Source organism: Lactuca virosa, chromosome 4, assembly GCF_052849685.1.
Source record: "Lactuca virosa cultivar CGN04683 chromosome 4, Lactuca_virosa_CGN04683_v6, whole genome shotgun sequence".
NCBI classification, from domain to species: Eukaryota; Viridiplantae; Streptophyta; class Magnoliopsida; order Asterales; family Asteraceae; genus Lactuca; species Lactuca virosa.
This window is the reverse complement of record NC_136429.1, coordinates 95,614,180-95,686,268: the sequence shown is the minus strand read 5'-3', so window position 1 is coordinate 95,686,268 and position 72,089 is coordinate 95,614,180. Positions and strand designations below refer to the sequence as shown.

Genomic DNA, 72,089 nt, shown 5'->3' with positions numbered 1-72,089 from the left:
AGGTGAATGACGATTCACCAATTTCCACCATGAAAAACGAAATAATTTATTAGGTTTTAATTGGTTTTGAAACTCCTAGATTCTTTTGAGATTCATTGAACTTTTCAATGGCATGTTTCAATCTCGATTGTGCCCTTCAGGTTTTGTGACTGGGATGTCGAGGATCACAAAACAAGGTGTGAAGTAACCATGCAAATTACTTGGTACTCTTAAATGTTTATCACTCAACCGATATGCCGGTTAACCACACACGCTCCAGCGGCCAATGATAGACTTTAAGAAACCCTTTGCCTACTTTGTTAAAACCAGTTAGTGTGTCGGTTAACCACACACGCTCCACTAACAACTCAAACAAAGTGAAAAGTGTAATTTCATGGATTAGCACCTTATTCACATTTTCCTAAGTAACTAAGATTGGGAATTTATAAGTGTTTAGTTACTTAGTATTTATCATTATACTTATAATGTAGGGAGAATTATAGTCTTTGTCCTACCCGTTCGGCTAACGACCCTCCACCAGTCAAGGAAGCGGTGGGTGAGAGTGGACACCCATTAAACTGTCATTTTATAGGCAGTAACCTTATACCCCCCCTTATAGACCGGCTTCGTGAATGAGACCTACTAACGGTAAGACCGACTTGCTCTTATACATATATATATATATATATATATATATATATATATATTATTAACTTATAATACTATAAAGTATAAGGGTTGAATTTTAACTTTTAAAATTCTAAGGGCTTAACTTGGAATTAAAGTAGTCATAAGGGAAAACTTTACAAATTCCAAAACTTGAGGACAAGTTTTGAAGCTATTCAAAACTATTCAATTCCATAACTTATGTGTTTAAAGTAGTTTTAATTCAAAAAACTCTTCAAGTTCCATAACTTGAGGACAACTTATGGAAGACTTTAAACTATTAAGGTGCTGTTTGTTTTTTCTGATGCAAAATGTCTGCAGTCTGCGGACAACATCTGTAGACCTCTGCAGTAGAAGATGTGGACCAAACGTCTGCAGTCTGAAAAAAGAAGACTGTTTGTTTTTTTAACATCTGCGGGCTACTAAAATAAACTGAAATCTAAATAAACTGATTTTTTTAAACTTCAAACTGTTTTTTTTAATATTTTTATGACTTTGTTATAAATAATTAACAAATCTATATCAACTTTTATGTATTATTGTATAAAAAATTAAAATAAAAATGGTATGAATTAACATATATATTTGATAAAAACCAACAACTTTGGTTGCAAATTATAACTAAACATTATAATTAAGGATCAAAGAATTTGATACATAAATTGATGGAAATAAACTTCGATTTTTTCAATTAAATCCATTAAAAACGTAGCATAAATATTTACTCGAGAAATTGAAGATAGTGTATTAAATAATGTTTTACAAATTTAGCAAAAAAATATAAGAATATATTATGATTTTTTTTCGTATTTATATAAACAACTTCAACGACTATTATTGTAATAAATCTTTATTTATAAATTTGTCAAAAATATCATGTTTGTATCGTCGAACGTTTTTTTTTAAGTTTTATAATTTTTTTTTCAAATTGTTTATCATTAATAAAGTTGGAAAACATATAAATTAAAAAAAAACTTAAAAAAATATAGATATATGTGTTTTTTTAGTCTAGAAGATGTCTGAAGATGTTAGAAGACTCTAGTCCACATCTGCGCTAAGAAGAGGGCGCGCAGACATTTTTAGGTCTGCAGACAAAAAATGTCTGCGCGTGATCTGCGCGGCGCAGACAGAAGAGGCCACGCAGATCTGTAGACAAAAAACAAACACCACCTAAAAGAACATGATTTTTCTTTATTCATAACCTATGGAAATATTTATGAGTTTTATGAATCTTAAATGTGACTTTTCATATAACTTGAGGACAAGTTACAAAAACACATTTTAGAATCAACTCTTAGATTAATTTGGATTGAAAACAACAATTTCACATAACTCTTCTACTAATCTAAGCAACTCATAAGAACAAGATAATTCAATCAAACTTTTTCATGTAATTAGACTAACCATTAAACTAATACAATACATGAATCTATTGACAATTATCTTTGAAATTGGATTAGAATGAACATTACCACATCAAAAACAGGTTTATAGGTTCAAAAACAGCTTAGGGTAATGATTCTAGTCCAATTCCAGCCTTAAAAGTCGAAAATATGTTGTCAGGGGGTCCTACTCGTCGAGTGTATGAACCTACTCGACGAGTAGGATGAGTTTTCTCATGGACTCGGCGAGTCCAGTGCCCAGACAGCCCGAAAATCGATTTTTCAGCACTTTTCAGCACTTTGCATCAAGTATAATTGAAAACAACCCTAGGCTCTGATACCACTGTTGGGTTTTGGGCATTCTAACACTCCTAAGTGTACATGCAACCCTAAATACCTTGGATCTATGTTTTCTCTATTATACATGCAAATATGAATATTCCAAGGTATTACCCTATCTAGCATACAATCTTTGATACTTGGGTAATAAAACAAGTTTGAAGACATACCTTTCATGTAGCTTGATTCCTTGATGCTTAAGAGCCGAGTGCCCCAAGTGTGACACCTCAAATGGTTCACACAACATCAAATACACTTGGAATAACTTAGAGAGAAATGAACCACTTCATGAAATCGGCTAGCCCTCACCATACACACATAGTTCTCTCATGGTGGCCGATTTTGACAAGAATAAGATGCTTATATAGTTTGTCACAATTAGGGTTACACCATGTAAACCCTAATTGTCATGGCCTTTCATTTCCATAATCCATGGGTACAAAACACCATGGAGCATCCATGGAGCATCCTATGGGTTTTAGCCCAACTTGATAATCCATGGATCATTAGCCCACTATACAAGTATGGATGATTTACACAATCAACCCATATATTTAATTAGTCTCCTTTTGATAACTTACTTAATTCCAAATTAATTCTTGATCAATACTAATTAAATAATCTTGTTAATATATTAGAACTTATAATATCTTAGTAAACCTTAAGTGTTATTTCTCTCATTTTAGTCTATCTAAATGCATGATGCCATGCAACCCAAATGGACCATGCCAATCGGGTCAAGTACATACCAAATATAGTTATGGACTTAGACACTAATCCAACAGAAAGAGTGTTGGAAAATGTTCTCAAGATCAATGTCGAATTTAGCCAAGTCCAAATGAATGTGACATATTATTTCCCATATACTTTTCCTTTGTAACATTCATTATTCAGGTAAATTTACATTTTTGATCCAAAGTAGAATTTTCTTGCAATTTGGTCCCATGGCTCCCTTATATGGGACGTATGATTTTACGCGTATGATGGGCGTACTTATGCGTACGTTGGGCATACGTGGCTGATGTCCAAACCCTAATTTTTAGGGTTTGAGCCCTATTTAAATATCATTATCTCCTCAAGACCTTCTCCCTCATCAGCCTCCATCTCCCAAATCGTCCCTTGCAAACCCTAATCCATTGTGTAAGTACCTTTGAGTTTTAGAGTGTATTTTGGTGTTCTTGAAGGAGGAAGAAAGATGTGGAGTCATCTTGGGAGCTCAAGGAATCTTGGATCCAGAAGTGTTTCACCCTCAAGCATCCTTTGCAGGCATAAAGTTTGAAACTTGATGATTTATTTGCTTAGATCTTGCTAGCTTAGAGTTTGTGTTCACTTTTGGTCCCATAAGCTTGGTATTCATGAGTATGGTTTACTCTAACCAGAAGAGTTGTCCTTTCAGACGTTTTTAGGTGCTAGGAACCATAAAAATGTGAACTTGGTCCTTCTATCCCTTCCATGAAATAGTTATGATGTCTTCATAGATTATTAAGTTAGGGTTTTAAATTTTGGACCTTTTCTAGCCATGGCAAGTCATAAAGGTGGAAACTTTATGACTCAGAACGATCTTTTAGGTCTAGATATGAATTTGGATGAAAAGTCTTTAAGGAATAAGCACTTAATAAGAGGAAATGGATCCAGACAGAGTATGTTGGGCGTACCAAGTGGTACGTTGTGCGTAGTAGGCTAAAGCCCTGATATTTGCTTAGGTCGCGACTACGTACAGCGTAGTAACCGAGTACGCGGGGCATACTCAGCCAGCTTGACTTTCCTTGACTTTTGACTTTCCAAGGGTTTGACCAAGTTTGACTTGGGGGCATTTTGGGTATTTTGAGCTATGGATTGAGAATAGGTCACTATTTGTTGTATAGGTGACCTATAAATTTGGCATTTGGAGCAACATTCATATCTGATATCTTTCAGACTGTGAGGTGAGTTTCCTTACTGTACTTGTGGGTTGAAAGCACCAATACCGACCCACTGGTTATGTATCCTGGTATATAGAGTGTTGCTACGTTGTAGTGATATGTTAGATCTGTATGATTATCTGTTTGGTGGTTATATGTTATTTGTTGCATATGTCAACATAGTGTGGTTTGGGTTGAGGTAATGCTGCTTTTTACGGAAGCCAACAAACCTAGGAGCAAGCCATACATAAGTTGTGGGCCGGATAGGCAAGCCAGACTTATGTTGTGGGCTCTAAAGCAATCCAAACATGAGTTGTGGGCCAGAAAGGCAAGCCATACTCATGTTGTGGGCTCAGGGGTAATCCATCTCGATGGTTGTGGACCCAATATGCATGTTGTTATATGTTTGTGTGGTTGTATTTTGGGGAACTCATTAAGTTTTGGCTTACGGTTTAAGGGTTTTTCAGGTACTTCTGATGATCGGGGAAACCAAAGGCGTGATCATAGACGTCATTCGGTGACATGTTTTGGAGATTTTGTGATACATTGATTTTGGGATATTGTATTTGATACTTGGTTTCTTATGACTTGGGTTTTTGATTGAAACAATGATTTTACCTTAATTGGAAAATGAAAAATTTTACTGTGATTTCTGGGATGTTAAACCCTCTTAGATAAATATTTAGTCTCACAAATACCCCCATTGCTCTCGTATAGATCCTTGATGACTTCCTTCCACAAGGCGCCTGTGTTTGAATGGAAACTTCACCACCTTTTAAAAAGAAGGGCAAGGTTAAAAAACCTTGTAATTTTTATATCTAATCATCCATTTCTTTTTCTATTTAATGGTGTGCCTGGGCCAGGTCATCATACAAATGGTGACTCAGGTAACGATAATTCGACCCAAGCAACAATCAGTTCCAGAAACGAACATAAAAACAATTGTTTAAAAAGCTACCCACGGGCCAAAACCAATATACACCGGGAAAGACCTTATGAAAGGGACATATCTCAGGACAGGCACAAAGTACATATTACGACAATAAACAAATGAAAGGCAATACAAAGCAGATAATTGTCTCTTCTCGGATGATGCAAGAAACTAGGTAGAACCCCACACTAACCTATATTTGGATGCCTACAAAAGGAAAAGGGTGAGTTAGTTTTTCATTTGGGAATCCAATAAATTTTATTATTTTTCCTAATCGACATCTAACTTAGGCAACGGAGAGCAATGTCGGTGTCCACCCCTCGGTATCGCTTTCTAACCTGGTGTTGTCCATATTTGAAGCGTGCCTTCTAGATTTCACATTAGAGGAGGATCATCTTATCCAGCTATCAAGCATCCAGGAGGCGATGTAGCAACACTATTTGATGTATTTTGCTGAGCAATCCACGTAATATTCTGACTCTTGGAGTTGTCCCCACCCCCCATCCCTTAAAAGAAAATAAAATCTAAATACTCTTCAACCTTTTATGACTTTAATGGGTGCCTTATAGAGAGAAAAACAATAGGTCCCAAGGCTACCACGAACCGACTTGCAAAGGATAAGAAACCCTCTAAAGGATAAGCTTATAGACTTCCATAAAGAGCTTATTTTTAAATTTATCAATGAGCATAACCCAACTCGAGTATTTGTACATCTTTGCACCACAAGATTACCAAGATAGATAAACGGAAGAGCCCCTTTAATATAATTTATCGATCGGGCTATATAAGGCATCTCACAAATTAAAATTCCAATACCAAACACTTACTCTTACCAAGTTTGACTTTGAGACCCAAGGCATGGTGAAAACATCTAAAGATGCTGATGATATTTATGACGTTTTATGTCGACCACTCCTTGATGAATATAGCATCATCCGCGTATTGGAAAAGATATAAACAAATCCAATTATTAGGCATTCTAATACCTTGGTATATATCCTTTTCCATAACTTCCTCCAAATCAACTTTAAGCCCCCGACCAAAGTGATGAAAACGAAAGAAGAAATAGGGTCCCATTGGTGAATCCCTCGCTCCATAAGAACTCTTTTATGTAGGAGTGTTGTTGACGAGAACCGAACTTTAGTTGTGGATCATATACCCCAAACCCAAACTCTTCATTTATTACTGAAGCCAATTTGGTGCATGACATCGTCAATAAAGCCCCAACTTAGGGAATCGAATGATTTGTCAATTTCACCTTAAAAACTAACACTCTTTTGTTACTCTTCTTAGTGCAACTGATAACCTCATTCATCACCAACTACCCGTCAAATATGTTGTGACAACCGTCAAAATTCGAGTCAGTTCTAGATTTGATAAACTTAGTTGCACATATAGGCACAACACATACTAGACTTAGTAACTAGAAGCAAAGTTATAACCTAGTAGAAACTTGGAAACAGATAGAAACAATGGATGGTGTACTTAGATTTCACATTGATATGTGAATTCTACAACTACTTAACTGTAGAGACTATCCACATTCGGGTCATTCCTTGGCTTGAACACCTTTTCATGAATCACATACACACATCATGCACTTGACTTAAAAGTAGAAATTAGGTCAAAGTCTCATAGAAACTTAAGTCAAAGTTGAAGACTAGGACTAGTATACTTGGTTCTTCAAGTTCACTTGAATCTCGGAACCACTACATATAAATGCCAATAAACCGACAAAAAGGAATTACAAACATTATTTATAACTATAAAAGAGTTATAATACCATAAGATAATTTGAAGTCTCAAATAATTCAATTTATTTTGATATCCAAATATTTATTAACTCTCAAAAACCCTAAATGCCCTAAAAACTCACATTTATAAACTTTAACCTTAAAAATTCTATAAAAATAATTATGAAGCTTCTAATATTATCTTATAATAATTAAAACTATGAAAATGAATTTAAGAAAAATAAAATTTAACTCATTAACATTTACCCTTAATTTATAAATCAAAAATCAACACTTTTATGCATAAAAACTAGGTTAAGGTGCACATTTTATAAAAGGTTATATATTTTTATAAAAGATTTGAATTTTATAAAAATGGAAGAGGGGGAAACCCTATCTTATCCCCCTAAAACCGGCCACCCTCTCTCCTCCTTCAAAATTCATCTTTCCAACACACTAAATGACTTCTTCTCTCACACACTCCATCTTCTCTCTCACTCTACCTCTCATTCTCTCTCACACTTCACCCTTTACCACACTCAAACTCTCTCATTTTCTCTCTAAACCCACGAAATTCTCCAGCCAAGAACACCTCTCAACCTTCAAATCTTCATCTTCTAGGGTTGTTCTTCAAGGTAATCACGAAAATCCTTCGTTCTCCATCATTTTTCTTTCTTTTTTTAAAGGTTTTTCTTGCACTTCTTCTTCTTCTACACCATTCTTTATGAACATTCATGAAAATATCCATGAATGTCGAGTTTGATGATGATGGTGGTAGGGTTTCACCCAAGAACAACATGCATGTTGTTTAATGGTGAAATCCAAGGACCAAAGCCTATGCCAAACCCTAAAATACGAATTTTTACAAGTTTTTAAAGGTTCATATACCTTATGCATTCAAGTATTTCCTTTGAAAACATCACTATGACCAACATATGTCCATGCATGGTCTTCAAACCGTGATGCATGTGATGAACACCAAGCTAAAGAGCTTGATGATCAAAGTACATTGTTAATAGTGCATGTAATTGATTTTATTTATAAAAAAAATCTAAAAGTCCTTTTCAGTTCGAAATCATATTTCCTCAGATTCCCAGTAAGATGGTATGAATATCTGGAAAATCCCAAGAGTTTTTATCATTTCTTTGATTAATTAAAATTGTTACAAGAAAACAAGGCCATAAATCATTTAAAATACTTTCTGAGGTCTATAAATCCTAGATAAATTCGTGGATGACCTCTAAAGTACATGATGGCATCTCATTAAGTTTCATCGATTTTTGTTACTGTTTGTTATGGTTTTAAATTTTCTTTTTCTTGAATTCAAATAAATCATAAAACCACTTTAAGGAATATGAAAAGGCTATATAAGATTTTTTGCAGATCCTACCTCATGTGGAACACTCAAAGAAACATTTTCAGAATTTTTCATAATGCATACCTATTTTTCCCGATTTTTGTATTTATAATGGACTAATAATGGGAAAATTGGTTATACTCATCCAAAATTCATGAAAATTTACCCAAAGACCTTATAATATATTATACCTCTAAATAAAAATTTGTATGATTTTTCTATTCAGTATTCTATTTTTCTTCTATTTTCTAAGATTAAATACATTTAAATCCACAAAATCGGATTACAGAATACAAAAATCACCATTGGTATTTTTCCTAGATTATCTATAATGTAAATGAAGTTTAAATTTTTTTTGGTAATTTAATTTAACTGTTTGATAATTATTCACTAATTAATGATTATTTAAGAGAATAAAACAAAAAAAATAGCAAAACTAATTGAAAAATACCTTTTGTATTTTTCACAGCTTCTATATGTTTAATAACAGTGATATAAAAAGTCTGGGCAATTTTGGAAACTGTGTTCTATTTATTTCAATTTTTATTAGAATAAATGCACAAAAATCATAAAATTGAATTAAACAGTTTAGAAATCCATTTTTATATTGTTCCCATCTTAATAATGTTTAATAACAGTAATACAAAAAGTTTAGGCAATTTTGGAAACTGTTTTCTATTTATTTCAATTTTTATTAGAATAAATGCGCAAAAATCATAAAATTGGATTAAACAGTTTAGAAATCCATTTTTATATTTTTCCCAACTTAAGTATGTTCAGTGCCAGTATTATAAAAAGTTTGGGAATTTTTATCATCTAGATACTATTTTTCACAAATTTATATTATTATGAAGGCTTAGAAATTGGGAAAAATAGTTAATCACATCAAAAATTCAAGGGAAACTTTCTGGAAGACGTCTACTGTATTTGGAACAAAAATGTAAAATTTGATGAATTTTGGAAACTGTTTGATAATATTTTTGGATTTTTAGGAGTTTAAAACACTTTTAAATGTATTGAAATACCCTCAATTAATATTACAAAAATATGGAAAATAATATCCAAAATTATCTTAATCACATGAGTTATAAAATTTCACCATTTCAGAAAATTGTTTGTAACTTAACAATATTAAATTTTGACACATTATTGGCATATTTCTATTGTAGTAGTAAGTATACTAGTGTTAGATTTCGATTAGAGACTCACTAGCATATACCATTATTGTAGGAATCGGTAGTGGTACGAGTGGAACGAGTGGAACGTAGTTCAAGGCACCATTTGCATCATCTCAATGCATATTGTGAGTATTCACCACTCCCCTATTTTCGGTTTTTAAATGTTTTGGGGTGGAAAAGCATGTCCTAAACTTTTTATATTCGTTGTATTTATTTTGACTCGTATGAAACTTGGTTGGTATATTTCGTATGTATGTGTATGTTACTTTAATTCATGAGGACTGTATCGCGGTTAAGTCCCTGGAATCTCTAGACACAACTCATTAACTCTTTTGAGCCTATGGTTATTATGGATAACGCTATCAGGAGGTAGATAACTCCTCACTCGCACGATTCCCTTGAGTGCATTTTACCATTTTATACACTATGTTTGCGATACACATAGTAGTTAATAGGGCACGATTTGATCATTAGGCTTGGGTTGTGAACTCATGAATGGAAACTTGATGCACATACGAATCTTTATGCACATACGAATCTTTATGCACATACGAAACTTGTATTCTCATGTTAGCAACGACACTTGTATACTTATTTTTACAAATGAAACTTGTATACTTATTTTAGCAACGAAACTTTTATGCTTATTATAGCAACGAACTTTGTTTCTCATTATAGCAACGAACTTTTATTACTGAAAACTTATATACTTGTTTAGCAATGAAATTGTTTGCTCCTTGTAACAACGAATATTATTTCGATTCTTGAAAACTCATTTTAGCAATATACTTTTATTTATGGAAACTTTTATCAAAACTTTTAATTCGATTCTTGAAACCAATATTATTTTTAATCTGTGAGTACTCACCAACTGTTTTTATAGTTGACGCTCGTTTTACATGCTTTTTCGGGAAACATCAAGTAAGTGGCACTTAGAGACACATCACTTTTAGGAACATTCGCATGTGTTGTATTTCAAATTACATTGTAATTTCTTTTAAAAGTTGTTCAAACCCATTGTAAATTTGTAATGATTTTTAATACTATGGTTGGTGTTGTCTTTTAACTTTTGCTATGAAACCCTTTATACTGCCACGCCTCGTGTTTCCGCTTTAGCGGGGTGTGACATATGTATCTTATACTAATGAAAGTACATTGCTCAATACCAATCACTAATCCAATAACATCTTTTAATCTCAACGTAAGTGCCTTGGAAATAGTTTTAGTCACGCAACTGATAAGATTGACCAGTCTAAAATGTGCAAGGTTAAGAGGAGATTTTGTTTTAGGGAAAATTACAATGAAAAACACATATGTTAGTAATGATTTTCACCTTGATTGATTCCTTTATGAATGTTGATGACTTCATCCCCAAATAAGATATTGGTAATGATGTCTACATGACCTTTACTTGTGATGATGAGGCAAAATGTCGTATGACCATCAATTCAATAAGGATTTCCCTCTACTATGAAATAATTTATGCAACCCTCAAGACCTTTAAAGGAGAATGTAATGGAAACGGGTAACTCATTAATCTCATTGACTTATCCACCTAAGTTGACTATTTGTAACATCCTGAAATTTAAGTACATCTATTTAACCCTTTTTCTTTACCAAACTGTCAAGTTTAGCCCCTAAGTGAAAAGTGTTGCAAACGAGTACGTTGGGCGTACTGAAGAGTACGCTGCGCGTACTTATGCGCTTATTATGGACGCGAACTCAATTAGGCACGTTGGGCATACCAAAGTTACGCTGGGGGTAACTGGCTCAGATGCAAAACCCTAAATGAGACTTGAGGACTATAAAAGGAATGATATGGTCCTTACCCCAGCCACCATATTACAGAGAGTGAAACCCTAAGAGAGCAAAGCCCCGTTATAAGCTTATGTGTGTGTTCTTAAGCTTGAAAGTGCCATTTTGTGATGGTGAAGAAGAAGAGGAGGCCATGGTGGAAGCTAGAAGTTGGAGGGCAAGCTTAGATCCGAGTTCTATAGAGGTTGGAGCTTCACCTGGAGGTAAAAAGCTCAAAGCTTTCCTTGTCATCTTTGATTTGTGCTTTATGGACCCATTTTTAGGGTTTTTGGTCCCAAGGTGGAGACTTTATGAGCAAAGGGTCTCCATAAGCTTAGATCTACCCTATTCCAGTGTAATATGTGTTGTAGGTTCATAAAAATCCAATCTTGGACGTTGAGATTATGTCATGCATGAGATTATGGCTTAATGGGAAAAAAGCATATATGTTTGAAGTGATTGGTGACCTTTACAGCCATGCAAGGGCTTAAAGGTCTGACTTTATGACTTAAGTGGCAGTAGGGAGCTCAGATTTGAGTTATGAGCCTAGGTCTTAATCTATTCAGACCAAAAATGAAGAAAGTAGGAAGCTGGGACTTACGCTGGGTGTAATCCCAGTACGCGCCGCGTAGGGGGTCGCGTTCCCCGATTCTGGATGTCATGGAGTACTCCCCGCGTACAGATCTAGTACGTGCAGCGTACCTCTCCGCAGTTGACTTTCGTTGACTTTTAGGGTTTAGTCAACATTTGGACCTTTTGGGCCCTTGGAGGGGTAAAATGGTCTTTTACCTTTCTGAGAGAATATAGGGAGGGACTAGTCTAGCCTTTGAGAGCCGTATTAATTAGAGATAATTATTTTATATGATTAGGCGGAGGCTAGATAAGTATTTTGAGTTCGAGATTACCCGAGTTACCCGAGGTGAGTCTTCTCACTATACATTACCTAGAGTGGTATCTATGTGCAGACCGGAGGGTCTTATGAGTTATGTGTATGTTTGAGATTATGTGCATTGTGATATATGTATGCTATGTGTTATATAGACCGGACCAGAGGGTCCAACGATTTAGACCGGACCGGAGGGTCCAACGATTTAGACCGGACCAGAGGGTCCAACGATTTAGACCGGACCGGAGGGTCCAACGAGCTAGACCGGACTAGAGGGTCCAACGAGCTATGGGAATGGAGGGTCCCGCTGAGACACATTGACCGGAAGGTCATACCGAGTTATAGCCTCGAGTGGCTTATGTGTTGTATGTGGTATTTTGGGGAACTCACTAAGCATTTATGCTTACGGTGTTATGTGATATGTGTTTCAGGTACCAGCGAGAGTCGCGGGAAGGCGCCGGCATGATTTGTACACACTGGCAGAAGGTTAAGTGTTGAGATTCTGGGATATGTTTTATGGTGATGACATTGATATATGAGATTTTGAGAATATTATATGAGTTTTATTATGTTTGAAAAAAAATGAAAAATTGTTTTAAAAATTACGTCGTTACAAGTTGGTATCAGAGCCTTGCTTTGAGGGATTCGGATGCACCTCCGGGCGTATCTGAACTCAAACTGAGGATTTGTGGAAATTTTCATGAAAGAAACAATTTTTATAAAAGAGTAAAAGATTTTTGAGAAAATCAGAACGGAGCAGTGTGTACGATCAGCCAGCGCCCGAACGGTGATTTCCCAAAATACCCTTACATTATGTGCTATGAGATATTATGTGATATGCTATGCATGCTAGAGATAGGCTAGGTCTTTCATATTTTAGGGCTAGAGTGGCCTGATCTGTGATGCTTTAGCCTAGGAGTTGCTGTTATATGCGATGTGCCTTCGAGTATGTGCTGAGTATGAGTATCCAGCAGGAATCCTTTTAGAGAGGGATCTGAGTAGAGGAGTAATCTAGGGGAGATACCTAGATGAGCATTTGAGGAGTCTTCTGAGAGAGTAGTCAGATGCCCGCGTGGGGTAAAGTTGCTTGGATTCGGTGGTATCCTTAGAGTATGAGGAGAGCAAGTGGGAATGACCTAGAGTGGTTTTACATGTTGGTAGAGATTATTCGATGCCAGAATGCTGCTTGCTTCATGCTTTGTGGAATTCTTGATGATGAGAGTCAGCTACTAAGTGAATATGACGATATTCAGGAGGTAGATGGCTGGCATCATAAAGAGTTCTTCAGTAGCTGATGGCAGAGAAGTGTGAGAACCTAGAAAGAGCCTAGGAAAGGGTGACCCTAGTCAGATGAGTACGCTGACAGAGTAGGATATTTCACAGAGGAGCGAACACGCATGACGGGGTTGGTGATTGAGAAGGTCGAGCAGCTACTTAGGAACTCGGGGATGGTCAATGTGGAAAGTATGGGTAGATGTGGCAAGTAGTATGGGCCCGTACTACTGAAAGCAGAGGACCCATACTCGATACAGGGAACATTCCGGAGGTTTTAAGTAGCAGATCGAGAGGTGGTTTCATGGTTCGAGTACCATGATTTGTAGCAGATCGAGAGGTGATTTCATGGTTCGAGTACCATGATTTGTAGCAGATCGAGAGGTGATTTCATGGTTCGAGTACCATGATTTGTAGCAGATCGAGAGGTGATTTCATGGTTCGAGTACCATGATTTGTAGCAGATCGAGAGGTGATTTCATGGTTCGAGTACCATGATTTGTAGCAGATCGAGAGGTGATTTCATGGTTCGAGTACCATGATTTGTAGCAGATCGAGAGGTGATTTCATGGTTCGAGTACCATGATTTGTAGCAGATCCAGAGGTGATTTCATGGTTCGAGTACCATGATTTGTAGCAGGTCGAGAGGTGATTTCATGGTTCGAGTACCATGATTTGTAGCAGCTCGAGAGGTGATGTCATGGTTCGAGTACCATGATTCGTAGCGGATTGAGAAGAGATAACATGGTTCGGGTACCATGATTCATAGCAGATCGAGAGGTGGCCACATGGTTCGAGTACCATGACCCGTGGCGGTTAGTGTTACTGGTTCTACCAGTTATTCCGTTGTGATTATCTAGACTGAGATCAGATGTGAAAGAATATGGGGCCAAAGGGCCATGATGAACGAGCATCCCTTAAAAGGGAAATCGAGTTAGCTCCGAGGGATTGTTGGTGAGATGCCAGTTGGAGTCGCAAGACTCAGGGATAAGTAGAGATGGTGCGTTATGGGAGAATACGATCTGGGCTGAGCAACCGGCCGATGGTGGAGATGTCATTTTCTGTGACCTGAGCGGTGCTATTTCTGTTCCTGTGGGAAACATGAGAGGTATTGAGATTTTCGGTTTCCAAGGTTGGGGGCGAGCCCTGTGGGGTAGCTTTGGTTACGATCTTTCATCAGAGTATTTGGGCAGTATGTCTGCCGAGAGGTAATGTTAGAGCATGAGCAGGTTGTCAGCGGGGACTGAGATGGTTAAGGACAAAGATACACCCTATTTGAGCATAGTAGGGCATGTATTAGCTGCAGCGGCAGACGATCAAGAAGAGGATATTGGGGCGGTGGCTCTTTTTGTCTATGATGAGTATCGAGTGTGGTAATGAGGACTCCACTCTTATTACAACCCACGTGATGGAACGTTGGTGGAAGAGTCGAGGATGAGGAATATGTTAGTTCGTTATTTTCAGACTGAGAGTCAGGGTTACAACTGGACAGTTGAGATGTCCGGTAGTGGGATGGTACGAGATTCTGAATTACTAGAGGTAGTCATGATGAGAAGTTTCTGAGGATTTCATCGGAGATTCGGGGTATTTGGAATTGCTTGACCTCCATCGGGGAGATCATCGAGCATTGCGTATCACCTTCCCAGAGTAGGTGCGATGTTATTGGTAAAAACAGTCTGTGGGTTAGATTGTTGGCGAACCAATTGGTGATGGTTCGAACCCTGAGTGGGGGAGGACCGGGTACTTTTGAGGAGATCATAGATTTGTTCAAGAGCGGTTAGAGAACTGGATAGAGAGGCCTGCGGTGTGGATTCCTGAGACCAGGGTTATTGTTGGTCAAGGAGAGGTGCAGAGTGAGATAGTGCATGTGGTACGTGTTTGAGAAAGGATGAGTGTCTCCACGGCAAGTGGCCGTTGGTCGAAGACCTTGTGATGGTTAGCAATCCTTCAAGGTTAAAATGGTGAATTCGAGGTGGTTGGCTTGTGAGGTTAGTTCGGCGGTTGAGGGTTTCTGGTTCAGAGTATGGGCTATTATATGCAGTATGGGAAGGAAAGAAGTTGATTGGGCAACCAACTTCAGGGTCGTTATGAGTATTCTTGCATGCGTTTTGAGCAATAGAGGAGGAAGTTTCAGATTGTCATCTTCGTGTTCTGAGTCGTTGGCAATTTCTCCGTGTTTTAATTTGGGAGATGGAGTATTCCGGGGTATCCGCTGTTTAATGTCCTAAATCTCGGATTATTTTGAGTTTTGAGTTTGAGATGACAAGTGGTGTATCGAGTGTCTATGGTTTCGGTGGGGGCCCTTCAGCTAATTGACATAAAATGGATTTATTTGAGAATGTGAATTGCACCGAGAAAAAGAGGTTTTGTCACGACGGTGGTCGTCCGAAGTAGTGATGCTTAGCCTGGATGGGTGTGTGTGTACCTATCTATGCTGGGCCGCAGAGCATGAGTTAATGATCGCAGTATGATGTCAACCTGAGGATGAGATTGTGAAGTGGTAAGAGTAAGTGCGGTAAGACTGCGGGGAGATGCATTTTCAATGAGTCAGTGCAGAGAGGTTGTGGTGATGCTATGGGGAGCCGTAGTACTCACTATTCAGTGAGAGGTTGTGGTGATGCTACGGGGAGCCGTAGTACTCACTATTCAGTGAGAGGTTGTGGTGATGCTACGGGGAGCCGTAGTACTCACTATTCAGTGAGAGGTTGTGGTGATGCTACGGGGAGCCGTAGTACTCACTATTCAGTGAGAGGTTGTGGTGATGCTACGGGGAGCGTTGTGGTGATGCTACGGGGAGCCGTAGTACTCACTATTCAGTGAGAGGTTGTGGTGATGCTACGGGGAGCCGTAGTATTCACTATTCAGTGAGAGGTCGTCGTGATGCTGCGGGGAGCCGTAGTACCCACTGGTCAGCAAGAGAATGTTGTGATGAAGTGCTCTCTGATCAGAGCTTGACGCAGAAGAGTTTTAGGCTTGGGTAGCCCTAATATTTGAGTTTGTGGAAGCCTGGGGTCGAACCAGGGGCGAGACTGGGGTCTCCATGATTGTCGGAAGTCATTATATTCTGATTTGAGTGGTGGTTTTCGTGACCAAAGGGAAGTGGATCAGTGAGGTACGCGTGGGTTGCGGGTCATGGGTCGCGAGTTGAAGTGTTTCGTTGGGACGAGTGATTCCAATTTTGTGCCAGACCAGACTCTCGAGTTGAGTTTGATTCTAGTGGTGTATTGAGTAGGTGGAATGAGATGTCGGATTCAGGGATGGATTCCATATTGAGGGGTATTGTTTATCATCTGATGTCTTATACCTGTGTAGGTCAGTACTCGGGTACGGAAGTACCGCGAGATGCATGGAACTATGAGCAGTGAATGACATACATCGGGGCTGAGTCGACCTTCAGTTGGGAGTGTAGCATTCGCTTGGGGTAAGGCGAACTTCATGACTTGTGTGTCACAATGGCCGAGGTAGTTATTGTGAGAAGGGAACCATTGAGACGGTTGGGATAATGCAATGGACCTTGGAGGTTCAACGGTTGGGTCGAGTTCAGACCTGGTGCACAGTGTTAAAAAAGGATATGTGAAATGGAGCTGAGGCTTATGGTTATTTTTATGTCTGAGGACACTTCTGAGCGAGTATGATTATTCTCTTGTGTCTGAGGACAGAGTGTTGAGAATTCACTGTTCGGATGGGTTAGTATAGCAGTTCAGTGGATGAGCCCTGGTGGGATGTGAACCCTTCCGTTCCTTGGGTCGTGATCTAGATTGTTGGTACATTGGTATGAGTGATCGATAGCTGATTGTTGAATTTTGTCTTGTGAGAACCAAAGGAGCAGTGAGTTATCAGGGTTTGATGTTCGAGGGGCGATTATTATGGTGATATCATGAGTGGGCGGTCTGGCGGCGGGCCATGCCACTAGAATTTCCCGAATTTGGGAAAGTCAGAAAGGGGTATCTTAGCGGCAGAGGGGTCGGTTTGGGTTCCAGAGTTGGGAGTTCCTATTTGGACTCAGGCGTCCATGGAAAGGTAGTGGCGGGATATGAGGTCTTTTCAGTGGTGCTTCTCGAGTTAGGTTCGAGATATGTGTGGTCAAGAAGCGATTTCGAGGGCGAAATCTATATAAGTGGGGGAGAATTGTAACATCCCGAAATTTAAGTACATCTATTTAACCCTTTTTCTTTACCAAACTGTCAAGTTTAGCCCCTAAGTGAAAAGTGTTGCAAACGAGTACGATGGGCGTACTGAAGAGTACGTTGCGCGTACTCATGCGCTTATTATGGACGCGGACTTAATTAGGTACGTTTGGCGTACCAAAGTTACGCTGGGCGTAACTGGCTCAGATGCAAAACCCTAAATGAGACTTGAGGACTATAAAAGGAATGATATGGTCCTTACCCCAGCCATCATATTACAGAGAGTGAAACCCTAAGAGAGAAAAGCCCCGGTATAAGCTTATGTGTGTGTTCTTAAGCTTGAAAGTGCCTTTTTGTGATGGTGAAGAAGAAGAGGAGGCCATGGTGGAAGCTAGAAGTTGGAGGGAAAGCTTAGATCTGAGTTCTATAGAGGTTGGAGCTTCACCTGGAGGTAAAAAGCTCAAAGCTTTCCTTGTCATCTTTGATTTGTGCTTTATGGACCCATTTTTAGGGTTTTTGGTCCCAAGGTGGAGACTTTATGAGCAAAGGGTCTCCATAAGCTTAGATCTGCCCTATTCCAGTGTAATATGTGTTGTAGGTTCATAAAAATCCAATCTTGGACGTTGAGATTAAGTCATGCATGAGATTAGGGCTTAATGGGAAAAGAGGATATATGTTTGAAGTGATTGGTGACCTTTACAGCCATGCAAGGGCTTAAAGGTTCCGACTTTATGACTTAATGGGCAGTAGGGAGCTCAGATCTGAGTTATGAGCCTAGGTATTAATCTATTCAGACCAAAAATAAAGAAAGGGGGAAGCTGGGACTTACGTTGGGCGTAATCGCAGTACGCGCCGCGTAGGGGGTCGCGTTCCCCGATTCTGGATGTCATGGAGTACGCCCCGCCTACAGATCTGGTACGCGCAGCGTACCTCTCCGCAGTTAACTTTCGTTGACTTTTAGGGTTTAGTCCACATTTGGACCTTTTGGGCCCTTGGAGGGGTAAAATGGTCTTTTACCTTTCTGAGAGAATATAGGGAGGGACTAGTCTAGCCTTTGAGATCCGTATTAATTAGAGATAATTATTTTATGTGATTAGGCGGAGGCTAGATCAGTATTTTGAGTTCGAGATTATCCGAGTTACCCGAGGCGAGTCTTCTCACTATACATTACCTAGAGTGGTATGTATGTGCAGACCGGAGGGTCTTATGAGTTATGTGTATGTTTGAGTTTATGTGCATTGTTATATATATATATGCTATGTGTTATATAGACCGGACCAGAGGGTCCAACGATTTAGACTAGACTGGAGGGTCCAATGATTTAGACCGGACCGGAGGGTCCAACGAGCTACGGGACTGAAGGGTCCCGCTAAGACACATTGACCAGAAGGTCATACCGAGTTATAGCCTCGACTGGCTTATGTGTTGTATGTGGTATTTTGGGGAACTCACTAAGCATTTATGCTTACCGTGTTATGTGATATGTGTTTTAGGTACCAGCGAGAGTCGCGGGAAGGCGCCGGCATGATTTGTACACACTGGCAGAAGATTAAGTGTTGAGATTCTGGGATATGTTTTATGGTGATGACATTGATATATGAGATTTTGAGAATATTATATGAGTTTTATTATGTTTGAAAAAAAATGAAAATTTGTTTTAAAAATTACGTCGTTACACTATTCTTCTAAAGTTATTGTATCACTCTATATCGCCGATGACACTCTTTTGATTGTGAACTATATCGAGGGTGTTCACCTCCAAACCAAAAGAGTCCTTTTCTAAGCACTTAGTGAAAGCATTTGACTCTTGTTGACCGCAACAAAGGATATTGTTGTTTCCTTGATATTCAAGTTAATAGCGAAAAAGCGTATCAAACTATCTGAAGTGTTATATAAATGTGATGACTCCATGAATTGTGTATGAGGACCCACTTTTAGGTGATGTTAAGGTGTACCGCATAATTGTACTGTCGCATTTTAATTGGGCTCCATAATTGGGCATTTACTTTGTCAACTTTTGTGAAAATGTATGCGTCTAAATAAGATGTTGATAAGAGAAAGTACATGAGGCTTTGGATGAGAACTACTTTGAACTGAAAATAAAAAGTGGACCACAAAGAGTACTGGCTCTACAACCTGCATGTCTGGGTTTGTTACGTTCTATTATGAACCCATTAAGTAGATAAATAATGCTTGTATGAAAGGCCAAAAGGATAAGTTATGGCATATGTTGACTAACATCGGTTGTACCATGAATAGTAAATAGAAGGAGTTGAAGGATGATGTGTTGATGAAATGTGTCATGCATAAATGGCTTTCGTCTGCTACACCTTTACTTGAAATGAAGATCTTTCATTTGCATTCGCCCCTGACGACTCAAATATTTCATGTTAGAATCTTTTAAAGATTCGTTGGATGATCCATATGCTCAGATTATCATAAACTACAACCCTAATGGCCCTTTCATGCTCTATATATCCAATATGATTCCCGCTTCTAAGATGGGTAAATTTTATACTCTCAATTAAGTTTCTGTATGTCAGGTTTCAACAGGTTTTATAACATTTAGTTTTGAGATGTTTCTGATTTCGGGTTAGCGGACCATAATTTCATTAAATAAAGGTCTTGGGATTCAAGGGAATAGATTTTAGACTCTATTGGATGTTGATAATGTTGGTTAAATGATTTAAGCCCTTGAATTGTGTGATGGAGCCAAAGGGTAAAATAGGAAAAGTGATATATCGGAATTCTTGCATGAATTAATGAATTTAGTTCGGTATGTTTTAGTAAAAAGTAATTAGATAGAATTGTAGCTTTTGTCAACACCTTCATGTGCATATAAAGATCATTGAAAACGGAGTTGAAACGAAGAAGTTATGACTATTTCAAGCTAGAATGGAATTGGGAAAAACCTGTCACCACGGCCTGGTGAGGAGTTCACAATGGAGTGGTGAGCTGTGCAGCCCAGGCCCATTAAATTTGGGTTTGTTTCGTATTTAAAGGCTTCAACCCCTTGTTTTAGGTCATTTTGTAGCCTCCACTGCATCAAGAACCCCTCTTTCGAACAAACCTTAGCCTCTCTTCTTAAATCGCGCTCCTCCTCTCTCCACTCATAGCCTAAAAACACTTGGTCTGTCTTTATATCATGGTTCTCGTTTGATTTATTTCTTTCGAGTTGGAAAAAGCGTTCGAATATCTATCTTATTTTTTGGTTGCGTACGATCATGTTTTCATCTGATGTCGTGTCGATGACAACCTGGTCTGCAGAAGGGTTGTGTGCTATAGAATGGTATGGCTCGTATTGTGCTCTGTAAGTGATGAGTGGGATGTTGATTGGGTTCCTATAGGTTGGTGGGATGATGGTCGTGTGCCTATAGGCCCACTAAGGTGTTGGTCGTGAGTCTTCTGGACCGTGGTTGGATGATGGCATGAACGGTGTGAAACCGTGAACTTATCATTCCAATGAGTGGATGGTATCACAATGGATCATGAACAAGTATTGATATGATGTAGGTGGATGAGACCTTTGGGTCTTGGTTTGTTGGTCTTTTGGCTTGGATAAGAGTTAAAGCAATATGGTGTTGCCATGGGTGGCACAGTGCCCAATAGGTTTGGTTGGTGATCGATCCATTGTTGAGCTTCTTCTTACTGGATCCTTGTTCTCTTTTGCGAGAATGGTTTCATGTGAGTAAAGTTAGCAGTGATGGAGTTCTTGATCGGTCTCCTAGATGATTTGTCATATGGTTGTGCACCTAAGTTATGGGATATTTAGTGTCATGCGATATTTTTGGATTGACCATTGTTACGTTCGTGGGAGTGATGAGTAGTGGTGACTTGTTAGGAAGGTAAGTGTGTATTTGAGGTCTTTTGGGCATAATTTCCAAATTTGGGATTGGTTAGAATTCACGATCGGAATGGTTTGAGTGTTTGTTCTACGCGGTTTGGTGGTATTCCTAGTTAGGGACTAAGGTTAGATATGACGAATGGATGATCGTCAATTATTATGTATGTTTCCTGGAGTTTTAGGTTGATGGATTCTCAGTTTTATAAAGTATGTTGATAGAGTTGGTTCATAGTCGCAATTTCAAGTGTTTTCCCAGTTTTAGTGGTTTTAGCTATGAACCGGGTCGTACATTCCGAGAGGGAAAGGTAATTTTCTCAATTGATTGTTTTCAAAGGATTAGGTTGTTTATTGGCATCGGTTGGGTTTCGACTGGTCTCTCAAATTTTTCTCTAAGGATGTTTGGATTTTATGAAGCGGTTGGAGGAACCATATGGATTGTTTTGGTGTTGTTTTCAGAAATTTTAACCGAGTCGGATTTTGAGGACGAAATCCAGTTGAAGTAGGGGAGAATTGTAACATCAAGTTTCGGGATGTTTCTGATTTCGGGTTAGCAAACCGTAATTTGATCGAATAAAGGTCTTGGGATTCAAGGGAATAAAGTTTAGACCCTGTTGGATGTTTATAATGTTGTTTAAGTGATTTAAGCTCTTGAATTGTGCTTCGGAGCCAAAGGGTAAAAATAGGAAAAGTGATATATCGGAATTCTTGCATAACTAATGAAATTAGTTCGGTGTTTTTAGTCAAAAGTAATTAGATAGAATTGTGGGGCTTGTCAGTGAGTTCGCATGTATATAAAGATCACTAAAAACAAAGTTGAAAGAAAAAGAAGTTATGACTGTTTTAAGCTGGAATGAAATTAGGAAAACCGGTCACCATTGCATCAAGAACCCCTCTTTCTAAAAAAAACCCTAGCCTCCCTTCACAAATCAAGCTCCTCACCTCCCCTCTCATCCATATTCTTGAGTTTTTTATGGCTCTTGGGTATTAAGTTCTTCAAATACTTGGTTTTGAAGCTTTGCAACTGAATAAATCAGCCTTCATTTACGTTGTGGACCCTTGTGAGTTGCAAAGATCCTTGCTTTATTGTGTTTCTTCATTAGATCTATGAGTATTTGTTGTTTTGGTCCATTTTTATGAGTTTTGGTCCCTTTGTAACTTGTTCATGTTTTGGTTCATGTTTAAAGTTCAGATCTAGTGTTGTGTTGGAGTAAAGAGTGTATGCAAGAACTCACCTTACTCCATGAATGAAGAAAGTGGGTTTTTGGACATTTCTTAGCTTAGGGTTTTAGATCTTGGAAATTTGTGGCATTATTATGGATAAAGTTGGAAACTTTATCCATCTAAACATCATGTTGATTCAGATCTGAAAGTTGGAGGCTTGGACTTAATGGATCAAGTCGAGAAAGATGCATTCTTGGACGCTTTGATACTTAAAGTTTAGATCCTGGTTGTTTGGACCATCCTAACGGATAAAGTTGGAAACATTATCCATTATGAAGCTATTAAGTACTAGATATGATTTTATGAGCCTTGATCTCTAAGAATTAAGCTCTTAATAAAGAAAAGTCCTTCTTACCTAAACCACAACATGGCCAAGGAACGCCCACAACACGGTGGCGCATTGCTATGCGTCTGTTTTGTCTGGACGTGGCCACGACTCAGTTAAGAACTCACCACGATGCGATGACCGTTGACCGATGACTTTTTGACTAGTTTGATTGATCAAACTTTGGTAGAATCGAGTATTTGGCTAAGGAACGGTCTCGGGTTGGCATTAGGTGGCTTGGGTTAGTTGTTCTGTTACTGAGGTTGTTGTTGAGCGTTTGTCGTTTAGCTTAGGAGAGTTTTCTTACTATACTATATATTTTAGTATGTGGCCTAGCGTGCTAAGATATGGGTAGATTGTTGTATCCTGTTAGGCAGGTAGACTTGTAGACTGTTACATGTGATGCAGATTTGTCTGTTATCTGTATTATGTATATGTCAACATATTTTTGAAGGGATGAGGCATCCAACATTGTACATATGGCTAACAGCGTGGGCGGTACAAATTTAGGTTGAGGGCTAGAAAGGGGATAAGTTGAAGACAAGATCAACATTAAGTATTGTGAGTCAAGACATTCACAAAGTTCGGGTTGATGGCAACATCAACTAGAGTGTAGTGAGCCTAGACATCTGTTAGGTTGGTGTAAACCCAGATGCATGTATTGTGAGTCAAGACATTCACAAAGGTTAGGTTGATGGCAATATCAAATAGAGTATTGTGAGCGTAGACATCTATCGGGTTGGTACAGAGGTGAATGCATGTATACTTATGTGTATATTGTGTAAGTGGTATTTTGGGGAACTCATTAAGCTTTGTGCTTACAGTTGTGGATTAAATGTTTTTCAGGTACTTTATCAGTTCGTGGGGGTGCGAAGGCATGTCTGTACACACACATCAACAGTTTTATGATTGGAGATTCCATGATACTTTCGTTATAACTCTGATTTTGAACTACGATTTACAAACAAAGGGTTTTGCCTTGAATATATCTTTATGAAAATGTGTGTTTATTGTATGTTAAAATTGAAAATTTTATGCTGGAACTTGGGAGGTTATAGGCTTGAAGGTTAGGATCATGGGTTCTAACTTTAACATGATAGGTGATGATCAATCAAACACAATTAATAACCAAACTAATAAAATCAAAAATCATTGAAATCAACGCATAAAATTAGGGGTGACAACTCTGGACCCAACCTCTAACCCGACATTGACCCAACCTGAAAATAGACGGGTTTGGGTTGAGATTTTGACCCGTTAAACCGTCAACTCGTATATATATATATATATATATATATATATATATATATATATATATATATATATTTATATATATATATATATATATATATATATATATTACATCTAAAGAAATAGATATATTTAATTATTAATGAAATGTGATTTCCTTTCGTATTCGGATGTGACTAGTCTGCGTTTGTGGTGCCCTAATCAAAAAAGAAAAAACACATGTCGCCATTTTAGATACTCAAGAGTCACGAACAAAGAACACATCCACTTTGTATGAATTTTTTTTCATTTTTCAATTTTATTTGGATGTTAATGACTTTATGAATTTATGTTGAAAACCTCTTTTTTGATGTTAATTACTTTAATCACTTTATGACTTTATGTTGAAAAAACCTTACTTTTGAAAATGCATTGCCTATTTATTAAATGAGTAATATGGGTTGGGTTCGATCCACTAACTTCTGAACCCGCGAACCCATATACTTAAACGGGTTATATGGGTTGGGTTGGGTTGAGGTTTCCAACCCACCAACCCATGACACGCCAACCCATATATTATATGGGTTGGGTTTAGTTTATGCTTTTTGACCCACTAACCCACTAACCCGTGACCCTCCAACCCGAACCCAACCTAATTTCCAGGCCTACATAATATCGAGTTTCATCTACTCCAAACGAAAGCAACATGTTTTAACACCCAAATTCAGAAAGTAAAAACACAAATAGAAACAATTGGAATGATAATCATGGTCAGAACAACAAACCAAATGATTCATGTCATGAATCAGCTCTCGAATCCTTCAGATCTTCACTCCATATCAGCTTAACGGCCCTCTGGCCGCTTTCTAGACCCTCAAAACGACACTTCTTGGGTTTATTTTTCATTGGGAACAAATTAGGGTTGAAGATATGTCATTAGGGCTAATCTCCGGCTCTATTTATAGGTTTTAGCATCACCACGGCGTGAAAAAAAGACTTGCCACGCCATGGGAGATGGAATATTCGCGTGCACAAATTTTTTTGATTTTCCATGCCATGGAATGGCTTTGCCACGGCGTGGTAACTGGGAATCAGAACTTTTCACAAATACGAAAGTTTTCCGAAATTTTGTTTAGTTTTCATAACATCTTGAATCTCGTCAATCGGAGTTACAAGTCATGAGATATGACCAAAACACTAAAGAGAGGTTAAGCTGCCAACAACATCATTTTTGCGTCTTTTTCAGCTCCGTTTTGTTCCTTTTGCATCCCAACTCCCATTTTAACTGAACATTTCAAAGCATATTAAGTATCGTATATCTTAAAATGTAACATTTTTACTCAAATATATTAAGATAATGACCTAAAATACATAGTTAAATAAGGTCATCTAAGAGGCTGAAGAGAATGACCTAACCCTGGAGTTAAGGTCCTTAAATATGGAGAAAACACTAAAAATCGTGGGCTTGGGATACATCAGCTGTCACATTGTGACCTTCCTTTTGCCACATCGTGGCGGCCATCAAAACACGCATTCTTATAATGGACGTGCCATGTCGTGGTCCTCCATACTCCACGCCATGGCACCAGGATTTTCCCAAAAAAAAACACCTTACCTTGATCCCTCCAAGTCCTCAACTGATATATTCTGTAAACGGATGTTACGGGTGCTTTAGTTGAAGGGTTAAGGACGATATTATTTTGATGTTCGCAATGTGGTACTTCATGCATATGTGTCCCGCCATGATGGCAAGGAGATGATAAAGATTGTCAAGCATGTGATTTACGTGTCTCAACTGACCATGAAACCACAGTCCATGCAACCATTTTACTTTGTGGAATTCCAAGCGCCTGGACACGCGCTTGATACGATCAAAAATTTGGTGAAAGAAAGACGAGGATATGCATATAAAAAGATAAAGATGTAGAGTTCAGTTACTATGTTGTATGACATTAGAGCGTATATGCATGTGATTAAGTTGTTTTTTGAACGGTGCTAATTTGGGGTAGGTCATCCCATAATTTGTGTTTGATTATTGGGGTATGATTCATTCGGTCCCACCGGAAGTTGGTTCATTTACGAGTATGCTTTTAAGCCTTATCCGAAAGAGGAAAGGGTTGAAAGAGAACATGACACCGCTTTCTAATTATGAGGACAAGCTGCAAGCGGGTGCGAGAAACAAATACTTGCCTAATGTAAGCTTCTAACGTTTTTTTATCGTTTTTATGCTTTGATGAGCATTCCTCAACTTGATCTTCACCAAATCAGTTTAGATATGTTCCTTCTTCTAATGTTTTTTTAGACTTAGTTCTTTTTTACATTATTTTTTTCTTTGGTTTGTGAATGATTAGATCATATTTGTTTTACAACATGTTCTTAACCCTTAGGGTTAGATTTTTACGTTTATTCGGTTTAGTCTAGTTCATTTAGGGAGATTTTATAAAATCATTTGTACAACGTTTTCTTAAGGTTGGATCTACACCAATTTTATCTACACTAATTCAAACTTGATCTTGTTTTTTGTTCGGTTCTTGTTACTGAAACCCTAGCATGAGTGATCTTTCCTACGACTTTTATTTAATCTGTGCTCCAACGTGTGCTGTTAGCCCACTCCCCTTGGCTTACAGCAAAGACTCGTGTACGGCTGTTTGTGATTCTCAATTTTTTTTTTATTTTCAATTATCATTGTATGTCTTTCTCTTTAGCTTCTAATTACCCACCATGCACTGGCCCTATAGTATCTTAGAATCCTGGTATAGTCGTTGTGATTGCATGAAAAGTTGGTTATGTGATTGTATAATTAATTGTCATGCATCCTTTGGCATACAATCTCTGCATGTGGAGTGTGTTGGTTACAGAATTGTAATATAATTCTTGCTGCCTAATCTTGAATATCATTTAATATTGTATGAATTACTTGTCTGTTTTAGCATTTTTGTGTTATACAGTTACACTTGTTCTCACACATAATTTTACTAGTTGCCTCATGTTGAGTATCAGTAAATTTGTTATTTAATTTGTGTGCTCCTAAGTTGCCATTATGCCTGGTTAGGAGTATTCTGTTTTTGTTCAGTCTTCTAGTGGTACGGAAATTGATTCTAATGACCTCTTTGTTTTTAAATCTAATAAATTAAATTGTGTGTCCATTATTAGCTTCAAATTGAAAGGCATAGTAAATGACAAGTCTTGGGCCAGTACTACCAAGTTGGATCTAGGGACACGTAATAAGTTGGGCTTTGTCAATGGAAAATATACAAAACCCACTGATGATTATACTAAGGCTCAACATTGAGATATGGTCGATGTCGTGGCCATATCTTGGTTTGTGGCTTTTATTCCGATAAATATGTATTAAGATATTAAGATTCACGTTGTGTCCAAGTCCACTTTTGAAGTTTGGCCCGATTTGAAAGGAAGTTTTGAAAAACTATATGGGTTTGTTGTGGTATATAATACATATTGTAAAATAATTTTTTGTATAATTGTATTCAAGGGAATAATAAGTTACCTAACTACTCTTTTTGGAAGGAAGTTGATCTCTACAACCATACAACTTTTGTATGTGATGCTACTAAAAAGTTACGTCATCATGATCATATCAAATTAATTCAATTTTTAATAGGACTTGATGAATCATATTCTATTGAGGGAACCTCTTCCACCAGTTAATAGCATTTATATTTGTTCAAGGGAGGAATCCCAAAAACTAGGATCATATTTTCTTGTTAATGTTTAAGTAATCCATCATGTGCCTTTTTTGGGAAAGTTTACGATGGAAAAAGAAATAGGTTATAAAATGATTAGGTGTCATAAGGGTAAAAAATCGATTTCCAAATAAACCAATTTCTAGCATCCTTACACAAGTTGATTCAAAAAATGTTTTACAAATTGATGTTACTTCTGCAACCCATTTGTTTTTCCTTCGGATTATGTAACAAAATTGTTGGGCCTTATTAATGAGAAATAAGAGGGAGATGAAGTCATTTCCTCTATCGTAGGTTTGTGTATGTCACGTACCTTTTTTTTTTTTTTTTTTTTTTTGTTTAGAGAAGGTTTTGATTCATTTGTGCTAAATTCTTGGAGTAAATTTAAAGGGTATGGTCCACCTGACTATTACCTAGCGGCGAAGCTTAAACATTTGAAACTCGAGCTCAAAAAATGGAGGAAGTTAAATATCCCTAAGGAAGAAGCTGAGCTTAAACAGCTCAAAGTCAGAATCGACAATCTAGATACCATGGCTGAAACCATTTCCTATATTCCATCTCACTATATATGGGTAGAATATTTACAATAAGGGTCCTACACTATTACAAAAAAAATAATATATATATATATATATATATATATATATATATATATATATATATATATATATATATACACTAGCCGTTTACCCGCGCCAAACGACGGATGCAAATAATTTGTTTTAGCAATTCATTTCTTTTCGGCGAACGATGATTAGTTTCAATTCAACATTATTTGCATTAGGAAACATGTTATACTAATAATAAGTGAGAATGTATTGGCAAGTATCACTAAGCATTAGTTTCAATTTAGCTATTCGTTTTTTTTTTCGACGGACAATGTATTCGTGGCTTCAATTTTAAGATGACTCATCGCTTAAAAAATCCTCCGAAATAATTTTTTATTATCTTATAAGTTTTGATAATTTACTTTCACCTTTCTAATAATATATTAAATCTTTTTTACTTGTTTATTAAGAAGCTAACTTCAACAATTTACATATGATGACATTATACACTTACAACATTTCATCTCTTGTCTAGAGACTCATTTATAACCAAATTAGTATGTGCATACACCATAGGAGAAGCATAAAATCCCATCAACAGACTCATTTATAACCAAATTAGTATGTGCATACACCATAGGAGAAGCATAAAATCCCATCAACGTCCATGGCTCTTGATCATCTAAATTATAACAAATAAAACAAATTTTTTTTTTGAAAAATCTGTTCATAATCTTAGCGAAAAACTGAAAACCAAGACTTTCAAACTCTTCAAAACGTACCAGCATCAACAACAGTATCCTGTTGAGAAAGGAAAAAGAACTCCAACACTTAGGAACAAAAATACTTAAGATAGAAAAGGAAAAACTAAAAAAAAAACTCATTACATCATCAACCTTAAACCTAAAAAAAACATGAAAAAATTATTTGTATAAAAGCCATTGGTATATATTTCTTTTTCATTTCAGCCATTAGTCACCTACAAAACCCGGTCAGCAAGTTTGATTTGCTTACATGAGCAATTTTTTATGATGTGGCATCTGATGTCTACATAAGCATGTGTTATACTTATGGACACTTAAAAACAATAGTTTTTGACACTTTTACACATGTATGTAGCCATTTCACTTGCCATGTCAAATGCCAACTCATTGAAAAATGTCCAACCGAGAAATCGAACCTGGTAGCTGCTTTTTTAGGTCAAAAATGGCGGAAATGAAGAGAAAAAGTGAATAAATATATTTTATGCAAATAAAAAATTCATAATGACTTTTAAGGTAAAAGACTGATAATGTGTAATTTTCCCTAAAACCTTAAAATCTTGTATATTAATAAGTATTAAGATGATTACTCACCAAATGAGAACCGATTAGAAGAGCCCTGTTGCTAGCATTTGGTGGTTGAACTCTACCATGCACATTCCCCAATCCATCCACCCACCTGGAAATGGAAATAGAAATTAGTATTTAGTAGAGATGTTTCTCAAAATATTAGGACCCCAAAAAGAAGAAGGTGGGACAGGGAGTTGCTATCTGTGCAAAAGAGGTAAATGACCTCCTCGTCCACATCACCGAAAGTAGCCCTAAAAAGCTTGTCAAGTCTCGTGTAGCAAGTAATATGAAGAATAATGAGTCAACAGAATCTCTCACGTTGTCAAACCAGCATCCTCCATCCACGTTCTGAAAAGATTCCCATTCCTGATGGAAGCTGCGCTCAAAAAAGTCCTCTCGAGATAGCCATGGCCATCACTTACCTAATATTCAATGCGAAAATGGTTCATCAGTAAATATGAATCTTATGAGCCCATCAAAACTATCATCTCTTTTCAAGTATCCAAGTAATCATTTTTTTTTGTAAAAAGAAAGAGAAAAGACAATCAGGTCTTTATAAAAGATGTAATTTCTTCATATATAATGCCAACAACAAACAGTGGCGGAACCATAAATTTTTGCAAGGGGCAGCACAAAAAACATTACGATAAAAGATAGTAATATAAAAAAAATTTAATTACGATTTCATTAGAAATAAATAATTAGCGCAAAAGTCTTACACAATTACATTTTAAAGTTGACCTCTACGATCACTAATTTTCCGAAAGCGCTCTATCACGCGTTCGATCTTAACATCCATAAATGCTTCTTTTTCTACACTACAAATCAAAACATCATTCAAAAAATAATCACCCATTTTATTACACAAGTCGGTCTTCAAGAGTTTCATTGTGGAAAAATATCATTCAATGGTTGCAGTTGCGAAGGGTAAAACCAACGTCAACTTTAATAACCTACAAAACCAAAGGAAAAGAACGATGTTTTATGGTTTCCATCATCAAACGAGAAAGGTCCACAATGTCCTTCAAATTAGCAATCAGTGGCGGAGCCATGATCAAAGTAAAAGGGTATCCAAATTTTTTTTTGGGTAACCCAATTTTTTTTCCGGGGTACTTGGGCTTCCCGGTTCGGTTGCGGTTTTAAACCCAAATCTTAATCCAATTCTTAGCTAACCTCAAGTCTTGTTATATAAACATGAAGTTGAAGTATATTTTGATACTTGAATCGATGTGACTAAAAGTGCATATCAAATAAAGCATGAGCATAATAGGTTTATATAATAGAAAAAAAATGGTTGAGTTTACATGTGTTTAGCGATGTGGGATAGAATAGCTGGGAAAATAAAACAAAAGTAAACAAAGGATATGTAAGAAGCGAGAATTAATCCTGAGACCTTTGCTTCAATAAGCCAGCGTCTTAACCAGCAAACCAACTATTTGTTTGTGTTTATAAGTTGAGGGATGCGTATATATACACTATACCGAATTTTTTTTAGGGATACGTAAACAAAAATTACACTACCGAAAAAAATTTGAGGGGTATCCCGGGCTACCCCGGGATCCCCTTGGATCCGCCCCTGTTAGCAAATCTCTCATCATCAATCAAAGAGTGATAATAGGTTTTAATTTGAACAAATAAATTAAACTAAATCATACAAAATTAAAGAATAAAGATAGGAAATTATATATTACTTGTTTCATGACTTGGTGACTTTTTGAGAGAGCAAGTGAAGCAGGAACAGTAGGCGAGACAGTAGGTAAGTGACGATCAGTGTATCATATGAACCAAAGAAAATATTGATTTCTTTTTTTTCCTCATTCCGTAGTATATTGATTACTACAATTAACCAATTACACAAAACCATATGCCGTCGTTTACATTGAATTAATGGGCTAATTAAATTACTTATTAATGGGCTCACTATTAGACATTTATTTTTAATGTAATTGGATATTTGTGTTGGATCTTAAACTAGGATTATATATCATATTTATTCGGGTTGCATTATGCATATAAAAAATTGCCATTTCTAGGAATTAATTAAGGGGTAGCACGTGCTACCCCTACCAACTAATTCATTCCGCCACTGACAACAAACCTCATGACTCTATTGACACAACACATTTTCTTAAAGTGGGAGGTAAGTTCACACAGCAACAACGCCCTTCCCTGTGCCCACCAACCGTTTAGGGCTTTTGATCATCACTCCTAAACGATAATTGAGTGGATTTTAGTAGGGGTGAAATTAGTACTGTAATAATTCATTTTTCTCTAAACCATGTACCGTACCAACTATAATTGGTATAAAAAATTTCTACCGGTACCGTACCAAGTATACTTGGTACCAATTTATTTGGCTACCAACATGTTTGGTTGGTACAAATTGGTAATGGTATATACCAACTTATTTTAATTTTCTATTGTAACATTTAAAAATAAGCAAAGACATCGGGATTTTGATGTTTAGTATAGAAATTAGTTATGTAGTTCTTTTTGTTTACAAAAGAATTCTACTAAAATAAAGACATCAGGATTTTAATGTTTAGTATAGAAATTAGTTACGTAGTTCTTTTTGTTTACAAAAGAATTATACTAAAGTAACGCTAAAGTAACGTTTTAATTTTGTGTTTTAACGTGGTAATAACTATCGACTAATACAATCAAATGACTAATATAATGTTATTAAAACTGTAAATACTAAACACAATTAATAGTTGAAATATACGATTTCATTTATATATATATATATATATATATATATATATATATATATATATATATATATATATATATATATATATATATATATATAATTGGTTGGTACGGTATTACCATGGTATTCAAATTTTTGTACCATTACCGTACCAACATTGATCAATTGGTACGGTACTACCAACCAAACATGTTGGCTACCAAATATATTGGCTACCAAGTTTATTGGTTCGGTTATTAACATGTTGGTTGGTTTTCCGTAGTACGATTTTGCCAGCCCTAGATTTTAGATAAACAAAACTTTAATGAAAAAAAAACATTTTGCTACTCGAATAACATTATCATCATGTTCAATTCAAATTTTTTTTCTTTACCAATCAAATGAAAATAATGGATTGATGGATGAAGTTAATAAGGGATACCATTATGTTTAGAGAAAATGTGTAAAAAATGTCACCCTAAATAGTAATTTCTACAATTCAAAGTTAAAAAAAAAAAAGAAGATAAGTTTTACTAATCTATTATTTGAAAAGTTTGAATTTTCAAATAAAAACAATTTAAATTTTTATTTGTCATAGAAAATCATTTTCCAATTTGATTATTGTCTATCAATTGCCTATCCATCAATTTGATTTTGTTGATTAAGTTTTACTAATCTATTAAATTTGTTTCAGTTGCTCATCCATAAAATATATGAGATCAACACCTTATGGCACAACAATTTGAAACACTGACCTGGACAAACATTGACATGAACAGAAGCACCTGCATTTTGACAACTAAAAAAATAGAAATTGGGTCCGGTGAAACTTAATTTAGGGAAATTCTTAGTAGTTGGGTGATATATATTTAGAGAGTATTGTTTCAAATACACTACATAACTAATAAACATCTCCAACCTTATTATCACTTAATGTAGCATCTTTATGGGGCTGTGTTATATGACATCTTATTTTTATTTTAATTCAATATTTTTTAGTTAGGTATTGTAATATAATTTTAAACATTTTATATATCTACAATAGTTAATACATATTTCTCAACTTATAAATTTTATTAAAAAATATTTATCAAACAGCGTAGGGGTATATTTAAGCTAAGAATTGTTGCTCACTATGATCGCCATCTTTTTGTAATTGAAAAAAAAAATAAAAAAAAATTGACAAAGATTACCATTAATTAGAATTATTTCTAATGATAGATCTCCGCCTTTCTAATGGTCAATATTTTTTTAATATCATTTAAAAAAACCTGTGGATGTATTCACAAACAGATGATACTCAATCCATAATTTGTTTGGTATTAAATTCCAATAAGATAGGTATATGTTAAAAATATATATATAATCCCAATTAATTGATAAGATGTTTAAGGGTAGTGAAAGTGTTCTTTGGCTTAGTTGTAGATCTAAATATTGGAAAGGTCTGTGAAGTAGTGTGTAAAACCTCTGGGGTAAGACTTTATTTATATTTAGTCCACCAACATCGTTAGCGGGGCTCTGATTGTTATTGCTTGCTGTTAAAAAAAATATTGAAGATTACCAGGTAATTTCTCAGGATGAGTATAACAAATCCCAGTTTTGCCTTCAATCGTTGGAATGAATTCATCAATAAGGGGGTGAAGCTCATTTGTGTCACACCCAATCTTAGCCTTCAAATGCTCAATAATTTCTTGATCTTTCGGGTCAAACTTCACTTCGGCTGGTAATCCAGGCAAATCTGGAATCAGCCCCTTATCATTGCCGAACTACCATCAATTATCAGTTCAGAATCTATCTAAAAGACAAATAAAATTTACACCAACAGAATAATAAAAAAAGTAGTTCACATGATATACCTTAGCCTCAATTGGATCGTATGTCCACAAGAAGGGCAAGAACTTGTGATGATATTGGGTCTGAATCAACTTCATAACTTGACAGCAATTTCCTCTATATACACACAACACAAACACTTTTCTCTTTAACTTCCTATTTAATATAAATCATAATAATGAGGATTTGAAGGAAGCTTACATGACCCTCAAAATCAGGACTTGTCAACTTGATAGAGAGGTTTTTCATTAGCAACAACATTGTTTCAACATCAATGGAGTCCATCTTTTTGAGCCTATGTAAGTTTCCAACTGTATTTGGGTCAAACACACTGCCAATGAACCCGTATACTTGAGCAAAGTCAGGCAATACTGCACCAATTACAAAATTTTGGATAAAAAAGCATTCAGAATACTCATGATAAAAGCAAGAAAATAAAGACAGGATTTTTTGTTTGAGAAGTTAGAATTAAAAGATTATGAGGTACCTAAAATCTTAATTGTTACACTTGTGGTGCTCTTTTGCCTTTGCAAGTTCCACCAAAGTAACTTCATATAACCATTAATATCCCTGTTACCAAAAAAAATAATAAACAGATAACTCAGTTAGGCAATACATCAAACACCTTATGTGCAATTCTTCATATAATAATCAATTTCTCAGTACACATCCATTAGGTGTTTCTGTTTAGATAAAAACGCAGAGAAGGGTGGCGAAGGCAGCCACAACCAAAACCCTAAGTCAACGATTAAGAGATAAAATAAGAAAAATTGGAGGGTTAAACTTTAAGGTTCATACGGGATAGTACTGGAGAGAAGGGAGCAGGTGGTGGTTGTTCAATGGCGGTGAATGTTGTGGTGTCTCCTGTGAATGTTGGTGACTATGGTGTGATTTCAAAATCTGCTAAATGGGTGATGTTGAAAATCGAACATTTCTTCGGGTGGTGCTGAAAATCGAAAATGGCGGTCATCGGTGTCTAAATTTCAATCTAGCTCCATGAAATAAACACACACAAACACACACAGATACAAAGTTAGAGAGAGATAGTGATGAATGAAGCCCTAAATAATGTCGCACAACGTCCTTAAATCGTTAAAGAAAACTCGATAATCAACTTGAAATTGTGAAGAAAAACAAAGAAATCATGAATTTGTGAAGAAAAAACTTACCTAGCTTGTAGGAGATACTGGTGGAGGAGGCAAATGTGGATACGGGAACCATAAATGGAATAGGAGGGATATGGATTAGGGCTCTTATCAGAGAGTTCGAGAGAAGAGATGGCGAAGGGTTCTTCCACAGGCAATACCTATTAATCGACTGAGATAAGAGATCGATATATAGAGAGACAGAAGAGAGAAATTAGAGAGACAGAATAAATTGAATTGAGCAATTAGAGAGATAGAAGAGATTTGGGAGAAACGATGATTGATGGTATGTAGATGAAATTAGGGTTTTCCACGTTAGGTATAGGGAGAAGGTACTACAGTCAGTTACAATCAAAGGAGGCACACCTTTTCATTATGCTTAAAAGGATTGTACATGATGTTATAATAGGTATACCTCTTAATTTTTAAGAAATTGGCAATATCCTTAATAATATAGTAAAGATAAAGATATATATATATATATATATATATATATATATATATATATATATATATATATATATATATAATACAACTTAACAATTTATATATACCGAGTGATACGACACATTTATATCGTTAGTAAAAATTAATACATAAAATCATAAATATAATTGGTTATATTTAGCAAAATTGTTATAAAACTAAAATTATATAATATTAAAAACTTATTTGTTAAACTGTACCAAAATCGTCTGAACCACACAACACTGCATGATGCGGTTTAGAACTTTGCAGTGCAGTTTGTGGTTTTCGAAAATCTCAAACTGTTCATGCGGTGCAGTTCACGGTTTTGATTTTAAACAACACCGTGCACACCCATAGTATATATATAATTAAACTTGTTGGACCATGGGTCTTATGAACGTGAGGTATTATAGAGCACTAAAAACGCTACTATAATGTGTGATCCGGGTATGGATCTCCTTGAGTAGTTGGAAAACCTTTTGCACTAAGTTTGTGGAGCTTGTTTCAAAGTATATAAGGACTTCTTTAAGATGCATATAAAATCCGACCTTGATGGATCCCAAAACCCTATTGGTTGATGCATGTGAACGGTCTCGTGAAAATGATTTACAAAATTGCATAAAATCATACAATTTGGATAACTATCACAAAAGTCACTACATTTTATTTTATCTTTTAAATTTTGACACCAAGAATTTGATGTCACCAAAAAATGTCATATTAACATGTCATGTTAGTTCCTATGTTACAATGTCACATCAGCTAGCAACCGGATGTCCAAGTAAATGGTCAACATTAGAATAAATTAGTAAAAAGAATGTCTTAATTGAGGCAAAAAAATAACGCAATATCAAATTGAATTATATATATATATATATATATATATATATATATATATATATATATATATATATATAATACTTTTATAAAATTTAAAATCAACAAATTAAGTCTTTTCGGCTATACTAATATTGGATAAATGATGTTAGTTTATTTGTTTTGTAAAAATTATGTAGTAATTTATTAAAAAACTAGTTTATAACCCGTGGAACCACGATTACAAAATTAATTAAACTTTTATAGTAAAAACGTAAAACTCAAAACTATTAATCAATTATTTTAAATAAATTATTAATTAAAAGATATTTTTTTAGTTATATAAAATTATAATCGTTGATTTAAATAAGTACGTGACCTTATAATCTGTATTAATTTTATTTTAATGTTATTTAGTTTAATGTAATTAGAGTGAAAAATTTAAATTTTAAAATTTGAAATGGATAATCAATAGATTGCATTTAACATGACATTAATTATGATTTCTAATAAGGTGACACATGACAAAATGACAATCAACATATTCTTTTATTAGAATAGGGATATATACGTAATACATTAAAAGAATAAAAATTAAACATAAAAATTAAATAAACATTGAAATTCAAATGTTTGAATAAATCATAATGAAAAATAAACGTCAAGTTTTAAGTTTTATATATTGTCATAAAGTTTTCGTTGACACCCCAAAATAAGTCGAACCTTAGGCTTAATTTTTAATTTATCTACTATATTTTTATATAAGTTTTGTAATAAATTATTGTGCTTATATTACCTATAGTATAGTATAATGATATGTAAAATTTTAAATATACACTATTATAACTTTATATATTGTAAAAGATTTTAACGAACAAGAAAAAAATGATTATATATTTAAACATCTTACCTAAGGTATCTTTTTATTCATAACAAATAATAATTAATTAATTGATTGAACAATTAAAAGATAATAACTTATTATTCAAAAATTTAAAGGTCAATAACTTTTTTTATTATTCATAAATTATACAATATAGATATTAATACAATTTTAAAAAAATATATAATAATAGACTTGAATTTATTTAAAAGTATTAAATAATTTGGTTGATTAGAGTTACTAAATTACTCTTTACAAATTTAGCCAAAAACAGAACACAATTTTAGCATCACCCTTTTTACATTCATGAGCATTATTGCAACTTTTGAAACCAAATCTAATCTAATGTGAAATATACTAAATATTAATAAAATACCTATATAAATTAGATTAAGCAACTAACTAACTAAAATAAAGAAATTTGGGTCAAATTCCATTCAAATCCACCCAAAATCACACCCAACACCAGTAGCCCAACAAACCAAACCCAAATTAAGGAACACGTCGATAACTAGCTCAATTTTATGTCAAATTAATCAAATTAATCAATTCTTACGGCAGCTTTACGTAGAAAACTATTTAATCCATCATTTGTCACAATAACTAATAAATGTTCTTTGATTATTTTGATTTATATTTTATACAAGATCTTAGTTGTCATTGCTTCAAAGGAAGTTGGTTTGGATTTTTGTGTGGATTAGGTGACACCATTAAGGCCATTTGTCATGTTGGGTTTGGATTGCTACAAAAGTGATATTTTATGTACATGTATCATGTATGTATGGGTGATTGAGTTTGTGGGTTGAATTGTTTGCTACCTTCCAAATCCGTTGAAACTTCATTCTGTGGATATATATTTTTTAAACAGTAAATATTTTTTTTTGTAAGTGGTTTATTTCATTATAAATAAGTTATTGTTTCTTTTATCGAAATCCAACTAATAGATGTTTTATTTTAGAATACTGAACGAAAGACTGTTAACAAAAGCAAATATGATGAACATTTCCAAAATTTGCTGTGAATCGTTCGTTATTGTAAACTGTAACGTTTTCATGCAATTTAATAAGGGAAAATGTCAAAGAAAACACAGATCTATCCAAATTTCTAACTATTTTATAAGAAAAAGTCAAAAAATTAAGAAATGAGCTATATAATCGTCATAATCGCAAGTAGGCCTTCATGAGCTGGGATTTCATAAAAACTACATAAAAAATCTATTTTTTCATTTAGACATGCCGAAATCACATATGGCATCGGCTATTTATGATTGTTTTTTCAGACCTTATCTGCGATTTCCTCTCCTCAATCTCATCTAGGATTTCTTATACTCAAATGAGATTGCACAAGTGTCTAATTGTGTAATGCAGAAGGTTATCCACTAATCATATAAGAGCTTGAGCAAAGGAAATTACAAATGGCAGATGGCATGTGATCTCGTCATGTCTAAATAGCGCAAATAATCAGAATTTTTTATACTTTTGACGAACTCATAACCCAATAACAAAGTCCTAGCTTGTGAAAGCACAAATGCAATTTCAAACATTCCATATTTTATATAATTTCGAGTAAATTACATGAATGGTCCTTATGGTTTAGGATAATTTGCACGTTTGGTTTATAACTTATTTTTTTAACTCGGAAGGTCTCTATTGTTTGTTTTTATTACGCGTTTGGTTCCTGTCTTACATAAAAAAACTATCTTGCCCTTGATTTTTCAATTTATTTAAATAAACACACCCCAACCTCATCCCCTCACCTTACCTTACCTACCCCACCATTTTTCTCTATTTAAATAATAGTTTTTTTAGGTAAAACAAAGATCAAGCACATAACAAAAACAAGCAGTAGGGAGCAAACGCGTAACAAAAACAACCAGTAGGGACTTTCCAAGTTAAAAAAATAAGTTAGGGACCAAACGCGCAAATTACACCAAACCATAGGTGACCATTCGTGTAATTTACTCTATAATTTCAAAAATATTTTATTTTTTGTTCAAAAAAGTTTGATGGTGCATAGTGATCCAATTTTTTATCTTTTTAGTGATTTTGGTCTTTATCAACTTGAAAAGACTATAATACCCCTTATATTCTTTTATATATATATTTTTATATTTATGCTAATGTTTTAATTATTTATAAATAAAAGAAGGGTCTCTCTCTCTCTCTCTCTCTCTCTCTCTCTCTCTCTCTCTCTCTCTCTCTCTCTCTCTCAGACCATTGGGTGTGGACATGTTATGGCTCGTTATTGCCAACGTGTCTGCACCTTCACGCCGTGATCACGGGGGGGGGGGGGGGGGGGGGGGGGAATACCCCCTAGCCATTATATGATGCTCCATGATGGTGGTAACGAGATGCAACGGGTGTTATTCCTATGTTTTTCTGTAATTTGTCTCATAATGACGTTATGAGCCTTGGAACACCACCCCTGAAAAAGTGTGGTGGAAAGATGAATAGGGTTTTATGCATGTGTGGCCTTTCAACATAGTTTTTTTTCATTGCCTCTCTCTCTCTCTCTCTCTCTCTCTCGAGTTTGTCTTTCATGAGTGAGCATGATTCAGGTTGGGTCGGTTTTGGGGTAAAGTCAATCTCAACCCGCGTATTTTGGGTTTTGGGTTTTAGAACCCAATGGTTCGGTTTCTCGGTTTCTAGGGTCGGTTTCCTGGTTTATGGGTTCAACCCATGGGTTCACGGGTTTTGGGTTTAAACCTGTTTTCCAAAAAATGTAAATAAACTATCAAATTAATTCAAAAAAAAATTTCAAGCCATTTAAAACAACCAAAAATACCAAAGTCAATTACATAGTTCAAATAAATATTAAAACTACCAACTTTGAAGCTCATAACCACAATCAAAGTAACATAGAAATAGTTGGGTTGGGTTGGATCGCGTCAGGTCGGGTCCTGTTCAGATCGATTTCAAAATCGTTGGGTTGGGTCTGTTTTGACAAGGTAAACCCAACCCAAATCGAAAAATTCAGTTTTTAAAATTTTAAACTCAAACCCGACGGTTTGGTTTGGGTTCAGTTTCAGTTTCTCGGTTTTAGTTTTGTCGGTTTTGGGTATCCAGTTTCGGTTTTGCTCGCCCTTAATGAACACTCAAGAACATATTCATGAACACAAACATGCATAGTTAAGAACATATACATCTTCATAAGCACATACACACATTCGATTTTATGGTTTTTTTTCCAAAACACACACACTTATGAACATATATACTCAATAACACACACACACACACTCAAGAACATACCACCCCTACTGGCTGCCACTATGATGGGATGCCAAATCCACCAAGCAAATTACACCCTTTGTTTGCAAATAAAACGTAATATAATGGTAAAAAAGGGGTATCGATCCTCGGGGAAATGGTTCTATTCAATCACCAATGCAATCTAAAAGAACTATTGTAAATAAACTAACTAACTATAATTAAACTAAAAAAGGGGGGTGTTATGATTGCTTGGAAACTAAAAGACTTGAATAACTAAAAACTTGCAATTAAGCAAGATAGTGAGATGCTTAAATGTTGGGAACAATTGGTTAACCAAGGCAATTCAACACAATGAACATTTGTGTGCTTATCATTAGGATTCAACATGAAGCTTATCATTCATCCCAAATTGGTTATAGCAATCATGAAGCATGATATGCAAAGATTCCTCTTAGGTAGTATGGAGGTTGGGGAAGCCCACAACACACCTTCTTAATCAAGATCAAGGGTTTAATTGAAGCAATTGAACCCAAGAAGTTAATTAGCCTTAAGAAAGAAGGAATCCCCAATTCCTAGAGGATGTCAATGCTTACACATCCATAAAGGAGCTATGATTCATAAACTAGAGATGATTTTTACCATCATAAAGCCCTTGTTCTAAGTTAATTCAATGATTCAATGCAAAACCAAAGAAATAAACTAACAATAGCTCATTCAAGTGCCAAGCTCATGATCAAAGCATTAAACAAGCATAAGAAATATGATCTAGAACCATAAACATAAGATAATTGATAATCTAGCATGAATCCTTCAAAAACCCACAAACATTCAAAGGTTTTAACCAAAGTTAACCAATATAAAGAGTTTAGCCACTCATAGCAATAGAACAACAATCACAAAAGTCTAATTGCATAAAGAAACTACCAAATAACTTGGAAAGATGAAGAGAAATGAGTTTTTGAGCTTCAAAATCGCCTTCTCCAGGTCTCCAATGGTGTAAAATCGAAGTTGTGGCTGCTAGGTCTGATCCCCCAAGGTAATGGCAAGCCAAATGACCAAAATGCCCAAACTGGGCAGTTGCGCGGGTACCCGCGCGACAAAAATTCCACCCGCGCAAATGTTGCTATAATGTTATTGGTCCTTCATTCCACCACTCCACCCTTCCACTACCAAAGATTCCTTTGGTCCCCTCCATATCCATGTGATTCAAATCAACCAATCATCTTTTAGCTTCAAATGTGGATGCTCCAAACCCAAAATTAATTATCCATGATCCATCTTCACAAGCCCACTTCATCCAAGCCTTTATCTTTTTAAGCCCAAATCTCCTTTGGTGGATCCGCCAAGCCCAATAGCGCCTCGAGAGCCCACAAGTCCGTCTTCACTCTAATCCTGTAACACCCATAAAAATTGAGCCAAATTAAAACATTTTAATTCATTCAAAAACCATTAACTTTATACATCTCGTTTTCAAAATAGTTTATTATCAGAGTATCCCCCAGAACCATATCATATAAATCATAAAACATGAGGAGCGGTACGATCACGCCTTGGCCTTGCCACGATCTCCTGAAGTACCTGAAACAATACACTGAAACTGTAAGCCCGAAAGATTAGTGAGTTACCCCCAAAATACCAACCACACATAAACATACTCATAACATATCACAAATAGAACAACCACGCACATCGGGTCTACTGTGTGACTGGTCCGCCCGTACCGGGCCTTCAGTCCACCTGGTCCACGCTCCGAGTCTAGCCATGTACATCGAGTCTACAGTGTGATTGGTCCGCCCGCATCGGGCCTTCAATCCACCTGGTCCACTCCCTGAGTCTACAGTATGACTGGTCCGCCCACACCGGGCCTTCAGTCGGCCTGGTCCACTCTCCGAGCCTCGGCACGTCTGGTCCGCCCTCTTGGGGCCTTCATCCAATCCGGACCGCTTGCTGGGCCTTCGGAATATCCGGTCCGCCCTGGGTATGTTGGCCTACAGCACAAAGCAGGACCCGCCTCAACCCAACCCCGTCAAACAACCATGTGCACATAAAACAATTAATCACATAACAAATCCTCAACCAGACAAACAGTCTAACAGATCACATAGCATATCAACATCCTAACCAGGATTCCGACCTAACCGGTCACTAGCATAACATTACCCTATATACCGGGTACCGACCTTAACCAGGTCACTAACATAACACCATCCTAAATACCAGGATGCAGATCTAGCAAAGCAATAACATAACAACAATACCCGGATTTCCATCCGATAAAGGGTCGGCCTTGGTGCCGTAGACCCTGTCGATATAGTGAGGATAACTCACCTGAAATTGCCGACTGAAAGGATAAGATCAGCTGCTCCGACCACCGACACGAACTCCACCACCGAACACTACCAAAGAACCAATTCCATAAATACCAAAATCACCAAAATACCCTTGGTAGACAAACTGGTCAACTCTTGGTCAAAGTCAAAGTCCTCAGCCAAAGTCAACCTCCCTGACTGACTCTACTCGCCGAGTCGACCCGTCGACTCGTCGAGTCCCTATACTCAGAAACTCCCATAACACGACTCTACTCGCCGAGTCACCCCAAGACTCGTCGAGTCCAACGATCTCCGAGTCCCATCCTGCTCAACTCACCGAGTCACCTCTCGACTCACTGCTTCAAGGTTTAACCAGAAAAGATTGGGGTTCTGCGACCAGACTCGTCGAGTCCAAGACAATCGTCAACAGACTCGCCGAGTTGTTCTTCCACTCGCCGAGTCCATGCACATGTTCATACGACTCGTCGAGTACACCCATGTGACTCGCCGAGTCCCTTCAGTTGTCAATCCATACAGAGGCTTTTCAATCCATGCAGAGGCTCCAATCCATAGAAACACTCTTCTACAGCCTAACCCTCACATAAAGTTTCAAACTTTACGTGAAACCAAGGAGATATAAGTCCAAAACACTTCTAGGGCTAGGGTTTATGACAAAGGGGCTTCCCCAACAACTCAAAGACTGATGCTTTATGACTTTCTGGACCAACACAAGTCTAGATCTGAAGTAGCAACCTCAGATCTAAGCTTCTAACTCGAAATAGCTCACAAACAAGCTATGGAACTCCACATCAACCACCAAGGATGAACCAAAAAGGAAATCAGCATAAGATTATGGCTTTTTACCTATGAAATGTGCCCAAACATATGTAGATCCTAGATCCACACAAGCTCCTTGATGTTAGCCTTTAATTCCTCAAGCTCTTTTCACCAATTTCCTCTTCCAAGCTCCAATCTCCTCAATAATGAAGCCTCACACGAAAATTAGGGTTTCTGGAACTCTTAGGGGGATTAGGAGACTGGGAGAAGGACATAAATTCCTTTAAATAGGGTGCAACCCTCGGGATTAGGGTTTTCTTCCTACAGCACCAACTCGTCGAGTCCAAGTCTCCGACTCGGCGAGTTGGCCACTTAAACCCTGATAGAATCCCGCTCCGACTCGGCGAGTAGACGGACCTACTCGTCGAGTCCCCTTCCTAAATTTACACTTTGCACCCTCCAACTTCTTGCTTCCGAACTTGGGATGTTACAAATCCACAATCGTGATAAGCTCCAAAACCCTGCAAAATTCCTCATGCAACATAAAAAGCACCCGGTACGATCCATACTAAAGAAAAATAAATAAAATACAATGCATCAATGATAAAAAGATCTAAAAATCTAAAATAAACTAATAAAATAAGGAAATAAAATAATCTATCAAATCACCCCAAGCTTAAACCTAACTTGTCCTCATGTAGAACAAGACTAAAATGAGCTCGGGATGAGCTAAACTAAAAAGGAAAAAGAAAGGTACCATAGAACTTGGTCAACATCAGTCAACATGGTCAGAATTAGTCCTTCATGGACCCTACGCATCTTCAAAATGTTCCCCTCTTTAGAGCCATAAACCACATTCCTAACCACTTGATGGGCGAATAGATCACGGCTGGATGTAGTCGCGGTGTGCAAGACAAAGGAAACAGAGATGCGCCCAGTGGGGGCACTTTAAATCACCAATGCAGATCATAGTGCACGAAGGAAAGGTGCCTCTTCACACACTATGATTCCTACATTTTTCAGGCTAAAGTGTATAGTATGAAATAGGGTTTGGCAGCGCGGCCTCCGGGCAAACATCCGGTTTCAGAGGCTTCTCCCTTGTACTGTCCTTTACAATTTACCGTCTCATCGTCGGGGCCTTTTCTCACCAAAAATTAAAAATAAAATAATAAAAATTCTACTTAACCTAAATCTAAACCTAACAACCTAAATCTTCAATCCCGAACTTCTGTTATTTGGTCTTCAACCTCTTTGATGCTTGATATTCAGTCTTCTTATTTCTCTCGGTTTTTTTTTAGACTAAAGCCTTGAACTTGGATTCTTGTTCTTCTTTTTGTGTTGCTCTTTTTCTTCATTTTTCGTCTTTGTTTTTGTTGCTTTTCTTTAATCTTCTTCATTGTTTTTTTTGTCTTCACTTTTCCAATTTCTTCATTTTTTTTTTGTGTTTTCTTCTTTGAAGGTCTAAGGAATTTCACCATGTAACAAATGATGGAGGCTAACATGAACGCCTAATGATCATTGATAATGTGCCAAGATCAACTAAAAAGGGTGGGGAATGACTCAAAAATGGGTGTTACCGAAAAGACTTGGTCCCAAAATATGTGAATTGGGGGACCCACTTCAAAGTTCATCAAGCACCTCAATGCAAGGTGTGATAAACAAAATCTATCTAACTATCTACTCTAGACTCCTAAAAAAATAACCTATCTTAAAAAGGCAGTGAGAATCTAACTAAGCAAGGCTCGGACGAGACTCGAGAGTAATAAAGGGTACTCCCTCCAAAACCAAGATGCGAGTCTTCAATATCTTCAATGTCTTCATAATACCTTACCGGGCTAATCTTTGCTCGCACACATTGGCATGACCAACCACATCCCTCCGCACCTAGACCCAATCAAGCTACCTGCATCTGAACCCCACACAAGCGGTCTTAAAATGGTCCGTGAGGCTTAAAACGTGTCCCACTTATCAAATACAAGGAATTCCATATCAAGACCCGGGACCAATCTATGATTCAATACTTATGACTCGGTGCTCTGGTACCTGTAGGGATGAGAAGACAAGAGAGAACAAAAATGCATGAACTTAAACTAGGATGCATCTAAAAAGTATGAAAATTAGAAAAGAAAGAAAGAAAATATGCAATATTTTTGAATTTTTCATGCAATTTTTATGAATGACCTAAATGAGTTACTCTAAATGAAACTATATACAACCTAAATGCAATAAAAAAAAGATAAAGATTACCTCACCCCAAGCTTAAAATTAAGCATTGTCCTCAATGATTAGGATGAGAGTAAGGAAGGATCATACCGGGATCAAGGTGGAGGAGGCCCACGAGGGGGGTAACCTTCATCGGGCCGAAAATGATACCAAAGATCCTCCATGTAGTTGTTGGTGCGGGCTTGCTGCTCCTCGATGCGGCGAATGGTTGTTGTGTTCCGGTTGCCCTGGAGGCGCAGTGAGGCAAGCTGACTGTAGATATCAAGAGGGAATTCGTGCTCGGGATCGGGCTCATTGTGTTGCTGATAGGAGTGGTACTCATGTTGCGGCTGAAAGTGTGATCCCGAAGGCTGATCATAGTAAGGTGGTGGCAATTGTCGGATCGGGAGGTCATAATGGTCTTCGGCCTTAAATGGACTACCAGCATTGGAATTGTCGACATGCATTTCATCATCATCATCATGTAACTCTTCAGGCAAGAACCAAGTTTCAGGCTCGCTGGTGGAAAAGGTGGAGATGCTAGGATTAGGCAAGATGTAAACTGGCTCCTTGACATGATTGAGCCAAGAAAAATGGTTATGACGGGTTGCAAGGTTGTCAAAAGGTGGGTCTTAAATGATTCGGGCATGGGTCGGGATTTCGGGTCGATTCAAGGGTCGGATCCGGGTAATTAGTGGGTTTGGAGCGGGTTACCGGTTGGGGCGGGTGAGTTGTGGGTAAAATGGGTCGGCCACGCAAGGAAGGTTACATTTTGTTCTTGGGCGCGCAAACATCTGCGAGGGTGGAGTTAGGCCGCACAGACTAATCAGATGCGATTCTAAGTTGTGGAGGCTAGAACTCGGAACTTGCGCGGCTGGGGGCCGGTCGCGCAACTTCTGCGCGGGTACCCGCGCAAATTTCGAATTTTTTCCATTTTTTCAAACTTCACCAAGATCATTGCTAGACTTCCAAATGCTTATTTTTAGACCAACTTCAAGCTTAGAAACACCCAAAACTTCAAGCGGAGATTATTTATTTACAACGCATTTATTTAACGTCTTTGCCAAGACTTAGCCCCGCTTCCGTCAACCTTCGTAATTCGGATTTTCCAATGTTATGTTGTCAAATTCTCCTGTGTCAAAGCCTTCATAAAATGGTTTCGAGCGATGCCCATTCACTTTGAATATTTGATTTGTTTCCAAACTCTTAATTTCAACCGCACCGTGATCAAACACTTTTATAACAATAAAAGGTCCGTGCCATCGAGATCGCAACTTTCCCGGGAATAGCTTTAAGCGTGAATGATAAAGAAGAACTTTTTGGCCCGGGATAAAATGCTTACGAGTGATGCGTTTGTCGTGAAACGCTTTTGTTTTATCTTTGTAGATGCTTGCATTTTCATAAGACTCGTTCCTCAACTCCTCGATTTCTTGAAGTTGCATCTTTCGGTGCTTTCCGGCTTCTTCAAGATTGAAATTACACTTTTTAACTGCCCAATATGCCTTGTGTTCCAATTCCACCGGTAAATGACAAGACTTTCCATAGACGAGGCGGAATGGAGACATACCAATTGGAGTTTTGTAGGCGGTCCGATACGCCCACAAAGTATCTTCTAACTTCAAGCTCCAATCTTTTCGTGTGGTGTTGACCGTCTTTTCAAGAATTTGCTTGACTTCTCTATTTGACACTTCGGCTTGGCCATTCGTTTGTGGATGATAAGCGGTTGATATCCGGTGTGTGACACCATATCTTTTCATCATGGCTTCCATCATTTTGTTGCAAAAATGAGTGCCCCTATCACTCACCAAAGCTCTCGGTACACCATATCTTGCAAAAATGTTTGACTTCAAGAAGTCAATCACAGTTTTGGAATCATCATGCCTTGTAGCCTTTGCTTCAACCCACTTTGATACGTAATCAACCGCCAAGAGTATATAAGTGTATCCGAAAGAGACGGGGAAAGGGCCCATGAAATTGATTCCCCATACATCAAAGATTTCGCAAATGAGGATAGGGCTTTGAATCATTTCATGCCTCGTGGATACGGTTCCCGTTCTTTGACATCTATCACAACTTTTGCAAAATAGATAAGTATCTCTTGACATTGTTGGCCAATAGAGTCCACATTCTAAGACCTTTCGCATGGTTTTGTTTTGACCAAAATGTCCTCCGCATGCATACTCATAACAAAACTTCAATATTGATTCGACCTCATTTTGATGAACATACCGCCGTATTAGTTGATCCGGACAATGTTTCCAAAGATAAGGATCGTCCCATACGTAGTATTTGGAATCACTCTTCAACTTGGCTTTTTGGTACTTGGTAAATGTGTGAGGAATTTCTTTAGTAACCAAGTAATTCACAATATCCGCATACCATGGGATGGTGTTTGAAATGTAGAAGAGGTGCTCATCCGGGAATTCATCAAGGATAGAAGATGAGGAGTCACCTATATTCAACCGACTTAAGTGGTCCGCAACTAGATTTTCGGCACCACTTTTGTCCTTTATCTCAAGATCGAATTCTTGTAAAAGAAGAATCCATCGAATCAGCCGTGGCTTGACATCTTTCTTGGTCATGAGATACTTCAATGCGGCATGGTCGGAGTATACAATCACTTTTGTTCCGAGAAGGTATTGCCGGAATTTCTCCAAGGCGAATACAATGGCTAGAAGTTCATTCTCGGTGGTTGAGTAATTGGCTTGAGCATTATCCAAGGTTTTGGAGGCATAGTAGATGACATGTGATGCTTTGCCTTCCTTTTGACCTAAGACCGCTCCAATTGCAAAATTGCTTGCATCACACATTATTTCAAAGGGAAGCTCCCAATTTGGAGGTTGAATTATTGGAGCGGAAGTGAGAAAGGCTTTGAGTTTATCAAAGGCTTCTTGACATGCAACATTGAAGTCAAAATCAACATCTTTTTGGAGAAGGAGGCACATCGGACGCGTAATCTTCGAGAAATCTTTGATAAATCTTCTATAGAATCCCGCATGGCCCAAGAAAGATCTTACTTCTCTAACACATGTTGGGTAAGGAAGGGTTTGGATGACATCAATTTTGGCTTTGTCAACTTCAATTCCCTTTTTGGAGACGATGTGTCCCAAGATGATGCCTTGATTGACCATGAAGTGACTTTTCTCAAAGTTTAACACCAACTTTTTCTCAATGCACCTTTTCAAAATCTTCTTAAGATTATCCAAGCATTCATCAAACGAATTGTCATACACTGTGAAGTCATCCATGAATACTTCAATTATATTCTCAACATACTCGGAGAAAATGCTCACCATGCATCTTTGGAATGTGGCGGGGGCATTGCATAATCCAAATGGCATCCGCTTATAGGCAAACGTGCCAAAGGGGCATGTGAAGGTCGTCTTGTCTTAATCTTTGGGGGCAACGGGTATTTGATGAAAACCCGAGTATCCATCGAGGCAACAATAATGTGACTTGCCCGCCAATCTCTCGAGCATTTGGTCGATAAAAGGAAGAGGAAAGTGATCTTTTCGTGTGCTTGAATTCAACTTTCGATAATCAATGCATACCCTCCATCCATTTTGAACTCGAGTGGGTACCATTATTCCTTTGTTATTCTCAACAACCGTGATTCCCGTTTTCTTGGGAACCACTTGAACCAGATTAACCCACTTGGAGTCGGAAATCGGGTAAATCATATCCGCATCAAGGAGTTTGATTATCTCTTTCTTGACAACTTCCATCATGGGAGGATTTAATCGTCTTTGAACTTCCCTCCTAGGCTTACAATCATCTTCCATGAGTATCTTGTGAGTGCATACATTAGGGCTTATTCCCTTAATGTCCGTTATTGTCCACCCCATGGCCTCTTTATGATCTTTCAAGACTTCAATCAATTGGTTTTCTTCAAAGTCTTTCAATTGAGAAGAGATGATCACCGGTAGAGTTTCATCTTGACCTAGATAAGCATATTTCAAATGGCTAGGTAAGACTTTCAATTCAAGTGTGGATGGGTGGATTATGGAAGGTGGCATCTTGTTTGGAGAATGAGATAAGGCAACTTGAGAAACATCGTTTTTTGTTGAGTTGTTAAGTTCTAAAGTCTTCACAATCTCTTCAACTTCGGAGTCCAATGTATACATATCCAATGTTTTCTTCAAACTTTCAACATCAAAACTCAAGTTGAGCACCATCTTCAAAAGATCCCCATGTGATAACTCGAATAATTCTTGGGTGATTGGCTCAATCACATCAACCCGATATAATGGAGAAATGTTGCTAGGGTATCTCATGGCTTCAAGATGTTGAAGTGAATGATCTCTCCATCAAATTCCATTGTGATCTTCCCATTATGGACATCAATAATTGTGTGAGCGGTATTCATGAAAGGTCTTCCAAGAAGGATCATAGATGACTTGGAAGGGGTCTTCTCTTCAAGGTAAATAACATAGAAGTCCGCGGGAAATACTAGTTGATTGACTTGAACTAGTACATCCTCCAACACACCTCTTGGAAATACACTTGACTTGTCCGCTAATTGAATGATGACTCCGGTTTCTTCCAAAGGTCCAACATTGAGAGATTGAAAAACCGAGTATGGCATTACATTGATTGAGGCTCCAGGATCTAACATGACACTTTCAACATGCAAGTCACCAATGGTACAAGGAATAGCAAACATGCCCGGATCCTTGCATTTGGGTGGAAGCTTCTTTTGGATAACCGCGGACACATTGGCATTGACTTGAATTTTTTCATTTGCCTTAAACTTCCTCTTATTAGTGCACAAATCCTTAAGAAATTTGGCATAGCGCGGAATTTGCTTTATGGCATCCAATAGTGAAATGTTGATTTGAACTTTGCGGAAAGTCTCAAGAATTTCTTTCTCTTCCTCTTGTTTCTTGGAAAAGGCTAACCAAGAAGGGAAAGGTGGTGGTATGACCAATGGCTTGATAGGCTTGTTGGAAGAGTCGGGTTGATCAATGTTGGGAACAACCGGTTCCTTTGAAGTAGCTTCAACCTTCGGAGGATCAACAATAATAACCTCATCTTCTTCTTCTCTTGAAACTCTTTTGGGGTTGCTTTCTCCAAGGGTTTTCCCACTTCTTAAAGTTATTGCACTCACATTGGGATTTTTCTCGGTTTGAGATGGAAGTTTACCCCTTTGTTCCATCTTGTTGAGAGCGGTGGCCAAGTCTCCAATTTGTGCTTGAATGTTTGAGAAAGTGTTCTTGGTCTCTTGTTGAAATTGGGTTTGGCTTTGAGAAAGAGAAGTGACGAGTTCTTGAAGGCTCATTTGATGGTTACCACTTGATTGGCCGTGTTGTGGAGGTTGTTGGTAATTTGGAGGGTTATAAGAAGTTTGTGGATATGGAGGTTTTTAGGAAGGATATGGCGGATGTTGGGGTCTCATCAAAATGTTTGGTGGATTTTGCTTTGGTGGGTATCGATTGTTTGGGTTATTCCTCCAATTTGGGTTGAAATTGTTTTGAAATCCTGTGGGTCTTGGTTGACCTTGATATCCGCCCATTGCATTCACATCTTCCGGTTCACTTCCAAGTGTGGGGCACTTATCCGTGTAATGCCTCGTCATGGCACAAATACCGCATACCATCAATTGTTGACCACTTCCCACCACCATTTGACTTAGCACATTAGTCAAATCCAAGAGCTTTGATTCCAAGTGTTGAGTGTTGCTAACTTCACCAACCACTTGTGGAGAATTTCTCTTCATTTCATTTTGAGTCCCAAAGTTCTTTTGATTTTGAGAAATGGTTCCAAAAAGTGATCTTATCTCTTGAGGGGTTTTGTTGAAGATGTCACCACCACTTGAAGCATCAATCATCCTTCGATCTTTTTCATTCATACCCTCATAAAATTGTTGAAGAAGTAGTTGTTCGGGTATGTTGTGTTGAGGACAACTTGTACACAAGTTGTTGAATCGCTCCCAAAAATCATGAAAGGTCTCATTCTCCCCTTGACGAATCCCCAAAATGTCGCTTCTTTGACTTGATATCCGGGAGGTGGGATAAAACTTGCTATTGAAGGCTTTGAGTAACTCTTCCCATGTGTGGATAGATCCCGGTGGTAAGTTGAATAACCACTCTCTAGCTTTATCTTCCAAGGTGAGCGGGAAGGCGGTTAGCTTGAAATCATCCAATGTCACGTTTTCGGGCAACATGCTAACACATATCATACGAAAGGACTTCAAATGCCTTTGAGGATCTTCTCTATCCAAACCATGGAACTTGGTGAGTTGATGTATGAAACTTGACTTCAATTCAATCCCTCGGCGGTTTGCGGGATAAACAATACCAAGAGGTGTGTGAGTAACATCCGTCTCCATCATTTGTCGAAGTGTCAACTCTTGAGGGGGGTTGGGTGGATTGGGGTTATTGGGATATTGTTGCAAGTAATTGGGTGGTTGTTGGTAAGGTGGGTATGGGTATGGTTGGTGATTGTAGATTGGTGGTGGATAAGGTTGGTAGTTAGGATATTGGTTGTAGGGGGGTTGTTGTTGGGGGTATATTGGGTTTTGGTACATTGGAGGGTGTTGGTAATTGGGTTGATTTGGGTAATGTACTTGTTGAACTTGAAAAGCATTGTTTTGAGGTTGGTTGTTTTGGTGGAAGTGTTGGTTTTGTGGTTGTGGTAGTTGATAATTGGGTTGGTTTTGTGGAGGGGCTTGATTCCAAGGTGGCATATCAATGAGAGGTTCTTGTTGTTGTCTTGGTTGTTGGGGTGGTGTATTGGCATCTTGATTGTTTGGGTTTGGGTTGGGATTGTGAGGTGGAGTGTGATTCATGGCTATGTAGTTTTCAAACGGAATGTATTCAAAGGAATGACCTACAATTGGAGAACTCGGCTCGGTGGCGGTATCACTTAAAGTATGAACTTGGTCTTCTATGTTGATTAGTGGAGAAGAGGAAGAAGCTTGAACTAGTTGTTGTTGCTTTGCTTGTTTGGCTAACTTTTTTTAACCTTTTTGCTTCTTTATCAATTTCCGGATTGTAGAGTAGTTCACCGGTTCTTGTAGACCTAGGCATAAACAATCAAATAACAATAACCAATTTCCCCGGCAACGGCGCCAAAACTTGATGGGATGTCAAGTCCACCAAGCAAATTACACCCTTTGTTTGCAAATAAAACGTAATATAATGGTAAAAAGGGGTATCGATCCTCGGGGAAATGGTTGTATTCAATCACCAATGCAATCTAAAAGAACTATTGTAAATAAACTAGCTAACTACAATTAAACTAAAAAGGGGGGTGTTATGATTGCTTGAAAACTAAAAGACTTGAATAACTAAAAACTTGCAATTAAGCAAGATAGTGAGATGTTTAAATGTTGGGAACAATTGGTTAACCAAGGCAATTCAACACAATGAACATTTGTGTGCTTATCATTAGGATTCAACATGAAGCTTATCATTCATCCCAAATTGGTTATAGCAATCATGAAGCATGATATGCCAAGATTCCTCTTAGGTGGTATGGAGGTTGGGGAAGCCCACAACACACCTTCTTAATCAAGATCAAGGGTTTAATTGAAGCAATTGAACCCAAGAAGTTAATTAGCCTTAAGAAAGAAGGAATCCCCAATTCCCAGAGGATGTCAATGCTTACACATCCATAAAGGAGCTATGATTCATAAACTAGAGATGATTTTTACCATCATAAAGCCCTTGTTCTAAGTTAATTCAATGATTCAATGCAAAACCAAAGAAATAAACTAACAATAGCTCATTCAAGTGCCAAGATCGTGATCAAAGCATTAAACAAGCATAAGAAAAATGATCTAGAACCATAAACATAAGATAATTGATAATCTAGCATGAATCCTTCAAAAACCCACAAACATTCAAAGGTTTTAACCAAAGTTAACCAATATAAAGAGTTTAGCCACTCATGGCAATAGAACAACAATCACAAAAGTCTAATTGCATAAAGAAACTACCAAATAACTTGGAAAGATGAAGAGAAATGAGTTTTTGAGCTTCAAAATCGCCTTCTCCAGGTCTCCAATGGTGTAAAATCGAAGTTGTGGCTGCTAGGTCTGATCCCCCAAGGTAATGGCAAGCCAAATGACCAAAATGCCCAAACTGGGCAGTTGCGCGGGTACCCGCACGACGAAAATTCCACCCGCGCAAATGTTGCTATAATGCTATTGGTCCTTCATTCCACCACTCCACCCTTCCACTACCAAAGATTCCTTTGGTCCCCTCCATATCCATGTGATTCAAATCAACCAAACATCTTTTAGCTTCAAATATAGATGCTCCAAACCCAAAATTAATTATCCATGATCCATCTTCACAAGCCCACTTCATCCAAGCCTTTATCTTTTTAAGCCCAAATCTCCTTTGGTGGATCCGCCAAGCCCAATAGCACCTCGAGAGCCCACAAGTCCGTCTTCACTCTAATCCACAATCGCGATAAGCTCCAAAACCCTGCAAAATTCCTCATGCAACATAAAAAGCACCCGGTACGATCCATACTAAAGAAAAATAAATAAAATACAATGCATCAATGATAAAAAGATCTAAAAATCTAAAATAAACTAATAAAATAAGGAAATAAAATAAGCTATCACACTATCACCACTGATTGCCACCACCATAGACTAGTCCTCTGGTTCGAGGGTTTTAGATATGAGGATTTTTCTATATCTACGCTAAGGTTAGGGTTTCAAGATGGCGCCTACGATCAGATCTGCAAACGAGTTCTGTAATTCTTCAAGATATTGAAGAACACCCGTGAGAATGACAGTGTTGATGAGGTGAGAACTGATGTCTAGATCTAAGCCGCCATGATGGTTGATATATTGTGGGTTTTTTTATCTAGTGGAGGTTGATTTTAGATAGGGAATGGTGTGTTTTTTGATATAGTTGTAGGTTTGAGGCAACAGTCTCCAATGGCGAAATAGAGGTAGGAAAAAAAGAGCAAGTCAGTAATAATGGTGATAAATCTAGGTTGGATTCGGACCTTTGAGATGGTTGTAGCGATTTTGTTTTATTTTTTATATGATTGGAGTTGGAACTTAGGAGTCGACATTGTGGGAAGGTGTTAGGAAAATGAGTTTCAAGGTTTCTCTGGGATTTTTTTTCTTGATTGAAGGATAATATGGAGAAGATGAAGAGAGAGAGAGAGAGAGAGAGAAAGAAAGAAAGAAAGAGGTGTGGTGGGTTTGGGTAAGGTAAGGTAGGATGATTGATTTTTTTTAATTAAATAATAAGAAAATAAAAAATATATATTTAAGGGCATATTTGTCATTTCAAGTTTGGTCTGGACTAAAAACCACAAAAGTACCAATCACAGGGACCAAAACCACAAAATGTAACTTTTGAAAACCACATGAACCATTTTTACAATTTTGTCTATATATATATATATATATATATATATATATATATATATATATATATATATATATATATATAAGAAAAGTGAATATGTGGCTGTCATGTATTTGATATTAGGTATAAACCATCTAAATTAACTTCATTTTGATTAAAAAACAAAATTTTCTTTCATTGTTAGCTTCTTTATATTCCTTTTGAACTCATATTATTTTTATTTTGTAATTCATCCTCAACATCTATGTATTTCGAATGTGTTTTTTATTAGACCTCTAGTAGAAGCTTCATAACTTCCTCCGACACCTACCTTATGTATACTTGCATTGTTTTTTTTATGGAATATGGGAAGAGGCTCATCGGGTTTTTAATGAACAATTTGAATCTTTCACTATTGTTTTTTGTATTAAATTTCATTATACCGGACTACATGTAGTTGGTAAAATATTCTTATACACGGTTTGTGGTGCAAAATTAAACTTATAAAACTCCACAAAAAATATATACAAAGCCTATCATAAACTCTAATAGAGGATACAAGAAATATGGTAGAGATATTGGATTGAATTTTGTTATAATTATGTAGTTTTTGATGGTTCTATACCTAATATTAGGTACATAACAGCCACATATTCCCCAAGCCCTATATATATATATATATATATATATATATATATATATATATATATATATATATAAAGAGTTCATTAATTTCAAAACACTCTCATGCAAGGTTATGACCAGGTTTTCCGCCTTGCAATACAAAAGGTCTTTGGAGTGCGATTGTTGGTTTTATAAAGCAATTACATGATTAACAAATTATTTTACATTCGCATATGACAAGACATGTGGGAGATGGTTTGGAAACAAGCCTTTGGAATGATGTTTGGTATGGTAATACGGCTTTTATGAATAGATTTCATCGGTTATTTTTGCTAGAAAACGAGAAAAACTGCTTGATAAAAGATCAGTGGAATGATTTACACTCGGAATGGAATTGGCGAAGGGAGGCGAGGGATGACGAGAATTCTTAATTAGTGGAGATGTCGGCTATAATTCATTTAGTGGATTTTTCATGAATGGGTGATTATTGGAGATGGAATCTTAGCAATTTTGACACTTACCACAAGCGATACTATATACATTATTGATGACTTGACTCTTTCGAATACTATTAAAGTTATGAGATGGAACACGATTATTCCTAAGAAGGTCAATATTTTATGTTGGAGGATCCGGTTGGATAAATTACATACTTGATGAAATTTGTTGAATAGAGGAGTGGATTTAGAATAGGTTTTTGTCTGATTTGCAAGTTTGTGGCTAAAGATACTCAACATACCTTCTTACATGTAAACTTATGGTGGGTTTATGGAAGTCTGTGTCGAGATGGTGTGATACAGTGGTCCCGAGTTTTCCATAAGTGGATGATGTTTTCCTGTGAATTGACACATTGCATCTTTCTTCTACCAAAAGAATGGGATTGGAAACTATTATTTTGACTCTCATTTGGGTCATTTGGAGATTATATAATAGTAAGTTGTTTGATTCGATTGGTATTAAAAAGGATCATTTGTCTAAGTAAATTTTTTGAATTTCCCTTTCAATAGGTTGTGGCTAGGAATCGTAAACTCAAAGTCATTTGGGTTGAATGGATAAAAAAACCCGTTGTTGGCTTTACTTTGTAATTTTGCTAGGTCTCTAGCTTGGTATACACACATATGCTACTATTCAAAAAAAGGTAGCAGTTTAGTCTCAATCCACGTTTTGTGTAATCCAATATTTCATTATACTTATTAAACTTTAACAATTGTATTTTTCATTATTAAAAAGTTTTATAACCATTTCATATCGTTTCTTATGCATGTCATGACCTAAGGATTCATTTCGAGAACCCTTTCAATATAATATAACACTAACTTTTCATCAAGGAAACTTACTTTGGTTTTACATTATACTTTAATAGTTTCCTTATATGAAATTTAGTCTTATTATGATACTATTATAATGAAACACCTCTATTTTGATTTTATATTAAAAAAACATATAAATCACTTTTTATAAGTAAATATCACCGTTTGCAAAATTTGGTCCCAAAAGTCTTGTTTGCCATAGAATACTGCACAACACCATTGGTCATCATAAGTCTTGTTTTCCATAGAATTTGGAAGACACACTAATCCTTTACCACTCTGATATGAGCATAGTTAGTCATATATTTCGTGCATATTTTTAATACTTTTAGCTACAATTATGTCTATTTTGGGACATAAGGTACTTATTATGTTTGAAATATGTTTTGTATGAGCAAAGACATGCTCGCGATTAAAAGGTAGCAAACGAGGAGCTGGAAGCAGGAAAATGTGGGCTAAGTAAAAAAGAAGACAAAAAAGGCTTGAAGATTGAAGCCCACGACGTAGTCACTCTACACCACGTCGTGGCAATTGTTAGATTCGCGATCAATGAGCTGACTTGGAGAATACAAGATTTTATAGAAGACCACAACGTGGTGCTTGTTTACCACGCTATGGTGATCAGCATTATGGAAACTATATATATATATATATATATATATATATATTCAAACATTAGGTTAAATTAGAAGACTTTTGGCCGATTTTCTGAGAGGGATTGCGACTAAAATCCTCTAGATAACCTTGGGAAGATCAAAAATCAATTGGAGCTCAAGAGTTGAAGAGATTTAGAAGAAATCTACATTGGTCTATTCGGTTTGCTCAACATTACTCATGTCTAGTCTAAATTGCATTGATTTAGTGTGTTTTTATGTTATTATGAGAGACTAAAAACCTTATACTTCTGTTTGGTGAAGATGAACCCTATCCTTATGTGTTGATTTCAATTTATGGATGATTTATGTTGATTTTACTTGTGTTTGATAATCAAAACCCTAGCATGTTGAATTTCTAGTTTATATTGCTTATTAATCAAGTTCTATGTGATAGATGATCAATCTAGTTGCATGATATTGTTACCTAATTGTTTATGAAAATTAAATAATTAGAGCTAGGATTAATCACATCTTAGTTTAGGTAATTAAAGCTAGTAATTTTAACTGTGTTAGTGAGCATAATTAATCTTAATTTGTGCTTGTTTGCTTAACTTGATCTTAGGAAAGTAACTACTAGATTTATCAATCATAGTCCAATTTGTGCTTATATCGATTTTGTGTTTAACCTGTGCTTCATCATTACATGGTAATTCATAAATTGGTACAACTAGATATTTGATCATAATAACTAGTAAATTAATGAATTGGTAATCAATATAATCCATCCACTGGAAATCAACCATACGAGAAGGTGAAATCGGAACTGGACAGAAGTACTCTTTACATCTTGAAGTAAAAGTCATTTTCTTGCTTGTTAAGTTTTCATAGTCATTTAGTTTGATTTAAGTTCTTCTGATCTTTCAAAATTAGTAAAAACCCCCCCACTTAAAGTTTGTTTTCTTAGTGTAATTAGAAGTAGTTATTTTATAAATTAAATTAAGTTCCCTATGTTCGATCACCGACTTACCCAAGTTATTCTATAATCCGACTAGGTACTATAACATCCCAAAATTCAAGACCAAAAACTTCATTTTTAATTTAATAATTATAAAATCATTTGTCTGAAAACATCATAGAAACAACTCATATCCAAAACCAATGTATCAATAATCAAATCATGTCATGATAAAACAACATCAGAGTATAACTCCCAAGAATCTCATGTGCGGAAAATGTAGTGTGATGCGTTGCGATCATGCCGACTCATTTCCCTTCGAAGTGGAAGTACCTGAAACCAAAATTGTAAACCGTAATCACAAAGCTTAGTGAGTTCCCCCATCATACCATATACCATACAATACACACATACTGCCTAGCATATTCGGTTGCTGGATTACCCTTTCTGTCTCTTTCGACCGGTAACTGCCTAGCATATCAGGATGTTGGCATACCCTTCGATCCTTTCGACTGGTAACGGGGACTATTTCACCCCTACTACTACCATATATCATTCTAGTACATAAACACATAAATCACATACTACCTAGCATATCTGGGTGCTGGCCTACCCTTTCGTTCCTTTCGACCGGTAACGGGGTTTGTCCTACCCCTCCTACCACTATCACATAATATCATAGCATACTAGCACATAAAGCATAATAGATAGTGGCATACTAGACAATTATCACAAAGACAATCATCTCTATTATATCTCCTACTAGTGGGCCGGCATTGGTGCCTTAGACCCACTTCTACTGGAAGGTAACTCACCTCGCAAAACTGAGTGTCGAATCTCACGGTAAGAAATCCCCAACGGCTGCTCCAACGACTCCCCGACTATCATTATCATAACAACACTCAGTCAAAATCCATATTACTTCTTAGGGTAAAATGACCATTTTACCCCTTGGTCTAATTTGGACCATATCTAAAGCACAATTTCCATCTTATCTTTCCAAGCCCACTAATGGCCCATTAAAGGCTCACTAATGGCCCAATTTTCTAAATTGGGCCCAACTCCTCAAATGGTCCTTATCACAAGCCCAATAACTCCTTAGCCAAAAATAAATAATTTCGAATGGCCCATTATGGCACAAAAGGCCCAATACTTTAAATCTCAATTCTAGGCCCAGAGACTCTATTCCACAGTGAGCCATGAGGCCCAACCATCCAGGCCATAACTTCTAAGGCCCAAAACCCAAGTTCGCCACTCTACATGCGTACGCGCGGCGTACCTGGCACGTACGTCCAGCGCACGCTGGCCTTGACCGAAAACGGGAAGTTGACCCAGTACGCGCAGCGTACCAGGGTGTACACCCAGCGTACTGGCCAGCTTCCTTGGGGCTTCATTTACGACTTAATCCATTAAGTCCTCACATCCAGAACATAGATCCAGGTACTTTAAGACATCCTAATCCATAAAGTCACAAATTTTATGTGCTTGCATGCATTGATGGGGGTCAAAACATGATTTTAGTCCTTAAACAAACTTTGCGACCATCAAACACTTGCATGGTTGTGGCTTAACCATCAAGGTCCACTTTTATGACTCTAAGTGCTTCCAAGAGCTCAAAAGGACAACTCTTATGGTCTGAAACTATCAAGATACAAGAAACCCCAACAATGGAGTCAAAATAACCCATAAAACACCCCAACTTTATAACTAAGCATGAAATGGTCAAGTTTGAAGCTTGATACCTCGAATAAGTCAGAAATGGTGCTAATCCCCTGGATCTACAAGTTCCCTTCGAATCCTTGCTCCTTCTTCAAGCTTCTTTCTCTTCCAAAACACCAAAACAACACCAAAATGCTCTCAAATGGCAACCAAATCACAAGAACACACAAATATGGGTTAGGGTTTTCGTGGTGGTTGTCTAAGGGTGAAAGGGAGGCAGGACTAAAGGCATAAGGTTCTTTATATAGGGATCAAACCCTAAATTTTAGGGTTTTAGAGTCTGCATGGGTACGATGCGCGTACCCTTTGGTACGTTGGGCGTATGTGCATGGCATCCGCGCCTTCATCTCATGAGTACACTGAGCGTACATGGCATAGTACGCCCCACGTACGACACTTCTCAGCCCAATCTCAAGGGTCCAATGGTCCAAGCACAAACCAATTCAATTCATTAGTCTTATAATAATATAATTAGTACCTTATAAATCCCGGATGTTACAAATCTCCCCCACTTGAATTAGACTTCGTCCTCGAAGTCTGCTGCTGCTGTCGGGAAGAACTCGGGGTAATGCTCCCTCTTCTCGTCCTCTAGCTCCCACGTCCATTCTGAGCCCTTACGGTGCTGCCACTGCACCTTCACCAGTGCTACTTCCTTGTTTATCAGAGCCTTCGTCTTCATGTCGAGAATAGCTATGAGCCTCTCGATGTAGTTTAGGATGTCATCCACCTGAAGGTCCTCTAATGGAGCCACCGCGGAATCATCGGCTATGCACTTTTGCAGATGCGAAACATGAAAAGTGTTGTGGATCTGTCTCAGCTCCTCCGGAAGATCCAACCGAGATGCTACCTTGCCCACTCAGGCTACCACTCTGAAGGGTTTGATGTACATGAGGCCCAACTTGCCCCACTTCCTGAAGCGGATGACGCCCTTCCAAGGTGACACATTTATAAGGACCATATCCCCGACCTGGAACTCCAACTTCGATCGGTGTCTGTCGGCGTAACTCTTCTGCCGACTCTAGGCCATCTGGAGTCTACTCCGGACCTACTGGATCTTCTTTGTCGTCTTGAGTACCACTTCGGTACTCCCCATGACCCTCTGTCCAACCTCACCCCAGCATATCGGAGTTCTGCACTTCCTCCCATATAGCATCTCGAAGGGAGGATGTTTGATGCCGACGTGGTAGCTATTATTGTAGGAAAACTCTGCCAAGCGAAGGTAGGTATCCCAGCTACCACCGAAGTCTAAAACAAACGCCCGCAGCATATCCTCCAAAGTCCTGATGGCCCACTCGCTCTGACCATCCGTCTGCGGGTGAAAAGTCGTGCTAAAGTGCACACGAGTACCCAACTCGTCATGAAATTTCTTCCAGAATCTGGAAGTGAACCGTACGTCTCGGTCAGAAATCACGGAAACTGGCACCCCATAACGAGCTACTACCTCTCTAATGTAGATGTCGGCCAGCTTCTCAGCCGAAATGCTCTCCTGAATCGGAATGAAATGCACGCTCTTGGTCAACCGATCCACGATGACTCAAATCGAATCCACTCCCCGTGCGGTCCTGGGAAGCTTTGTGATGAAATCCATAGTAATATCCTCCCATTTCCACATAGGGATGTCCAACGGCTGCATCTTGCTGTGAGGTCTCTGGTGTTCGGCCTTGACCTTCCTGCAGATCAAGCACCTCACCACGTACCAGGCTACATCCCGCTTCATGCAGTGCCACCAGTAATCAGGATGAAGATCTCTATACATCTTCGTCGCCCCAAGCTGGATAGAAAATCTAGATTTGTGCGCCTCCTCCATTAAAACCTGGCGCACACCTCCGTGATATGGAACCCACACTCTACGATGGAGTGTCAACAGCCCGCGGCTATCATAGTCGAAGGAGGAAACCTGACCCACGATACGTTCACTCTTCCGGTGTTCCTCCTTCATAGCCTCCTGTTGGTCCTCCCAGATCTGCTCCAAAAGCAGAGTCACTACTGTCATCCTCAGGAATATGTCTCTGATCTGGGCTACGAATGCCTTGCTGCTAAGTGCATCGGCCACAACGTTGGCCTTCCCCGGGTGATAAAGGATCTCACAGACGTAATCCTTCACCACATCCAACCATCGCCGCTGTCTGATGTTCATATTTGATTGATCAATCAGATACCTCAGGCTCTTGTGATCCGTGTAAATGGTTCAACGGACCCCATAGAGGTAGTGTCGCCAAATCTTGAGGGCGAAAATAACTGCCCCAGCTCTAGATCGTGTTTCGGGCAGTTTGCCTCGTGAGGCTTCAACTGCCTCGAGGCGTAGACGATGGCGTGCCCCCTATGCATCAATATTGCGCCTAAACCCGAGATGGACGCACCACAGTATACCACAAAGTCATCAACGCCCACTGGAAGGGATAAGATCGGCGGCTCGGACAACCTCTGCCTCAAATTCTCGAACGTTACCTGCTGCTCAGGCCCCCACGAAAAACAACAACCTTCTTCATCAGTCGGGTCAGGGGTACCGCTATCTTGGAGTAATCCTGAATGAATCTCCGATAATAGCCTGTTAATCCGAGGAAACTCCGAATCTCAGATGGAGACTTCGAAACCTCCCATCTCATCACGGCCTGCACCTTGGCCGGGTCGACCAGAATACCGTTCTGGTTGACGTGGTGCCCCAAAAACTGCACCTCGCGAAACTAGAACTCGCACTTGGAGAACTTGGCGTTCAAGCTCTACCTCCTCATGGTATCCAACACCTCTCGCAAGTGCTCCTCGTGCTGCTCCTGCGTCTTGGAGTAAACCAAGATGTCATCGATAAAGACTATCACAGACCGATCCAACATCAGTTTGCATACGCGATTCATGAGGTCCATGAACGCGGCAGGAGCATTGTTGAGCCCAAAGGGCATCACCACGAACTCGTAATGACCATAGCGAGTCCGGAAAGCAGTCTTCTGTACATCCTCATCTCTGATGATATCCTGAACGCAAATCGATCTTAGAAAACCAAGATGCCCCCTGCAGCTGGTCGAAGAGATCGTCAATCCTCGGGAGTGGGTAACGGGCAGTACAATCCCTGCCAATGGAAGCAAATCAAGTCTAACGTCGGAATGGTGGGGGTAGGGGCAGTACAATCCCTGCCAAAGTGCCCAAGCTTGCTGCACTTATAGCAGCCCGATGCCCCCAATCGACAAACTCCCTCATGCGTCTTGCCGTATTTCCCACAGCGGCTCTGGCCCTTCGACCTCGAGTCGAATCCCTTGGGTTTCTTCCCAGAAACCCCAGTTGTCTGCCTAGTCTCCGCCTTCCTCTTCCTAATGTGCTCTATATCAATCTCCCTCTCCCATGCTCTGGCTATCATGTCCTCCAAGGTCGGGCATGCCGAGTAGCTGACATGTTTCCGAATGTCAGCTCTCAACATGTCGTGGTATCGGGTTTTCTTCATCTCCTCATCACCCGCATACTGAGGCACCAATAAGGCCCTTTCCTGGAACTTGGCGGTAATCTCCGCCACTGACTCAGTAGTCTTCCTCATATACAATAACTCCCTGGCTAGCTGCTGGATCTCCACAGTTGGCGCAAACTTAGTCCTAAACCTGGTCACAAAATCCGACCAGGTCATAGCCTCAATGGCTGGGGCTCCCAAAGTGTCACTGATTGCCTCCCACTCTGTCTCTCAAACATCCTGCAGCATACCTGACCTTCGACCCCTCAGGGCAGAAGCTCGTAAACAGTGTAGACTCGATGTCTGCAATCCATCTCCTGGACACAATGGGGTCCATCACCCCGTGAAAGTCTGGCGCACCACATCTCCTGAAATCCTTGAAGGAGAGTGTGCGAGTCCCTGACTGGCCCAATGCCATGTCGCTCCTGAATGCCCTGAGGCGATCTCCATCAGCTTAATGATACCTTCCTTGATCGACCCTAAAATCACCAGGGTCGACTCAAGGAAGCCTCTCGTAATCTCGGATGCAATGAACCTGCGCAATCTGTCGTCAACTAGCTCGGTACCCGAACCCGAACCTGAACCTGATCCTGACCCAGACCCTGAACCTCCTGCTCCGTGACGTGTCACCACCATTCTGAAACAAAACACATAATCGTCAGGGTCATACATAACCTCGAGAGGTCTCACACACACTACAAGTTCCCTGGTTCTATCTCGGCCCTCCTTGACTCGATTACGGATGCTCTGCTTTCACTAGTACGGGCCCATACTAGCTTCCACATATATCCGTACTTTCCTCAAGGATTGCCTTAACTTCACCAAGTCCATTCTACTACTATTGCTCTCCATGCTAATCTCATCCTAGGCTTACCCTAGGGTAATCTCTGACCCACTCTCTGCCATCAGTTGCATAAGAAGTCCCTGCTATCCATACCTAACTAGCTCGCGAATACCATTACCTATCACTAAGACCAGATAATTCTTCGAACGAGAGGTCCTACCCTACAACGGTTGAACTTAAACAAGAGTTGTGAAATAGGGCTAGACCTAACCTTCTGAAATTATTTAGTCCTCGTAATATGTAACTTAAAGTATTCGCTTACTAGTTAATTAAAGATAACTAGAACTCCTAAAAGCACAAAGCAAGCAGCATTCGGGATTTGAGTAACCAAAACCAAGCATATCCTAAGCAGGCCATCATATCATTGACTAATCAGTTCTAGCATGTAATTCAATAAGCACATATAGCAGGCACATAAGGCATCTTCCTAGATCCTTAGCCCTAATCTAGCATGCAGTTCTCATAATCATATCATATCATAACATGTATGGGTATCTTGGGGAAAACTTACTTAAGCTCGGCCGATTGCACGCATCACACTCCTTGTTCTTTCTCAAAAACCTTAATTTTAAATTTTAGAAAATTTATTTTTCTTGTAAAACTCTTTCAAACCCTCGATTTGAGTCCAGACACCCCCGAAGGTGTGTCCGAATCCCTCAAACCAAGGCTATGATACCAACTTGTAACATCCCAAAATTCAACACCAAAAAGTTTCATTTTTAATTTAATAATTATAAAACCATTTGTCTGAAAACATCATAGAAACAACTTGTAACGACCCAATTTTCAAAAGAAAATTTTCATTTTTAATTAGCCAAAACACTTTCCCATAAACCATAAAATCTCAATACAATTGTTTTCAAATTCGTAACAATGACAATTTTATTTCTAAACATCAGAGTGTCCCATCAAAACGCTTGAGAGAGAGTGTACGCCACACCATCAAGCCTTGCCCTTTCCCTTGGGCTCAGATGTACCTGAAACAAATCCACAAATTGTAAGCTAATGCTTAGTGAGTTCCCCAGAGCATACCCCACACACAATCCACATAATACATATCATATTAGCCATAAAAGCTACATATATCACATAAGCCATGCATACAAACATATAAGGATGCCATGGGCTCCCCCACATGGTCTTATACCAAAGTGCCATGGGCTCCCCCCATGGTCTTTAACTGACAAGCCATGGGCTCCCCCACATGGTCTTTCATTCGATTGCCATGGGCTCCCCCATGGTCTTTAACTAACAAGCCATGGGCTCCCCCATATGGTCTTATATCCAAGTGACATGGGCTCCCCCCATGGTCTTCCCTTCAAGTATCATATAATCACTAGCATACCACTTGGCATATAGCTAACTATCATACCATATATCTCTACTTCAACTAGTGTACCACATATCACAAAATGGGCTGGCCTTGGTGCCTTAGACCCATTGGTATGGTGAGGAGACTCACCTCTCGAATGTTGAACTAACAAGCTAAGATCAGATAAATCTCACGCCCTGCTCTAACTCAACTGCCTATAATCATCATGTGATTAACTTGAAACAATCCCGAAATACCATAATCATCCTCAAAGTCAACCCTGGTCAACCCTGGTCAAAGTCAAGGTCAACAGTCCATGTTAACCTCAACTCGTCGAGTGCATCCAGCAACTCGTCAAGTTCCTCCCGAGTCCATTCCACCGAATCCTGAGTCACCTAAGTGACTCGTTGAGTTCATCAAATGTCCAGAAGACCAAAAGTTCATGCAGACCAAAACCCTAATCCTTCACTGCACTCATTCAGAATCTAGAAAACGGGTAAACCCTACCCGACTCGTCGAGTCGACTAAGGGACTCGACGATTTCCTTCAGTCCTTTTGTGTTCAGTCCTTTCCAGTGGGATCTAAGGTCCCAAACTTCAGATCCAACCTCCCATAGTGTAGTTACCACGTAAATTTGCAAACTTTACGTGCATGCAAGGCCTCACAATGCTAAAACATCAAAACTAAGCTTCCTACAAGGTTTTAGTGCATGGAAAGGGCCCAAGCTGGATAAAGTGAGCAACTTTATGTCATTGAGGACCTAGAGATGTCCAGATCTGGAACCATATCCTTATGACAAGTCCAAATCTGAGTATGACCCCATTTGGCACCAAAAGTGACCATATTATTCCATAAAATGATATCTAAGTAAATAGAGATCAAGGTAGCAACTCTTTACCTCTAAATGGATGCTAACAACAAGTAGATGTCGGATCCAAAGCCTTCTCCTCTCTCCAATCTCCTAAACCTTCAAGTTTCTTTCTCAAAAGCACAAGTTCCACTCTTTAAGGCTCACACACACTCAAGAAAGCACCAAAATGAGGCTAGGGTTTCTTTCAGGACTGTAATAACGATGAAAGAGGCTACAAATGAGCCATAAGTTCTTTAAATAAGGTAAAAACCCCTGAAAATTAGGGTTTCTCTTTACAGTTCCTACTCGTTGAGTCGGGTCCTCCGACTCGTCGAGTAGGTCTGAAGTCCTGCGTCCTCATAGTAACTTCTACTCGACGAGTTGGAGCTTCCCAACTCGCCGAGTCCATGCACAAAACCCTAAAAATTAGATAAATTAAATAATACCTGGAACAAGTGTTACACAACTCATATCCAAAACCAATATGTCAATAATCAAATCATGTCATGATAAAACAACATCATAGTATAACTCCCAAGAATCTCATGTGCGGAAAATGTAGTGTGATGCGTTGCGATCATGCCGGCCCCTTTCCCTTTAAAGAGGAAGTACCTGAAACCAAAACTGTAAACTGTAAGCACAAAGCCTAGTGAGTTCCCCCATCATACCACATACCATACAATACACAGATACCGCCTAGCATATCTGGGTGTTGGCCTACCCTTTCGGTCTCTTTCGACCGGTAACTGCCTAGCATATCAGGGTGTTGGCCAACCCCTTCGGTCTCTTTCAACCGGTAACTGCCTAGCATATCAGGATGCTGGCCTACCCCTTCAATCCTTTCAACCGGTAACGGGGGCTATTTCACCCATACTACTACCGTATATCATTCTAGTACATAAACACATAAATCACATACTACCTAGCATATTCGGGTGCTGGCCTACCCCTTCGGTCCTTTCGACCGGTAACGGGGTCTGTCCTACCCCTCCTACCACTATCACATAATATCATAACATACTAGCACATAAAGCATAACAGATAGTGGCATACCAGACAATTATCACAAAGATAATCATCTCTACTATATCTCCTACTAGTGGGCCGACATCGGTACCTTAGACCCACTTCTACTGGAAGGTAACTCACCTCGCAAAACTGAGTGTCGAATCTCACGGTAAGAAATCCCCAACGGCTGCTCCAATGACTCTCCGGCTATCATTATCATAACAACACTTAGTCAAAATCCATATTACTTCTTAGGGTAAAATGACCATTTTACCCCTTGGTCTAATTTGGACCATATCTAAAGCCGAAATTCCTTCTTATCTTTCCAAGCCCATTAATGGCCCATTAAAGGCTCACTAATGGCCCAATTTTCTAAATTGGGCCCAACTCCTAAAATGGGCCTTATCACAAGCCCAATAACTCCTTAGCCAAAATTAAATAATTTCGAATGGCCCATTATGGCCCAAAAGGCCCAATACTTTAAATCTTAGTTCTAGGCCCATAGACTCTATTCCACAGTGGACCATGAGGCCCAACCATCCAAGTCCAAACTTTTAAGGCCCAAAAACCCAAGTTCGCCACTCTGCATGCGTACGCACGGCGTACCTGGCACGTACGCCCAGCGTATGATGTGTTAGATTAGATGTCTAAGCCCATAACTATTATTGGTATGTACTTGACCCGAGAGTAGCATGGTCCATTTGGGTTGCATATCATCAGGACAATTTGTTAGGATAGACTCTTGAGAGAAGGTTATGTATGATTTATTAATATATTATAAGTTCTAATATATTAATATGAAATCATATGTTTTAATTAGTATTGATCAATAATTAATTTGGAACTAATTTTGTGATCAAAAGAGACTAATTATATCTATGGGGACTAATCATGGTAATTAGTTATATTTATATGTGTTGGGCTTATGATCTATGTTGGACCAAGTTTATGTATGGATACATAAAGAGTTGGGCCACATGAACCATGGATCATAAACCCATGGGTATGGGTTTGGGTTAACCCATGACCTTTGGAATTCCACATATAAATATGTTACTTCATAGCCAAAATCACAACTAATGTATTCTTGGAGGATATGGACAGTTTTGGTGTGTATGAATTCTCTCTCAAGTTTCATCTTTTGTCCATGATGTGTTGTGATTCCATTTGAGGCTTCCACACTATTGGGGCTAAGCTTTTAAAGGCCAAACTCATCAAGTTCTACAAGCTACACAAAGAGGTAAACTTATAACTAGTATTTTATGTAGTTTATATCATTTGTATGCTAGTTGTAGGCTTAAAGCTTTGGAAACAATATTGCATGTATAATTAGAGAAAACATATATCCAAAGCTTTTAGGGTTGTATGTGCACCATAGGATGTTGTAGTATACTAAAACCCAACACGCTGGCCTTGACCGAAAACAGGAAGTTAACCCAGTATGCGCAGCGTACCAGGGTATACGCCCAGCGTACTGGCCAACTTCCTTGGGGCTCCATTTGTGACTTAATCCATTAAGTCCTCACGTCCAGAACATAGATCCAGGTCCTTTAATACATCCTAATCCATAAAGTCACAAACTTTATGAGCTTGCATGCATGGATGGGGGTTAAAACATGATTTTAGTCCTTAAACAAACTTTGTGACCATTAAACACTTGCATGGTTGTGGCTTAACCATCAAGGTCCAATTTTTATGACTCTAAGTGCTTCCAAGAGCTCAAAAGGACAGCTCTTATGGTCTGAAACTATCAAGATACAAGAAACCCTAACAATGGAGTCAAAATAACCCATAAAACACCCCAACTTTATAACTAAGCATGCAATGGTCAAGTTTGAAGCTTGATACCTCAAATAAGTCAGAAATTGTGCTAATCCCCTAGATCTACAAGTTCTCTTTGAATCCTTGCTCCTTCTTCAAGCTTCTTTCTCTTCCAAAACACTAAAACAACACCAAAATGCTCTCAAATGGCTACCAAATCACAAGAACACACAAATATGGGTTACGGTTTTCGTGGTGGCTGTCTAAGGGTGAGAAGGAGGCTGGAATAAGGGCATAAGGTTCTTTATATAGGTTACCAACAGGTAAACTGAGTTTTTTTTCACAAAAGACCCCACATTTTGTATTTTTTTCCAGTTTAGACCTAAAACGTATTTTTTTTCCAAATAAACTCAACTTTAACCTATTCTTTTTTATTTCATTAAATGTGTATTTTTTATTTTGTAAATAGAATATGTGCTTAGAAAATAGAAATTAGATGAGTGGCTTTTTAAAATATTTCTCAAAGATTAAAATAAATTAGGTCAACATCTGGTTGTGTTGTAGGAAGAGATGAAGATGATAAATACCCTTGTGTGTCTGATCTTTGAAGAAACGTAGCTTTCTTGACATCTCAACACATCTTTTTACCTGATAATTGTAACACAATAGGGTAATTAAGGATTTCAGGTTACTTTGTGATGTATCAACAAGTGATATGATATCAACTACTAATAAAATATAATCATTGCTTGATTTACAAATATTCTATGAAAGAGGCTTTTATCAGCACTCAACTGCCAAGAAAAACCAAAATCAAAAGATTTGTAATTTTCTTGATGTAACTAAGATCTATAACTTGAATCACTATACAAACTAAAATATGAAAAATAATAGATAAAAACAACTTGATATTTGGAATTGCCTTGTAATGCCAAGAATTTAAACATAAACACATGCAGACTCCACATTTGAAGTCTTAATATTTTTATTGTGGAAAGAAATTATCAACGTTGAAAGAAGGTTGGTGTAACATCCCGATGATGAGGTAACTTTGAATTAAACCCTTTATGTGAAGAATATTGTATTTTTGGCCCTTGTGCATGAGGAGGATTGCAAAATGGCCCATAGTGGCATTTTGGTAATTTTGGCCAAAGACTTAGTATGTTGGGCGTACTCTTCATATGCATGGCGTACATGCGCGTGGCCCTGACGTTGGGCGTACATTGCGTACACCAGGCGTACGTGCGAGGGTTCCAAACCCTAAAATTTAGGTTTTGGACCCTATTTAAACATCTTTATGGCCCCAAGACCTTCTCCCTAATCATCCTCCGTCCAAAGTTTGTCCCTCTAGCTAACCCTGATTGAGAAGAGTGAATTTTGAGCACATTTGTGTGTTTTGGTGGTGTCCTTGAAGAAGAAGAAGGTGGTAGAAGTAGGGGTGGCAAATCGGGTCATCGTGTCGTGTTTTTGTTTGACACGACACGACACGACAATGTTTTTTGTAACACGAACACGACACGACACGAGGTCGTGTTTTTTTCAACCAACATGAAAACGAACCGATTAAAAAAAACAAAAAACACGACATGACACGATAAAGATGACACAGTATAACAATTAATTAATTTAATTAATACTTAATCATATATAACACGACAAGCACGACAAACACGAAAAACACGACTGACAAATGCTAAATCGTGTCAATTTCGTGTCGAATTTTGAACATGACCACGACACGACATGATGTCGTGTTTTTTATACTTGACACGAACACGACACGAACACGAATTCGAATTTCAGTTTTGTCCCAATTTCATTTCGTGTCGTGTATTTTTGTCGTGTCGTGTCATCAATTGCCACCCCTAGGTAGAAGGACTTTGGAGCTTGGATATGGGATTCCCTACTTGCTAGTAATCTCCAGGAGGTAAAAAGCTCTTAACTTGATCATCCTTTCATGTAGATCTAGATATTCCTCCATATAGGGCATTTTCGGTCCCAACCTTTGGGATTCTTGAGCATGTCATGCTCTTGATCAAATAAGTTGTCCTTTCAGACCCAATGAGGGGTCTTGAGTCATAAAAATATGATCTTGATGTTTAGTTCTTCCCCATTCATGCTCTAGATGGTCTTAAGGTGTTAAGAAGTTGGGATTTTGTGTATTAAGCAATTAATGGGCATGAAAAGTCATAAAGTTGGAAACTTTATGACTCTCAGTGGTATTTTGGCCTTGGATCTACATTTGGACGTAAAAAGTCAAAGTATTAAGCTCTTA

The 72,089-nt window shown here is 37.9% G+C and overlaps 1 protein-coding gene and 1 long non-coding RNA gene across 2 annotated transcripts; both read right to left on the bottom strand.

Annotated features, from left to right (window-relative positions):
- Positions 1-29,154: 29,154 nt before the first annotated feature.
- LOC145108684 (uncharacterized) lies at positions 29,155-30,148 on the bottom strand. The gene is made up of 3 exons (XR_013708474.1): positions 30,067-30,148; positions 29,773-29,857; positions 29,155-29,218 (listed from the first exon to the last, which is right to left on the bottom strand). It is a non-coding gene; the product is annotated as an uncharacterized LOC145108684 (long non-coding RNA).
- A 17,022-nt stretch (positions 30,149-47,170) lies between these two features.
- LOC145104791 (uncharacterized) lies at positions 47,171-56,941 on the bottom strand. The gene is made up of 4 exons (XM_079041974.1): positions 56,766-56,941; positions 50,634-51,172; positions 48,279-48,429; positions 47,171-48,158 (listed from the first exon to the last, which is right to left on the bottom strand). The coding sequence occupies exons 1-4, from the start codon at positions 56,939-56,941 to the stop codon at positions 47,171-47,173; spliced, it is 1,854 nt and encodes a 617-aa protein (XP_078898100.1).
- Positions 56,942-72,089: the final 15,148 nt, after the last annotated feature.

Coding starts and splice junctions, on each gene's coding strand:
- LOC145104791 (XM_079041974.1), bottom strand. CDS start 56,941: ATGACCCAAATGAGAGTCAAAATAATAGTTTCCAATCCCATTCTTTTG. Junction 51,173..56,765: donor ATAAGTTTACATGTAAGAAG/GTATGTTGAGTA, acceptor AATAACTTTAAG/AAGTGGGAAAACCCTTGGAG. Junction 48,430..50,633: donor TCAATCTCTCAATGTTGGAC/CTTTGGAAGAAA, acceptor TGGTTACTAAAG/AAATTCCTCACACATTTACC.